At 38.2% G+C, this 60,033-nt stretch overlaps 2 protein-coding genes across 2 annotated transcripts; one reads left to right on the top strand and one right to left on the bottom strand.

Moving 5' to 3' along the window:
- Positions 1–9,127: 9,127 nt before the first annotated feature.
- Positions 9,128–16,808, bottom strand: LOC145788319 (cubilin-like). Its single transcript, XM_082600098.1, has 9 exons — positions 16,745–16,808; positions 16,244–16,419; positions 15,306–15,459; positions 14,896–15,080; positions 14,297–14,441; positions 13,656–13,834; positions 10,011–10,179; positions 9,451–9,626; positions 9,128–9,253 (listed from the first exon to the last, which is right to left on the bottom strand). The coding sequence occupies exons 1-9, from the start codon at positions 16,806–16,808 to the stop codon at positions 9,128–9,130; spliced, it is 1,374 nt and encodes a 457-aa protein (XP_082456224.1).
- A 25,638-nt stretch (positions 16,809–42,446) lies between these two features.
- LOC145764548 (limb region 1 protein homolog) lies at positions 42,447–59,814 on the top strand. Its single transcript, XM_082576170.1, has 10 exons — positions 42,447–42,619; positions 50,608–50,741; positions 51,216–51,361; positions 52,114–52,331; positions 53,059–53,256; positions 54,060–54,269; positions 55,128–55,219; positions 55,820–56,223; positions 57,320–57,481; positions 59,200–59,814. The coding sequence occupies exons 1-10, from the start codon at positions 42,539–42,541 to the stop codon at positions 59,541–59,543; spliced, it is 1,989 nt and encodes a 662-aa protein (XP_082432296.1). The 5' UTR covers positions 42,447–42,538; the 3' UTR covers positions 59,544–59,814.
- Positions 59,815–60,033: the final 219 nt, after the last annotated feature.

Raw genomic sequence — 60,033 nt, 5'->3', positions numbered from 1 at the left:
ACATTGAGTTAAAACATTTCAACTTTAGATGTAGGCCTAATTTGCGGCGTTTGATGTTAAATTGAAGAACTACAACCGTGAGATTAATAGGTCATAGCTGACGAGATGGGATGTGAAAGACAGACTTTTTACAAGTTATGAATAATTTAAGTAAGCTATTGGAAACTTTTTTCTTAGAATGGGCAATGCTACTGAACTGTTTACAATGACAGTTAAAGAGTTGAAGGGTCATTACTCATTACAATTTTTGTTTACTTTAACTTATTACATTTGGTACTGACAAAGCTTTTGGTAGGTTATTCCTGGTAGTTTATCATACTTGTAAAGGCTTTGAACCACTGACTCGGGGTCGGTTACCGATATTGGCAAAGTGAAGTTTTCACAGTTGTTGAAGTGTTGTTGTCTGTGGATTATTCAATCCACTAGGTGGCGCTGAATGGAGAGCAATCCTGAAATGCGTTGCTCACGCGCACACACCGAAAATTGAACCAGCACCGCTTGATCTTGAGTCGGTCGCTTAACCACTGAGCTAACGGGGCGTAGTGGGCAAGATTTCAAACCAGAAAACATCAAATTTTTTATGATGGCATTCAACTGTTTTGAATGCAACGCTATAAATCATGACTTACTTAATACTAATATAAGTATTAAGTACTAAGTTTAAGTATTAGGTAAGCCATGCTATAAATCAATTCCTGATAATGCATAGGTTTATAGAAACAGTTCTCTCTCTTTTAGAATCTATATTAAACGAAGCTTTTACACTAACTAAAGGAACATTAGGTTGTAGACCTACAGTAGGATAACTCAAGTATTTCTTACCGTTAGCTCGTGAGATAAAATGAAATATCGAAATGAAACAAAAAAGACACGACAAGTAAAAGTTGCTGTTTCATTGCTATTATTTGAAAACACATCTGGTTGATTTTGCTATTTAACTTCCAAAGTGATTAAAAATTATACGCGTGAGGCATTAAGTATGCCAGTGTTTCTTAAACAGGTGAATGGTTCACCCCAGGGTGAATAAAATTTTTGCAGGGGTGAACCAACCAAAAGGGGTGAATAAGGGTGAACCGTCAAAAATGGATGATAGCTTGCGAGCAGGGCGGATATTCAGGGTGTTCCACCTGTTCAGTGAACAGGTGAGAATTTCCAAAAACAAAATCCATTCTAAGTTTTTTATTTTTTAATCAAAACTAATTGTTTTTTATAAATTTCAATATTTTTTATTGTTTGATTCTTTTATAAATTTCAAAAAACTAACTGAAAACTAAAAAGAGAAACGCACTGAAATGTGTGAACTCATTGATGAGAGTGGCATTAGAAGGACTGATTCATCCGCGATTTGAAAAACTACTGTACTTGCAAAAGATCAGGAGCATCCTAGTCACTATAGTAAACAATTTTCTGCAGTAAATCGACTACTGAACTGTTGTTTTTTTTGCTTATTTTAATAGTGAAGTTGTTTTGCACTGAGTGAATAAGTATAAAAATTTGGTGACTGTGTTTTGTAGCTTTGTATCTCTGGACTCGAGAAATTGTAGATTGCAATGGTAAAACTTAGCTTGAGTTGATCTTAACAAAAATCGAAACAACCTAACTCATTTTGTGCTGTTATATATAGACGAGATAGTTTTATTATAATATCATGAGACAAGGGTGAATGAAATCTGAAGATAGATGCTAGGGGTGAACAAAACTAAAAAAGTTTAAGAAGCACCGAAGTATGCTGCCAAAATAACGTTTTCCAATTTTTTTTTAGCTACCAGCAATTTGGAGATGTGTAACAACAAACACATTGAGTTTAGCTAAACAAGCTGTAGAGTTTCACTTGATGTACCTATACTCAAAATGAAGCCTACAGAAAAACGTGTGGGCAAAATTTTGCACTCTTCTTCTAAACCAAATTGATAACAATTAATCCTTGATTTGTCATATTTTCTGCATTTTTAGGCTTTATGAATTGAAAACATTTGAGCCATTAACAACAAGTTTGAATCATTAAGCCTATATAGGCTATAGCTTATCGAAGGTGTGCTGATGTTGAAACCTCGTTGTGCGTGTAAACCATTTGCGGTTTTACAAAGTTAGTCGTGATAATTTAGAAGCCTGGGGTAGGGAAATTAATTGTTTTTTTGTTTGTTGGATAAATATGTGCTGTAAGTTACTCATAGTTTGGTGCGGTCACCTAATTGTTACTCAAAATTTGTTTTGATGATATGTTAGAGTTTGAGGGCGACTTCAGTAAGCGACTAAAATGCGCCATTATTCTTAAAATGAATTCTCTCAAACTTGTCGTTCACTTGTGCAAATAGGCCCACACTGTGATGCTATCAGATTTTTTGCAGTTCAGTGTGGGCATACAGCGAGCAACTTTTTTCTGCCCTGACATCACTAGTTTATGGGATCATTGAAAATTAGCAGGATCAGGAAAATAACCTGACGAAGAAAAAAAAAAGGTTATGACTTATAGGCCTACAACCACAACACTAATTTATAAGCCTATACTCAATGGCGGCTCGTAATCATTTGTAACCTAATGAAATAGCTGCAGTCTTGATTCGTTTATGTTTATTGGCCGATCTAGTATCACACAAGTCCGATAATAGTAGCCTACGTAAATTTCATTTGAGGACTTGACAGTAGCGGAAATGTACTTGCAGAGTTGTCGCATGCCAGGTGGTCAGGCGACCTTTAAAATTAGATTAGAATAATTAGAGCAATTCAAGTTTTTCAAATTAAACTAGAATTAGAATTAGAGTTTTCACAAATTAGAGTAGGCCTGTAATTACATTAGATTAAAATTAGTTTGACGCAGTTGAAACATATCTACACGTCGTCTGATGGTAGACATGTCGTCGTCTTCACAATTAACAAAGCAAGCATGTTGGTAGACCTACTTCATTCAAAAAGCCCGGTTCAGAGTTGTTGCTCCTGTCTAGCTTTCTGCAAATTATGCGATCCACGGTATATCTATAAACCTACATCTTGTAGGATTAACTTACACAATTCCAAAGGCAAGTACACAAAGCTGTGTTTACCTTTTAAACATGACAATTTTGTGCACAAAATGAATATTCATACAAAGAAAATTAACAATTTTCATTTCAATTTTTTTGATCCATAGGCATACGAAGCCGAGCAACGTTATCAAGTTTAGCATATTTAAAGATTAGTATATTTACAAAAACACAAAACTAGTTTTGTGTTTTTGTAAATGTAATAATTTTTAAATATGCTAAACTTGATAACGTTGCTCGGCTTCGTATGCCTATGGTTCAACAAGACAAACTCTCTACCGAAGCTGTATTTCAATTTTTGTTACATAGACTACTTGCCTCCAGATAATCACAGCATGGCTCTATGTCTAAATCCGTTATGGTCAGCATAATGTTACGATAACCAGGAGACTCAATGTTCCAAACGCAACTAAGATTGTTGCCATAATCTTCAGGATAGTTCGGAGAAGTTAGAACTTGTGGAACTGCTGAGGCTACGAAGGTTCCTCCACACCCTGCACACAATTTAAAGTCGTATATTCAAACAACATTGAGTTAAAACATTTCAACTTTAGATGTAGGCCTAATTTGCGGCGTTTGATGTTAAATTGAAGAACTACAACCGTGAGATTAATAGGTCATAGCTGACGAGATGGGATGTGAAAGACAGACTTTTTACAAGTTATGAATAATTTAAGTAAGCTATTGGAAACTTTTTTCTTAGAATGGGCAATGCTACTGAACTGTTTACAATGACAGTTAAAGAGTTGAAGGGTCATTACTCATTACAATTTTTGTTTACTTTAACTTATTACATTTGGTACTGACAAAGCTTTTGGTAGGTTATTCCTGGTAGTTTATCATACTTGTAAAGGCTTTGAACCACTGACTCGGGGTCGGTTACCGATATTGGCAAAGTGAAGTTTTCACAGTTGTTGAAGTGTTGTTGTCTGTGGATTATTCAATCCACTAGGTGGCGCTGAATGGAGAGCAATCCTGAAATGCGTTGCTCACGCGCACACACCGAAAATTGAACCAGCACCGCTTGATCTTGAGTCGGTCGCTTAACCACTGAGCTAACGGGGCGTAGTGGGCAAGATTTCAAACCAGAAAACATCAAATTTTTTATGATGGCATTCAACTGTTTTGAATGCAACGCTATAAATCATGACTTACTTAATACTAATATAAGTATTAAGTACTAAGTTTAAGTATTAGGTAAGCCATGCTATAAATCAATTCCTGATAATGCATAGGTTTATAGAAACAGTTCTCTCTCTTTTAGAATCTATATTAAACGAAGCTTTTACACTAACTAAAGGAACATTAGGTTGTAGACCTACAGTAGGATAACTCAAGTATTTCTTACCGTTAGCTCGTGAGATAAAATGAAATATCGAAATGAAACAAAAAAGACACGACAAGTAAAAGTTGCTGTTTCATTGCTATTATTTGAAAACACATCTGGTTGATTTTGCTATTTAACTTCCAAAGTGATTAAAAATTATACGCGTGAGGCATTAAGTATGCCAGTGTTTCTTAAACAGGTGAATGGTTCACCCCAGGGTGAATAAAATTTTTGCAGGGGTGAACCAACCAAAAGGGGTGAATAAGGGTGAACCGTCAAAAATGGATGATAGCTTGCGAGCAGGGCGGATATTCAGGGTGTTCCACCTGTTCAGTGAACAGGTGAGAATTTCCAAAAACAAAATCCATTCTAAGTTTTTTATTTTTTAATCAAAACTAATTGTTTTTTATAAATTTCAATATTTTTTATTGTTTGATTCTTTTATAAATTTCAAAAAACTAACTGAAAACTAAAAAGAGAAACGCACTGAAATGTGTGAACTCATTGATGAGAGTGGCATTAGAAGGACTGATTCATCCGCGATTTGAAAAACTACTGTACTTGCAAAAGATCAGGAGCATCCTAGTCACTATAGTAAACAATTTTCTGCAGTAAATCGACTACTGAACTGTTGTTTTTTTTGCTTATTTTAATAGTGAAGTTGTTTTGCACTGAGTGAATAAGTATAAAAATTTGGTGACTGTGTTTTGTAGCTTTGTATCTCTGGACTCGAGAAATTGTAGATTGCAATGGTAAAACTTAGCTTGAGTTGATCTTAACAAAAATCGAAACAACCTAACTCATTTTGTGCTGTTATATATAGACGAGATAGTTTTATTATAATATCATGAGACAAGGGTGAATGAAATCTGAAGATAGATGCTAGGGGTGAACAAAACTAAAAAAGTTTAAGAAGCACCGAAGTATGCTGCCAAAATAACGTTTTCCAATTTTTTTTTAGCTACCAGCAATTTGGAGATGTGTAACAACAAACACATTGAGTTTAGCTAAACAAGCTGTAGAGTTTCACTTGATGTACCTATACTCAAAATGAAGCCTACAGAAAAACGTGTGGGCAAAATTTTGCACTCTTCTTCTAAACCAAATTGATAACAATTAATCCTTGATTTGTCATATTTTCTGCATTTTTAGGCTTTATGAATTGAAAACATTTGAGCCATTAACAACAAGTTTGAATCATTAAGCCTATATAGGCTATAGCTTATCGAAGGTGTGCTGATGTTGAAACCTCGTTGTGCGTGTAAACCATTTGCGGTTTTACAAAGTTAGTCGTGATAATTTAGAAGCCTGGGGTAGGGAAATTAATTGTTTTTTTGTTTGTTGGATAAATATGTGCTGTAAGTTACTCATAGTTTGGTGCGGTCACCTAATTGTTACTCAAAATTTGTTTTGATGATATGTTAGAGTTTGAGGGCGACTTCAGTAAGCGACTAAAATGCGCCATTATTCTTAAAATGAATTCTCTCAAACTTGTCGTTCACTTGTGCAAATAGGCCCACACTGTGATGCTATCAGATTTTTTGCAGTTCAGTGTGGGCATACAGCGAGCAACTTTTTTCTGCCCTGACATCACTAGTTTATGGGATCATTGAAAATTAGCAGGATCAGGAAATTCTTTTTTAAATTTCTGAAACCATCGAATCAGGACTGGATGATGATCTTGGAAAAGATATATTCGAACACTGATTGACTTCACTTGGGAGATGTGTCTAACAACCTCGACAGCCACTTTATCTGATAAAGATCTGGACCAGATAAAGTGGCTTTCTGAGAATAAACAGCGTATTTAAAAAATTTGTTTTGTTTGATGACTGGTTTACAGAGATTTTTACACATTGCATTGCTCACTTTACCAACAAATTTTTAACGAAACAACGCAATGTTTGTGAAGCCTACTGGCCATCTTGTAGCCGTCATCATTGGCACAATTACCTACAAGTTTACGTTTTGTGACTTGTCATAGGCCTACTTTTGTTTCTGCCATGTAGTAGGCTACATGAAGGTTGCCGTAGTTTAACATGGTCTCATGCAATTTCTTTTTAAACCCTCCCCATGACAAGTTTCTGCGTACGCCACTAGTAGCCTGCATAAGAGTCTCAAACAAAATATTTTTCAACTCTTTAATAAAAATATTCTGCTTATACTTTGCCCGACGAACCACACTTTCAGGCACATTCACTATTTTTAAAACACAACACCAGGATTCAAATTAAAGCACGATATTTAGCTTATAGTGATAATGACTGGACCGTTTCACTCAATGCTTCTAACTACACTTGCCACGAAAGTTCCGCTGCAGCTTCTTCTGTCGATAGGTCGCTCTGAATCCTTTGCTATTGACACTTCCGTCGGTATGGAAACTAATTCTTAATGTTCGCCCAGTGGAGACAACGGTAGAATTTAGAACATCACCTTTGATCCGACCTAGGTTTCTACTTCCATCCAAAACCTTAAACATTCAACAAAAATTACAGTAGTTTGGCTGCTATGTCTACGGCATCATTTTTAATGAAAAGATCCAAGAACTAATTATATGTGCAGACTGAATAAGTAAATTTAGAATTAAAACTTAATTTATTTCATGGTAGGAGGAAAGCGAGGCACATTGGGACGGATTTTTTTAATGACTTAAATCTGTCAACTGGCTGGATGTCGCTATGAGTTATACGGATCATATTCAATGGGTGTTATAAAAACTTTTTCGGAGGCTTTCGCAACTTCGTTGTGTCCTCCTAGATTCAGTATTTTCTTGTCGAACTAAGTTCAGTTACAGTAAATAGTCGTCATTGCCTCAAAGAGAGTTTGCACGACACTCAAAAAGATATCGGTTCGACACCGCTCCAGAGCACGCAGCTGCGTCTCGGCAAGGCACTCTGCCGACACTCTGCTTACTGCCGACCAAACAGAGGCCAGTCAAATCTTATTGCGTTGAATGCCAAAACAATGGGAGCAGCTGACTCGATGTCCCTTTGCCGCTTCTTGTTGACTGTTGTGTTGCTTCTATGATCTCAATGTATTGTATATCGTGGCAATGGGCGCAAACTAAAACATGATTATCATTAAAAGTTTCGATCAACCACAGCGCTTGTGATGGCTGGCTACCTGCCAGATCCATCAATCCTCTTAACAGGAAGTTAAGACTACAAACCAAAACTTTCTAGCACTACGTATTTGCAACGTTCATCTGATGAAAGTGAAAGTAAAAGCAACAACAAAACAGGTTGATTTATTGCTTCACTGACGTTTCGCAATAGAAACTTGGATAATTATAATATTTCTAATGTTAAGTAGGCTACAAGACAAAAAGCTATTTAAATATTTGATAATAGACTCTAAACTACTATACGATTTTTTGTTTTCAATTTACAAGGTTTGTAATTTTACTCTGGCAGCCTTTCTACCAGATTTTGGCAACATTTGAAAAAGCTAAGTATTAAATAGCCTAGTTTTTTTCATAGTTGCTAGTTAGCCTATCTTTAGGAGTTTCAGATTCATTTTAAGTTTCAACTTATGGGGAGATGAAAATTAAACATTTCTTGATATTTTAACAAGACAAAGCAAGCAAACAACCCAACTCAAACATATGCCAAAACAATATGAGTTGGTGCTTCATCTGCCTTTTACCAAACATAGCCTGTTAAGTGCCCAACCCTAACCGACAGACGAAAGTGCCAAGTAAAATAACACAAGCTGCTTACGTCATTGGCAAGTAATGCACATTTTAGCATGGTGCCATATCTCTAAAATCAGAGCTAATCAACAAACTTCAACGTGATATTAACGTTCAGCCGCCATAAATTATCCGAGATTGACTCAATTCGTTTCAAAAGCAAATTAGCTGTTGGCCAGTGTAATTAACAGAGACGAAAAAATACATTGACACAAATAAGTTGATACAAATAAGTTGATACAAATAAGTTGATACAAATAAGTTGATACAAATAAGTTGATACAAATAAGTTGATACAAATAAGTTGATACAAATAAGTTGATACAAATAAGTTGATACAAATAAGTTGATACAAATAAGTTGATACAAATAAGTTGATACAAATAGCAAAAGTTATCTGATTGTACATAATAATCATATATCTGGATAATTAGCTAGCATACAATTTTAAAACTTTTCTAATGTGGATTGTTAATACAAATTTTTAATCGACAAGTCATTTTTTAGTTCCAAGATTTTCTCTTGAAAGTCCAACGTAACAGCGTAAACATCCAACAGTAATATCCCTAATAAAATAACCTATATACAGCTTACAGTATATCATCTAGTCATGTACACTTCTGACAAGTACCATTCAAATTGATGCTTTAATTTTGACAAACGTTTAAAAACATGCCCCAAATGTTTTACTTATTCCTTCAGCCATAGCCTAACATTTACACATAGAAATTGAATAATTTTCTAGTGAAGTTTTCCGATTGTTGAAGTGTTGTTGCCGGGGTATTGTTCCATTTATTAGGTGTCGCTGAATGGAGAGAAGTCCATTGAATGCGTTGCTCAAGCGCACCCCCCAAGAGTCGAACCAGCGCCGTTTGATCTTGAAACTTCTTCGTTCACGAAGCACCGTACTCAACTCTATTAATCCAAAGTTGCAATTTTTCAACAAAAGGCTTGATTATGCCTTTGTAAGCGAACAAATTTGCATCTTTTCCTTGCAATTGAGCACTCAGCTTATAAAATACCGAAAAAATGTCGTCGAAGTGTGCAAGTTCCAATATTCTTGTGGACCCCTTCGATAGCTCTAGGAGTCTACCGACTCCCAGTTAAAAAGCCTTGCACTAAATTTGCAGAAGCAAGATGCCATAGATTAAGTTGCGCTTGATACCCTTGACCTGACCAAAGTTTTTCATCATCGTAACTTCGTAAGTTTAGAGTCTAAACGTTAACAAAATTCAAAACTTCGAATAAAACCAAAACCAAAACAAAAAACAAAACCAAAACCAAAACAAAAAACCAAAACAAAAAAACAAAACAAAAAAACCAAAACCAAAACAAAACCAAAACAAACCAAAATAAACCAAAACGAAATTCAAAACTTCGAATGCCATCTAACTGAAATGAAGCAGCAATACCTGCACGTAATCACAGCATGGATCTGTATGTACTTCAAGGTTAATTTCTATTTGGTATCCTTGCTCAGCTTGAAAGATGTAGACACAATCTAAGTTATGATCTGCGTTTGGATAATTGGGCGACAAAATAGTTTTCATTTGATTGCTGTTTAAACGAATTGTGCCACCACATTTATCTGTGAAGTAAAAAAGTTTTAAATAGAATTTTTAATTTAACAATAAAAAGAATAGGCCTCATGTTGTGACATATTTAGCAAGGTCTGCGCAGGTAAGCCTGTAGTAAATGAAGGTTGCCGTAGTTTGGTCTCATGCAATTTCTTTTTAAACCCTCCCCATGACAAGTTTCTGCGTACGCCACTGGTAGCCTGCATTATAGTCTCAAACAAAATATTTTTCAACTCTTTAATAAAAATATTCTACGTATACTTTGCCCGACGAACCACACTTTCAGGCACATTCACTATTTTTAAAACACAACACCAGGGTTCAAATTAAAGCACGATATTTAGCTTATAGTGACAATGACTGGACCATTTCACAATGCTTCTAACTACACTTGCCACGAAAGTTCCGCTGCAGCTTCTTCTGCCGATAGGTCGCTCTGAATCCTTTGCTATTGACACTTCCGTCGGTATGGAAAATAATTCTTAAAGTTCGCCCAGTGGAGACAGAGGTAGAATTTAGAACATCGCCTTTGATCCGACCTAGGTTTCTATTTCCATCCAAAACCTTGAACATTCAACAAAAATTAGTTTGCAGCTATAGATTAATCAGCTATGCTATGTCGACGGTAAGCTACCATTTTCAATGAAACGATCCAAAAACTATTGTAATCACAAGAGCAGACTGAATATTTAAAATTAAAATTTGATTTATTTCATGGTAGGAGGAAAGCGAGGCACAGTGAAATGGATTATTTTTCATGACTTAAATCTGTTAATTGGCTGGATGTTGCTATGAGTTATACGGATCATATTCCATGATCATATTCCATATTATAAAACTCTTTCGGAGGTTTTCGGAGGCAACGTCATTGTGTCCGCTTAGATTCAGTATTTTCTTGTCGAAATAAAATTCAGTTAAATAGTCGTCACTGCCTCAAACAGATATCGGTTCGATAACGCTCCAGAGCACCCAGCTGTGTCTCGGTAAGATACTTGAATGCCAAAACAGTTAAAGCAGCTGACTCGATGTCCCTTTGCCGCTTTCTGTTGACTGTTGTGTTATGCTTCTGATCTCGGTGTTTTGCATGTAGTGGCAATGAGCGAAAAACAAAACATGATTATCATTAAAAGTTTCAATCAATCACTGCACTTGTGATGGCTGGCTATTTGCCAAGATCTCAGTGCATTGCATGTTGTGGCAATGGGCGCAAACTAAATCATGATTATCATTAAAAGTTACGATCAATCACTGCACTTGTGATGGCTGGCTACTCGCCAGATCCATCAACCCTCTTAACAGGAACTTAAGACTTCAAAAACAAAACTTGTAGAAAATTTATTTTGCAACAAATTGGCTATAAGCTACAGCAGAAGTTATTCTCTTTATTTAGCCTATAGAGTTCCGAATTAACTACAGAAAAGGCTAAACATATTAGGCCTGTTTTGAAATTTTAACAAGACAAAGCAAGCGAACGACCAAACTCAAACATATGCCAAAACAATATGAGTGACCTAACGTAGGTGCTTCATCTGCCTTTTACCAAACATAGTCTAGTGTTAAAGGTGCACTGCAACGAAAATATATAGCTTTTGTATTCATAGATCTTTATGAGAAAAAGCGATTTGTAACAATAAAAATTTTTTGGGGTTTGTCATTAGCTCAAAAATCTAATAAATGAGATATTGATTTAAAGGATTCTGATTGGTCAAAATCTTTGATGACGTAGTTGGTTGTTCAGGCAGAATTCAGAACCATTAGTTTGCATACAAATAAACTATAAACAAGTGGGCTACATAATACAAAGAACAATTTTATACTTGAGTTTTACGCGTTGAGATGGTTTTTTGTATGGCTCCCGGTTGCAGTAACGGAAGAAACGTGAAAGGAGTACAATTTCATCGTTTACCTCTGAATAATCAAGACAAGCTTAAGAAATGGATCTCTGCGATGAAACTCAAAAACCCACCAGTCAACAAGTACTGCCGTATGTGCAGCGACCATTTTTCGGCCGGAAGTGGCTATGCTTACGGTGCCGTAGATATAGCCGTTCCATGCCTTTTTTAATGTTTACGTCACTTTCACTGCGCATGCGCGCTGTTGCTGCACATTTTTCTTCCACATTCTCTTCAGAGTAAAAGACGAACAAATGAAAAAAAGTGCATATATAACTTCTAAATTTAACTGTTTTGGCTAAGTGAATCAGTGGCCCGTGCGATCTTTGTCTGGCTCATATTACCAAGGATATGAGTTCGATACCACCAGGAGGTGTTTTCCTTTTAAAGTAAATTCTAACCCGAAGTGACTCAATTGTTAGACTGCGCATTTTTGTGGCCGTATTTAGTTTGCTTTTATTTCTGACCATCATAACGAAAAACCAGTATATGACTGGTCACAGCGGTAAACCATAATCTCTTCGTGGGAAAATTGTAACATAAGATTCCCAAATCCGTTCGTCTGCATGTAATGACCGAAAAATAAACACTCTTTTGAAACGTCTATTCAAAAGTGTATTCCTGTAAAATTAGCCCGCGGCTATCGAAAATGAAACGCAACACCGTACGCCTCTAAAACTGTCACTACAGAACAGATTACTTGGATAAAAGACGGAAAATTTGTCCAGCTAGCAAGCACCAAGCAAACAGTTAAATCTGCGACTAACTCTCAAGCAACCATTTCACGAATGACTAGAATAATTTGCGATATCTCAATGCACGTAGACAGTAACTGTGACGCAATAATGAAAGACATTGTCACGCAATTCAAACCGGTGTTCAAAGGTAGTGATGCAATATTTCATCAGGTCTTACGACCGATGGTGCAATATTTGGACAATTTCTAGCAATTTCCATGACGTAAGATGCCAGCTAGGTTAAGTAGACCATAACGGTTTTTATATGACGTTTGATTTGGTGAAAATTGTCGGGAACAATGACAAACATACCGGTAGCAGAGATCTAGAAAAAGGTAGAAGCGACAAAACGCGGACGTTATAGCGTGCATGATACCAAAGCAGGACAATCAGTTTGAAATATGGCACGGTCGCAACACCTTAATAAATTTTTATAAATTTAGAATTTTTTTAAAGAAAAAAACTCACTAGCCTTTTTTTCTCTTTTTCTAAATTTACAAAATTAAAATTTTTTTCTGGCTTCTGGCAACATTCATTTTCCATCATTGTTGGCATGATGGCACAATTTCCACACCTACACCATTTCAAATTCTCCATCCGACTGCTGTCGGAGCTGGCACTGTCGTAGCTCGAATCCGAATCACAGTCATCTCTGTCAAGGCACTGTCATTTTTTGGTTCAAACAAAAATCCTTTTTTGAATTCAGACATCTTTAAAGATTACGACTTGTGCATTGTGCAGCGCTTCCAGTGTTATTGTATGAAGCTACCAACTGAGTGAACAACCAACTACGTCATAAGGCACATAGCGCCATCCGGTGTCTGATTTTCTTTTTGCTATATTTGCCAACCAAAAAAGTTTATCAAAAAAATTTTTCAAAAAAGATAATACTTAAACACCAAAGAATCAACAAAAAATTTTCATTTTTCATTTCAGGTCCTCTTTAATTGCCCAACTCTAACCGACAGAAAAAAGCTCCAAGTAAAATCCGCTATATAGTAGGCTATATATCATTTTGTCATGTACATCTCTGACAAGTAGCCTACCATTGAAATTGATGCTTTAACTTTGATAAACGTTTAAAAACATGCCCATTTTGTAAGTGAACAAATTTGCATCTTTTCCTTGCAATTGAGCACTCAGCTTATAAAATAGCGAAAAAATATCGCCGAAGTGTGAAAGTTAGAATGTTTTTGTGGACCTCTTCGATAGCTCCAGGAGACTATCGACTCCCAGTTGAGAAGCCCTGCACTAAATTCGCAAAAGCAAGATGCCATAGATTAAGTTGCGCTTGATACCCTTGGCCTGGCCAAAGTTTTCATCATCGCAAGTTTAGAGTCTAAACTTTAGACCAAAACAAAATTCAAAACTTTGAATCCTATCTAATTGAAATAAAGCAGTAATCCATTACCTGCACGTAATCACAACATTTCTCTGTATGTACTTCAAGGTCAATTTCTACTTGATATCCTTGTTCAGCTAGAAAGATATAGTGACAATCCAAGTTGTGATCTGCGTTGTTTGGATAATTGGGCGACGAAACAGTCTTCATTTGATTGCTGTTTAAACGAATTGGGCCACCACATCTATCTGTAAAGTAAAACAGTTTTAAATAGAAATTTTAATTTAACAATAAAAAGAATATGCTTGATGTTGTGATATATTTTAGCAAGGTCTACGCAAGTACGCTAAGCCATAGGCAGACATTTTCTGATAACTTTTCAGTTTTTGTTTTCATATGGTTTCATTATCACATAGACTTCATAACTTTAGTCGGCCATTAAACTTATTATAAGTTTAGCTTGGGCTATTTTTGTCTCTCTGCAAAGTAAAGATTTTATTTGAATTGTAGACTAGCCTTTTTCTTCTGTTCGCTTCTGCGCAAAAAAATTGTCACAACTCACACTTAGGCTATACTGCTTACGATCACGCAATCGATACCGTTTTAGAAGTCTTTCACACCTATCTCACTTGACCCGGAATCGAACTAAGGATTCCGTAACTGAGTGGTATTTTTTGTAGAATGAGACCTAGATTCAGCTTTCTACTCACGTTGCTTGTATTTTGCCTTGAAGCCACCGGACGTTTTTGTTTCTGAATGGAAATAAACATTCAATCGATCTTTGCTGGAAGTATACTTTTTGATGTTTGAGAAATTGCCTTTGATGCGAGCTAGTTGTTTGGCTTCGTCAAAAATCTGAACAAAGATTTTTAAGAACAATATTTAAAAAACTTAAGTGTCAGTTAGAGTTAGCTGTTGAAGCAAACCTGCAAAAGGAGGATACATTGATCACCGACTTCCAAACGGAAACCAAAACTTTGATCAAAACCTAACAGTTGCATTTTCTGATTGAATCACTCACGTCAGCCTAAATACAGATCGAAAGAAAAATAGCTAAACTACTGTACGGGACCCTACTTGTTTGTTTAGTAGATTTTTATTAGAACCACTTGACAATGAATCTGAGCTTTACAACAGACAGTTAACCAACTTTAAGTTAGTTTAGTTTCTTGCTCCATCTCTGCGGTAATATTGTACCCAACAGATCTTTACATTATTCTGTTCTACGTTACTACTGCCTTGCCTTTACCAACGTATGAAAAATCTGCGATTCATTAGCCTACAACTACGCAATATCATACTTTCCCACCTCAATGTAATTACAGCATTCCTTCATATTATTCTCTGTTATTTGAAATTGTACTTTTGCATTGACTTCGCTAGTAGCGATCGTCCAGAAACAATCCAAGTTGATTGGATGCGGTTCAGGATATAATGGAGTTGAAAAGTAGTGGTTTGTGTCGGTGGCAATTGTCGGATGTCCACAGTTCAATGCTGTATCGAAAAATACAGTAGAATTTGACTATAGCAAAATTTTGAAAAGATTAGGCTACAGGCCCTTACAGTAAAGTCATCCTTGGCCAGGATTCAACAGTAACTTCTGGGCCACCCTGTCAGCACTACTGCATACGACAAATGTTATCAATTAAAAAAAATAAGATTTAGTTTTACATGTGGCACTGACAACAGAAAATAAAAAATGAAGTTGCAATAACTTGCCTTCAACAAAAGTAAGAAGAAATCCTGAATTTGTTACTTGAGTATTAGAATCACTTTTGAATACCAAACGCAGGCGGAAGTAAGAAGAAATAATTGGAATATCAATTGTGGAGCGTCCATTATACCGACCGATTTTTGTTGACCTATCAATAACCTGAAAAAAGAAATTGTTTAGCTGTATGTCCAAATAACTTATGGGTTTACCTCTACCTACTGCATGGATATCACATTTCGGCAGAGCAATTTTCACTGTAGGCTATGACAGTAGCTTACTCTGTCTGCTGCGTGAAGAAGTGCACTGGTCATTAAAGCTTTTAAACGACATTAAAAAGTGAGTTTGTTTAACATTCGTCACGTACCTCTTAGTGGTATATCTGAAGGTGAACACAAAAACTGTTTTGCCTGAACTTAAACTTTTTATTACCAAGAAATCAAGCAAGAGTCGGTAGGTCCACCTGATTCAAAAAGCCCTATTCAGTTATTATTGCTCCTGTTCATCTGTTAAAAATTATGTGATCTGTGGTATTAGTTCACCTCTTGTAGGATTAACTTACGTAACCGCAAAGGCAAGTGTAGCTACTAGGCTATGTTTACCTTCTAAAGATGACAATTTGTGCATAAACTGAAGTTCAAAGAAAATTAACAATTTTCATTTCAATGATTGTTACATAGACTAGTATACATTTATTAGGTTTCAATCCCCTGGTTTCAATAAGGATAGGAGATCTCCTGACTACGAAGAAGCAGGCCAGCGATTCTCCATCAAGTATCAGTTCAGTAGGCTATTTATAAATTAAAAATGCATGGAGAATCAGCAGAGCCCTATTTATAGCATATGCAATATGCATTTTGCTATAGCTACTAGCCTACTGTAGAGTGTAGAGCATCATTAGTGCCTTAATCAAATAGAATCTGATCTCATTACATAGACTACTTGCCTCCAGATAATCACAGCATGGCTCTATGTCTAAATCCGTTATGGTCAGCATAATGTTACGATAACCAGGAGACTCAATGTTCCAAACGCAACTAAGATTGTTGCCATAATCTTCAGGATAGTTCGGAGAAGTTAGAACTTGTGGAACTGCTGAGGCTACCAAGGTTCCTCCACACCCTGCAAAAAATTTAAAGTCGTATATTCAAACCTTTTGTTTTTGAATTCTCCTTAACTGCGTTATTATAAAAATTTAGCCTATGATTTTTTCGGTGCCATATTACAAATTTTGTCGATTGCATTTCAAGTCAGAAAACATCAAATTTCTTATGATGTCATTCATTTGTTTTTCATGCAACGCTAGATCAATTCCTGATAATGCATTGGTTTATAGAAACAGTTCTCTCTTTTTTAGAATGTATATTAAACGAATAGCTTCTACACTAAAGTAACATTAGGCTGTAGACCTAGTGACCTACAATAGGCTAACTGAGGTATTTCTTACCGTTAGCTCGTGAAATAAAGGAAAGAAAAAAAGCAGACACGACAAGCAAAATTTGCTGTTTCATTGCTATTACTTGAAAACACATCTGGTTGATTTTGCTAATCAACCTCAAAAGTGATTGAAAATTATAAGCGTGAGGCATTAAGTACCAAAATAACTTTTTTCGAACTTTTTAGCAACCAGCGATTTCGAGATGTGTCACAACAAATACATCGCGTTTAGCTAAACAAGCTAGTAGCTTAAGAGAAAAAGATTCACTTGATGTAGGCTACTGACTCAAGATTAGGCATACCGAAAAACGTGTGGTCGAAATTTTGCACTTTTCTTTTGAACCTAATCGATGACAATCAGCTTAATCTTTGATTTGTCATATTTTCAGCTTTTAGATTTCATGAATTGAAAACATTCACGCCATTGACAACAAGTTTGAATCATTACACCGCATATCGAAACTGTAGCTACTGATGTTGAAATTGTGCGTGTCAACTATTTGAGTGTTTTACAAAGTTCGTGATTGCAACTTAGAGGCTGACGGTAGGAAAGGTAATAATTTCGGTTTGCTGGGTAATGAATTTCCCTCAAGACCATCAACACTTTTGATAACCCACCAAGGTCGATCAACATAATATAGCAACTAGGCTATCTTTTTGTCTTGTTTTTTTGTTTTGTTTATTTTTTTACTCATGTAAATTGTTTAAAAAAAAATTTACTAGTCTATTTTTTTCGTTTTTTTTCTAAATTTATAAAAATTTTATTAAGGTGTTGCGACCGTGCCATATTTTAAACTGATTGTCTTGTTTTGGTATCATGCACGCTATAACGTTCGCGTTTTGTCGCTTTTACCTTTTCTGGACCTCTGCTATGTTTGTCATATAGGCCTATTGTTGTTTTCGTTGTGATAGTCAGAAATAAAAACAAACTGAACTGAATTAAATTTATTACGTACCAACTCAGTGTGGTTTTGTAGCCATCAAAAAACTCCAACCCCCCCTTTTGGCTACGCCACTGAATGAGCCTAATGCAATGTGAGAGCAAAGTCCGAGTCGGAAACCGAAGGCAGATTTATAAATTACAAATTTATCAGAGCACAATATCAAAAGACCTGTGTAAAGAGAACTTAGAGAAGTATCCACACATATAATTAAAGTTTTCGAAGTTTAAAATAATTAGAAATTACGATTTATCAACCAACTGTTTTTAAACATGTAGGCTTCAATAACACAAATATTATGTAAAAAAATGTGTGGAAAACAATTGGATTAGCACGGGTCTCTACAAAGCTTTTGACGCAGGCAGGGCCGGCGGTTTGGCTGATGGGGGCTCGGGGCACTTTTAGATTGGGGCCCCCGTGCAAAAAACTTTACAAGGTACCGTAACTTGAAAGTCACCTACTTCGATAATACCTTTACGCCAAGCTCAGTCACCACCTTGTGACTAAAAATTGACCTTGAAAGAAAAAGGAGGCATTTTGCAGAAACTTCAAAAGCTGAGAGAAAATAACAATAACGTAAAATCACATTTTTCCACGTCGGGAGGCCTTCAAAAGGAGGCCCCGGGAGTGGGGCAACTGTATACCCTCTGCCCCTTAAATCCGGGCCTGATCGCAGGGCTGGCCGAGATTGGCAGAGTGAAGGTTCCGATTGTTGAAATGTTGTTGCCGAAAATTATTACATTCAGTGTCGCTCAACGGAGAGCAGTCTTGAAATGCGTTGCTCAAGCACACACCAGAGATGAGCAGGAGCTGGATTTTCGGAGTAACCGGAGCCGAAGCGGAGCCTAAAGTTTCGTCAGAAAACCCGGAAACGGAGCGGATGCGAAGTTTAGTGTTAAATAAAAATAAAATTATCCAATATATTGATTAGCACTAGATGCAGAGATACATTTCACCGTAAACAACACGATGTAGAGTGGATGCAAACGTAAATTTTGCCCCAAACAACAGGTTGTGGAACGGATGCAGACTGAATTTAGCTCTGACTCTGAGGCGAGCGAAGACGATGCTGAGTCTGAAAATCCAGGCTCCGATCATCTCTGGCACAGTGGCATACAGCCAAACCAGCGCCGCTTAACCACTGAGCTAACGTTGCTCGGCTTTATATGCCTATTTAAGTTATAGGTATAGCCAGAGATGAGCGTGATTTTGATCGTGAAGATCACTTTTTTTTGGTGATCTTGGTCTTGGTCTAAGATCACTTTTTTTTGTGTGATCTTGATCTTGAAGAACAATAAGATCAAGATCACTTTAAACTTGAAGTTTACTTACTAGAAAGAGGCATTTTTTTTTGAACTTATACAGTACAAAGTAGTTAGTGGCAACTACTAACATTAAGCCACTGTTAATATAATATGTGTCCAATAAAAGACGATTTAAAGCAGGGGTGACGAACCTTTTTGCAGTCGTGGGCCACTTTGTCAAATACACATGAGTTATCGGGCCACACAACTTTTTAATCGTGACCTATTATGAAATCTTTTAGAAGCGACTCAAGATATTTTTCATGAATAGTAACCAACTGCAGATGAAAGTAATAAAACCCACACAGTTGAAATTATTTTACGCAGAATCGAAACATAGCCTACATCAGTGAAAAATAAAAACAGATAAACTTGAGCATAAAGGATAGAGCAACAATATTTGCACTGATGATGACGACAGTTTAATTTTAGAAACGTTTGCTTTCATATGAGTATGATTTCATTTTTTTTTTACTCTATCCTTTTTGCTCAAATTGGCTAAATGTTTCCACCATTATGCTCCAAAACAACAAATCAGTTAATGAAATTTCTTTTTAAACAACAAACAAAAGCCCATGCGAATCATACAGCTGAAGCTATCTAATGCAACATTGAAGCATAAAATATTAAAAAATAACATTGAAGCATTGAATTTTTTTGCTTAGTGGGATTTTTGGAAAGTTTTTTGCTTGACTTAGCGTTCAAGGTTATGTCGATCAGACGATGTGGCATTGTGGCAACTCTCAACTGCATACTAAGATTTTCATCTGTCAGCCTCGACCTGTAACGACTTTTTGTAAAGTGCATTTTAGAAAAGAACTGTTCGCATAGGCGATTGTCAAATTGCTTTGCGGGCCGCACAAAATTTTTTGACAGGCCACATGCGGCACGCGGGCCGCAGGTTCGTCACCTCTGATTTAAAGTCTCCACCTAATCTGGACAGTGTTGCCATTCCAAAATTGAAAAAAGTTTTCTGTGTTGGTCATAATAAAGAAGTCAACTTTCGTGTACTTTATGTTGACGTAGCCTATAATAAAAAGGATTCAGCTTTGTTCACAATCTCCATGTGTGAATTTTAAAGAAATGGTTACTTTCTTTGACCCAATTTTAGATGTTTCAAAAGTCTAGATTGGCGGTGTTAAAAAATCTGGACTCTAGCCGACTTTGGCCATGTAAAGTGGTTTATTGCAGGTTGCAGCAAATCAACCAGATCAAGACTTGCTTAGGTCTGAGTATGGAGCGGTTTGTCTGACCGCAAACCTTTGAACTTTTTTGATAGCAGACAACAGCATCAAAGTTGCCAGATGGATAAATGGTGCAATAAACATTGACATAATAAGCATTGACAACACGCCCCATGCTTTGTGACAACACGCCCCGTGCTGGGGAGTGTTGTCATAAAGCATGGGGCGTGTTATCACTTTTTTTTTTACAAAAAATTGATTTTCTTGAAATCCTTTTGCGATTAAAAAGTTTAACTAGTGGCAAAAGGAAGTGTAAGTGGACAGTGTACGAATGATATAACCAAATCACTTGCATTGTATGTAGCAAAAGCACAAATCGAAAAACCCCATACCTGTGACAACACGCCCCGGTTTGCGTTACAAAATCAAATTTTATTACGTGGAATTTACACTTATAAACAAGTTGAAATTAATTTAACAAGTGCTTTGGGTCTTGTTTCCTTGCTTTTACATATCGACCAAGGGTTCGCTAGTTTATGCCAAATTTTGCTTCTGCTTCTCGTAAGCTGTGACCATCATCACAACTGTGACAACTCGCCCCGACGTACGCAGTCAGACAAAAGTTTTAATGGCGGCTAGAAAAGGCACGCTGTTAGATTTTCAACAGGTCTTTGAAAAGCCTGCCTTTCGTTTTACTGCATTACTCCCGTTGATTTGTGTATTCGCCACCTAGCGTCGTTTCCCCTTCATTGTTATCGCTGATTTGCAAATGGCAACACTCACCACGAGATTGTCTATGGAACTTTCGAGACGTTTTCGTTTTTGCTGCTAGTTTGCCAGCTAGCCGAACTTGTTAGTTACTGTAGGTTGTGACTGAAAGTTGATTGATTGATGTTTATGCTTTGTTAGCTGCTTCTCTGTTATGTATTTCTACAGGACTTAAGTTTGACAACTGCCAGTGTTGGGCGCGATAACTCATTTTTTAGTTAAGCGATAACGATAATCGATAAACGAAAAATGCCTAAAGCGATAACGATAAATCAAAAAAAAGTTAAGCGATAACGATAAACGATAAATTATCGCCGATAATGTCCGATAACGATAATTTTTTTTTTCTTGATTATCGCTGCCCCATTCCATGCAGCACGAACTGTTTTCATCAACATGACGAAAAATCGAACATAATGTACTGTAAAGGGACAAAACTTTTTGTAACTTATGCATGAATAGAATCGCAACAGCGGCAGTAGGTATCGAATCTTCAACCTCTTGATCCAGAATCAAACCACTGAGGTAACCACCGTGCTTATAATTATACCTTCAGATACCAGTTGGATGCTTTTATCAATTGAGTTACACTGCCGCTTACGTGCAGTAGGCAAAATAATTAAATCAAATGAAAATACCATAAAAAATTCCAAACTTTGTATTTTGCTTTATACGGGCTGTTTACAGCAAAGTCAGCAATAATTGAAAAAATTCCAAAAAACGCAAAATGCTTGAAAATTTATCAGTAGGCTAATCTTAAGCGTTATTGGTAGTAAAAATGTGCATACTGTGAAATCCATCAAGCTTGTCAAATTAGTCGTGTTTGTTCAAGAACAATAACATAATTATCGTAATTTACTGATAATTTCAGATAAATTTTTCTGTTTTCTTTGTGAACACCATCATAAAAGCAATGGCAGAACGCTGAGTTGTTGAGATAAGAATTACAATATAGGCACTGTATTATTAGTGGGAATAAAAATATTTGATTGAGCGTTGGCTATGTCGCATAGGTAAATCGTCGTCGTATCCAGGCTTACGCCCGGTGGTTGAAGATGTAGATTAGGTGGACGGGAAGGCAAGGAAGCCAGTCTTCATGTCCACCTTCAGGCATGCCTTTAAGTGTCCTGCGAAAGACAGTGTCCTGCCCTTTCGATTGTCGTTCCAGCGCTCTCACTACTCGGCTATGCAGCATAGGTAAATGAGAAAGGTTATACTGTATTTAGCATAATTTTACTACGCAACTCGATGCGCAACTGTATGCTCGTGAGCGGTGTCGAACCGGCGCCCTTTCGATTGCCGTTTCAGCGCTCTCACCACTCGGCTATGCAGCATAGGTAAATGAGAAAGGTTATAGCCTACTGTATTTAGCATAATTTTACCACGATGCGCCTATTGTCGGTAGACACTTTTACGTATTGCACTGCCCGAAAAGGTAACCGCAACCATGCGTGACATACGACATCGCTGACGTTGGTAGCGCTATCATGCGTGACATGACTCAACACGTGATTAACTGGTCGTCTTTATCGAAAGATTTTGATACAAAGAAATTTAACTGCATGCATCGCCACAACCAACATTGCCTAATGGTTAGGGCAGAGGAGTAATAATTTCGATTGTATGGGTTCGATTCCCACCCTCTGCTAATACTATTTTTTCTTCTTCAACTGAACTGAGTGCAAGAAGAATCGTAGTGACTGCAAACAATGGAGTTTATGAGAAAAGTTGTGACTAAAACACCAGTAATGTCATATACGATACGCATGGTTGCGGTTGCCTCTTCGGGCAGTGCAGTACGTAAAAGTGCCTACCCCTATTGTCATGCAAAAACTACTAGCCTACAAGATGCAAAAAGTGTGATGTCGGTCTGCATGTCAAATGCTTCAAGCAATATCATATTCTGCAATGACTTGTTTCAGTGATGGTGGCGCGAAAGACCATGTTTCCGATGTAGGGGAAGGTGGGGCAAGATGGGACGTGGGGCAGGACGGGACACCGTGGATATTTTTAAAATTATTAGCTTTAGCGTCCTCTACCCATTTAGATGTTAAAGGACACCATGATTCTCGATGACTTGCAAAAAAAAGAGATGTTCAGAGAAAAAACGTGGTCGTGGCAACAAGATAACTGATTAAAGGCTAGTTGCTATAAGAAATCTTATCAAAACTTTTCACATTTTAGCATGATTTCAGAAAAATTTGGAAGATGATACGTGGTCTGGAGATACAGTAATAAAAGTGCTTTTTGGGGTATCTGACTTTTTAGATGTGAGTTGCATATATAATAAACAAACAGAAAATTTCAAAATGTCAGTCATTGGGGCAAAACGGGACAGAGCTGCTTGGGGCAGGATGGGACATCTGTTCTGCTTATAATGGGCGTGGCAATTTTGTATGTGATTTTTATGGAAAAAAGTAGTCTGTCATTTTGCCCTGATGTAATTACGTGTTCTGTAAATGCAAGTCATTTTTGAAATTACAAGGTATTACCAGTAGATTTGTGGTTTTACAGGTGATTCCTCATATGAACAATACGCGTCCCGTCCTGCCCCAGGTGTGGGGCAAGATGGGACAGATTAATTTTTTTTGTTTTTGTTAATTATAAGGTCATGCGATACTAACTGAGTCTTTGTATCTTGCTGGTTGGTAGTAGTGTGCAATAGAAATAACATGATACCAAAGTTACCGATATTGATAAAAAGGAATTCTGCAAAACATCGATTAAAGTTAAGTGTCCCGTCCTGCCCCACCTTCCCCTAAAAGCGGCCTCGTATTGCGACACTTTCATAAACCACTTGCCAATTTCTTTCGCTTCGCTTCAAAGGAATCTGTACCGCCTGTGCGCTTACATTTTAATTGTAAAATTCACTCGCGATTGCCATTGCAGCAAAACAACAAGAGACTTGTTGCATGCATGTCATTGCATTGCAATTTGCAACTCTAAAAATTATTGTGTTGTCAGGGCCGTCGCAGCAGGGGGCGTGCCCCTCCCATGACAACGACCTGTGCACACACACTTCAGGCACTGAAGAAGAACTGGTTTTAATTTTAGTTTCATGAACTAAGTGGCTAGTAAAAATATTACTTTTCATGTTCTTTCCACTTGTGTGTTGATCCGAAATAAAATTTATCGGCGATTAATTATCGGCGATAATGAAATATTGCCTTTGGCGATAACGATAAACGATAACTGAAAAAATAATTAAGCGATAACGATAAGCGATAAAAATTTATCGCCGATAAATTATCGCCGATAATGTCCATCACTGACAACTGCTATGGTAATACTTATTTGCGTGTAGACTGAATTCCATATTTGCAGCTTGCTATCTCTCAAAGTTCAACTTACTGGTGAGCGTACTGGTGATGTAATAATGTTTTGTATAACTGAATGTTGACTGTCTACCGTAAACAAACGTAACGTATCTCTGATGTGCGTAAATTGTTGTTAGGCTAATACTTCAAACTTAAATATTGCAGAGTCAATCACTATAGAATCCTTCGCGTACAAGTGCATCATTTGGCATTACTGATCCGGTCATACTACCGGTATGTTTGTTATTCTGAATTGTATGATCAATTGATTTGTGTCGTGAGTTGTGGATTCATGTTCACTACTGAATTATTGACCAATAATTTGTCAGCCTAATGGAAATTAATTCTCGTAAACCGATCTTAACTAGGCCAAGTGAATTGCCACGTTTCTTTGTTTTTAATGATTATTGGCCTAGCGTTATGGTTGTACGGTACGGTAGCCTACGTAATAATTGTGAAAGGTAACATCGCGAATTTATTTATTCAGTGCGTCATTGGCCAACCTGTGGAACTTGTGTGCCGTACAGTGGATTGAGAACTGTTTGTCAACAAATTTAGTACGTTTATCAGTTCGACTGTTGTGCTTGCTGAATTGTGACTAGTGTCTTATGTTGTGTTATTTCTTGACAGAAAAACCGTATAAACTTCATTGCTGCGAAGCAGTCATTGGAAACCGAGTGATTTCTTCAAGTTGGCGTGCTTTAACAGTTGCTCAGTCCTGCCGGGTGGATTAGGAAAATCGTGACGTCACCGGCGCAATTAACTACCGTACCTGTTGTGTTCGCGTCGCACACAACACACGCTATTAACTTCTAAAGTGTCAGCTATAGCCTACTCCTAACATAATAAGCTATAAAACCGATTTCATACTTGTGGTCAGACTGCTCTTACGAAAGCGTCACACAATTTTGAAAAGTTAGTGAAATTTACATCGATGACCAAATTTTTGATAATAATTTAATTTAAGCTAAACCTGCTGTCTTTTCTTGACTTTGCTAACCTCAAAATGAAGATGACTCTTAACGAAGCACGTGCTACAAATATAGACTCGAAGTAGTCAGTGCAAGTACAAAAAATATTGCTGTGACAACACGCCCCTTGTGACAACACGCCCCGGTTTGCCTTAAGTAGTAACACGTATAAAAACTCCCAAATGAACCAGACAAAAATTTGGTAAAAAATGATGCAGTTCAAAATTTATTTTTATTTATTTATTATAAACAAAGGTATAAAACTAATTGCAAATTTTGCGACTTTTTCAGTAGCCTACTAGGCCTACTGTAATTAACCTCGGCCTTGGGTGTGACGTTGCGATTTTACGCAAACTACGTCAACAATTGATAGGCCTAATAGCTACAGTCACTAACTTATTACAATGGCCCACGATCGAGTACGGTAGTTAAAAGTAAAGGTTAGCAATACCAACTATATACCTTTACCCAGGTTGCAATGGCCGAGTGGTTAGCGCGTTGGGCTCGCAGTCGAGAGCCTGCATGTTCGACTCCAGCCACCCGCACTTGCTGTTGTTTCTCTGGGCAAGAAACTTTACGATAATTGCCTCTACCCAGTGATCGATGTCGAGTAATGGGTAGTACCAAATTTCAGTAATAAGTAGAGTAGACAACCGGAAACAGACATTGTCGTCGGCTGCAGCGTGGGTCAGGTGTACGTCGAAAGGCGTACACCGATGCATAGCGCTCAAGTCCGCTTTCCCGCAATGCAGGGTAAACATATGAAAAACAAACAAACAAACAAACTTATAGCATAGGCCTAGTAATTATGCATTTTTTGCAACATCATTGATGAAAAACTTCATTTTTTTTTTCAAGTACGGTACACAAAAAGTGATCTTAAAAGTGATCTTAATCTTCAAGATCACATAGTTTGGTGATCTTGATCTTCAAGATCACCTATTCACCAATACTCGTAATCTTGCCCATCTCTGGGTATAGCCTACTACCTGGTATTTGAAGGTTTCTCTCTCTCCAGTCTAAACAAACATCAAAATTAGCCAATTTAGAAACACGGAAAACCATATCAGTATCCACTAATATCATCCTTCCGCCTATCCGATTCAGTCAGCAACAAGAGTGCCAGTTTCGTTGTCATTATGCAAAATTGGGCTAGGGGAAGGTGGGGTAAGTTGAGCAGGTTTTTATCAAAACGCGTTTCTTGAAAATGTGTCACGTTTCAGAGAATATTTTTGTTATTGATGTCAAAGGTATGCTCATTGGCCCTGCTTCAGAGCAAAAAAAAAATTCTTGTCTCTTATACTTCACCTGATCTGAGTAGTTTAGTAAAAGTTGCTCAACTTACCCCACACTTTTTTTCATGGGGTAAGTTGAGCAACAGCATGGGGTAAGTTGAGCAACAATGAATTAAGGCGTTGATTGCTTACATTAATAAGAAATCAAGTCAACTTCAGTTTCTTAAGTTGCAGAGTTAGTATTAATACATGTTTTTATTGCAACTGAGCCATTGATTTACCACTCAGAATATGTTTTTAGTGTTCGTATCTAGGGAGGGTAGTGGTTTCCCCAGTTTTAAATATATCACCATATAAACTATTTAAATGTTAGGCTATTGTGAGGAGTTTTTGGAAAAATCTCTTGCAGATTGATAACGAAATGCAAGAGAGGAAAAGGGGTTGTACCTGATGTTAAAGCGCCCGGAGCCGGGCCATCTAGATGGTTACTTTTTCCTTGCTCAATTTCCATGTGAATTTCTTCTTTCTGGCATTTAATTAACGCTGTTTGAGGCGCTACTACATCGTGGGAACGTATACAGTCGCTACAATACTCTCCGACCTTTACAACTTTGTTTTAGCAGTAACATTTAATGAAAACAGAATCCATATGACAAGAACATGTCAATAACAGTCGTTAGCCCCACTTCATAAATACAATGGTTATTCAACATTCCAGTTGTCAAGTCCAGATGAAACAACTACTTTTTCTTTACGACGTTCTGTGCCACCAACCGTTGACGGTGTGGGTAGTTTTACCACAACATCTTTTGTACACACGGAACACTCATACAAAGCTTTGTTACTGTACAGGCCCGTAGCCAGGGGGGGTTCTCGGGGTTCCCGGGAACCCCCCCTTGAGCCGAAAAGGTCCACATTTTGGAAAAGGTGTAGTGTAGGCTACAATTGGAGCTATTACAATTATTATTACAATTGGAGCTATTACAATACTATTACAATTAGGCTACTTTTTGTTGCAATTCGGTGGTGGTATCCACGTTTTTCCTCGTTATTTCAGGAAAACTTTCGCAAGTGCTGTAGCCTATTATAGCACACAATCACTAATTATTGGTGGTTGGTCAATTCTTGTCGTTGGTTTGAATCTTCATCCTCGGCTTACTCAGTCTGAGAATGCAGATTCAAACCAACAGTAGTTGTTTTTCAATCTCAGTGGCGAACCCTTTTTATTCAATGAAGTAGTGTGCCTGCCTCTGCACACTAGTGTGTATGAATGTGTAGTTAGATTTACTGTGATGGGGTGGTGGCTGCTGACTAGATGACTGCTTATGGTCTTTCGCTACCATCCTGATTGCGCCATAATCTAACCAACAGTTGTACAATGCATTGTTTTGACAATTACATTTTACTCTGATTATATGTTAATATATGGCGCTGTTAAAACAAAATAAATTGACTTGACTTGACTACATAGGATCATCTACCTAAGATAAATGGAAGATTGTACAATAGTAAAGTATTAAACTTTGATCATTGCTGCGTCATAATGCCTTGTGTTGCAATGTCAATGGTGTCCATCACCAGTTTGTGAATAGTCGCAAACATTCGGTTGTCTGTCGTCTGTCATTGTGGTGCGAAGCAATCTTTTTACTCGCCTCATGGCGCTAAAACTGCGTTCAGCATTGACCGAGATGAGCACGATTGTTCGATAAATGCACAAAAGTTTGTGTATTTCCGACTGATATATCTTTGCTGCTTGTTTAGAACAAGGGTCCGTAAATACTTGTTGGCGCGACCCAAAAAACAATCGTTCGAAATCTTCGCGGCCCAAACGTTTCAGAAGCATATAATTTTGCGCAAAATACTTTGCAATTTAATATCAATTTCAATACGGTCGTCCCCGCTTATTAAGCTCACATGGGGACCGGACAATTTTGGACTTATTGAGAGTGGAAAATTTTCTACCACTCTATACTTTCAGTAATTCAGGAATGGACCAAATTGGGCTTAATAAGCGAGTAGACCTATTAACCGTGGGCTTCGTCGTCGTCGTGTAAGCCTCTGGGGCCGAGGGTCTATCCTTTTACCACCCCAAATTCACGATGTTCCCGGACTACACTGGAAGGCTACTAGAGAGCAGCCAGCCTTTGGTTTCATCATCCATGACACGCAGACCTTCCACTCTGTTAGGTGGCTTGAAGATGGGCAGTCATTGATGATGTGGTCTGCGGTCTGTTCCTCGACACCACATTCACAGGAAGCGGCCATTCACCATTGGTGCATGCTTGAGCGGAAAAGCCCGACGCCCGCACGAAGACTGTTGAGGCGCACCCATGCCTGTCTTTGTAATGTCAGGCCTATGGAGCACGTGTCGGTGTAGGAAATGATCGAATGGATTCTGGTGGTACTTGACTTCTGTTCAGAATTCGATTTATGGTCCGCCCAATTAAGTAGCCGTAGAGATGTTTTGTTCATCAGCTTCGTTGATCAGAAGTTGAGCAGTTGGCACGATTGGGTGTCTTGATTTCAGTCGACTGGGGTGCTCGTTTCGGGGAGCAGAGATCTTGTGGTGGAGAAGATGGTTATAGGCTCCACTGCCCGTCGGCCGAGAGACACAGTGGCTTCTTTGCGATGAAGCTCAGCAGGCTGGATGCCAGCAAGAATGGGGAGATTGTTCAATGGTGTGTGGCGCAGGCATCCGGTCACTGTGCGTAGGGCGCTGTTTATGGCAATGTCGATGTTGTGGTAGTGAGCACTGCAGCACCAAACAGGTTTACAGTAGGCTACTCTGCTGAAGAGTAGACAAGGGCTAAGGCTGCTATAAGCAAAGTGTCAGCTCTCGTCCCCCAGCTGGATCCAGCCAAGCGCTTGATTAGCCCAGCGCGGTTTGTCAGTTTCTTGCGCAGTGACATGGTGGTGGTAGGTGAGCGATCTGTCTAGTGACACCCCAAGAATTTTTGGTTTGGGGCAGAAGGACAGAGGTTTTCCATTGTTCTGAACATGTACTTGTACAGTAGCTTGCGATCAGCTTCCCGATTGTTTAGGTGGAAAGCTGCTGCCACACTTTTGGTTTCGCTGAGTTTCAGCCGCCAATTCTGAAGATAAGCTAAGAGAGTTTTCATGCCCTGGCTCAAGGTGTCTTCTAGGCTTTATAACTGTGGGCTTAATAAGCGGGGACTAGGCCTACTGTACTACTTTGGAAAGTAGAAGTTTTCTTGTACAAAATTGTACGAAACCCAGCACGTCAAAGAGTAGGCCTAGGGAACGTTCAAATATTACGTAACGCTTTTTTTCCGAATTTTTGACCCCCCCCCCCTCCCCCATGTAACGCCAACGTAACGCTTTTTTCAATCCCCCGCCTCCCCCATGTAACGCTTTTTCACTACAAATTCAGCACAAAAAACTACCATTCCGTACTCGAAAGCGTTACGTAACGTTTTGCTTGAAGCCCCTCCCCCCCCCGATGTGACGCTAACGTAACGCTTTGCATAAACCCCCCCTCCCCCTCGAAGGCGTTACGTAATATTTGAACGTTCCCCTATATGATTGTATTTATTTTTGACATACAAGTTATATTTATAGTAAGTTTAAACTCTTTTGCGACCCACTGTGGATGGTCTCGCGACCCAAATTTGGGTTGCGACCCACTATTTGCAGATCCCTGGTTAAGAACCTCGCACATCGTAGACAATTTAGGCTAAAAGCGAATAACAGAAATTGTTATATTGCAAAATGTAGCCTATTTATATATTTCGTTTTTGTAATGTTGACAATTTGAAGTTTGTTGGTCTATATAATTATTATGTACTGCCACTTCCTATGTTTTGATTGCTTACTTGTGGACACGCCAAGAAGAAAGTGTTATCAAACCTTCAAAAGGTCCATATTTTTGGATTTGGGAACCCCCCCTTGAAAATGTCTGGCTACGGGCCTGCTGTATGTAAAATATTCGTTATCATCCCGTGAACTTCCGCCACATTTTCTCAGGAATTTTGCCTCTAAGTCCCCATCATCATTAAAACGCTCAATTTTCCCCACATAGTAATGGATTTTGGACTTAGTATACTCCATTAGTATAACAACAATATATATACTATTTAAATAGGAAGCCTTAATTTCACCGATGGTCGGTCACACAACTTCAAGTGTAGTTTTGCCACTTAAAATTTCCATTTATCCCTACTATCCAACTCAAACCTTACTTTAACCCTAACCCAACTGGTAACACTGTTCAAATGTCAAGCTTCAGTCAACGATAATGTAGGAAAAAATATATTATATTTGGGCATAACAATCGGAGAAATATCGTAGTCACTCCCTTTTAAATATACACCTTAAGATGCAACAAACTAACATTCAATTTAATTGTAAAGCTTAACGGCATTCACAAGTATGGCGTTAGAATATTTCATAACATTACGGTACTTTAATTAGTTGCAGTGCAGCATGCCTGCTGTTCTGTTAGTATGCCAGCTTGGAGAGACAAGTATATCATTCTTCATTGCAAATTCGAAAGCTAAGAATCGCAGCTTTGCTAAGGATAAACCATGGAATTGATCGGAAAGTCCTTTTGTATGTTTAGCCAGATCAGCCTCATGCTTTTTAGAGAACACACGGTTGGCAGCGGAAAATTTGCCATAGCCATAAAGTGAAGTCACATTACCGGCAGCGACAGCATTCTTCACTCGATTCATGTAACAAGTCAGCGTCGTCCGTTTAATACCATGATCAATAGAAGCAGTATTTACGGATTTTCCATTTATAACATCATCTGCTGCACTCCTCAGCACAGCATCTTGAATGTTTCCTCAGTTTGTTTTTCTTTGATATATACGTGGCATTGTATTTAACTGACCAAGCAATCTATTTGAAAAGGTAACCTGTAGCTGTAGGCCTACATCAATTGTAGCTTTAACATGAAAAAGAAAGAAAAAAACAAGATAATTAACTGGCCTAACCTGATCAGCTGTCTTAAGTTATTTATTGGGGTAAGTTGAGCAACTGCTCAACTCCGGCGCTACTCCGCTACTATCGCTGCGCTGCGCCTGGCAGGCTCCAGCTGGGGGCGAGGGCTGACACTTTCTGTATAGCAGCCTTAGCCCTTGTCTACTCTTCAGCAGAGCACTGTGCACCTGTTTGATGTCGTAGTGCTCTGCCACAACATCGAAACTGCCATTAAAAACAACACCCTGCGCACAGTGACCGGATGCCTGCGTTTCACACCATTGGACATTGACAATCTCCCCATTTTCGCTGGCATCCAACCTGCTGAGCTTCGTCGCGAAGAAGCCACTCTGTCTCTCGGCCGACAGGCACTGGAGCCTAACATCTTCTCCACCACAAGATCTCTGCTCCCCCAAACGAGCACCCTTGTCGAATAAAATCAAGACATCCATTCGTGGCAGCCGCTCAACTACTGGACACAGCGGTAAACCACAATCTCTTCGTGGGAAAATTGTAACATAAGATTTCCAGATCCGTTCGTCTGTATGTAGCCTAATGACCAAAAAAGAAACACTCTTCTGAAACGTCAATTCAATAAGTGTATTTCTGTAAAATTATCCCGCGGCTATCGAAAATGGGGTGCAACGCGATACACCACTAAAAACTTGTCACTACAATCCAAACTACTTAGATAAAAGACAAAAATTTTGTCCAGCTAGCAAGCACTAAGCAAACAGTTAAATATGCGACTAACTTTCAAGCAACAATTTTACGAATGACGAGAATAATTTGCAATATCTCAAACGCACGTAAGCAGCTATGTGACGTAATAATGATAGGAATTGTGAAGCAATTCAAACAGGTGTTCAAAGGTGATGATGCAATGTTTCATCAGGTCTTACGAACGATGATGCAATATTGGCTCATTGTTGAAGAAAAATTCCATGACGTAATACGCTAAGATTCAGTAGACCTAAACGGTTTTATATGACGTTTGATTTGGTGAAAATTGTCCGTAACATAGTCGCCCCGCCTTCGTATGTCTAAATTCTATGAAATCTGAGACAAGACTTCTAACACCAAATCCGCTTTTAATTCCATTCTATACGCAATATGAATTGCTGTATATCTAGATTTCGAGTATTAAACTCTCTTCAGTACAGCTTGAATAGCGAATGAATAAACACTACAATGAACCAGTATATATAATGCGAAAACAACACGTAGGCAACAATGACGAAACAAATGCTTCATCATCATTGTCTACCTGGCAGGAGATTTGACAGTAGCGAAACGGTTTAAGCGAACAAAAGATAAAGGCCAACGGATAAAGCTACACGTTGAGAAAACTGCGTGAACAATAATATGACAGTCTGACATGGCATAACTAAAAAAGAATTTAAGGACAATTTTGAGCCAATGAATAAAAACACACGATACACAAATTGTTTGAATCACTCACGGTTAGGTTAATACGCAAATACAAAGGGCATGCAAAGCATGAACAGCAATAAGAATAATACGCGACGATACATGAAATTGGTACCATAGGTACACGCAAAAATAACGCTATATACAATGGTTGCGATAATAACCGACTGTTCTGGGATCAGACAAAGGTCGACCACCGCAGACAGAACCAGGCTCAAACCCTAACACTCAGGGGCGGATCCAGGTATTCACGTTAGGGGGGGCGATGTCATTGACATTCAGACAAGTGATCAGCCAGGCACAAACAACGACGGGGGTCTCCCCTAGAAAATTTAGATCAAATGTGATGCGTTGAAAGCATTTCGAACACAAAGTATGAGAAATTGAAATTCTATCACTTAAAAAATCTTCAACAATGCTGTTGTTTAACAAAGGGAGGGATGAAGAGCTGATATGCCTTTGCCATGTCAAGTTGAAGCCTGAGCAACCTAGCCGCATTTATAGTTGAGACTGAAGGTTGCACTCTTGATCAGTAGCGTAGCCAAGAATTTTGAAAGGGGGGAGGGTTTGACGACCTAGCGGCGGGGGGTCTGGGGGTCCTCCCCCAGAAAATTTTGAAAAATTACATTGAATTTGGTGCATTCTGAGAGCACTTTCAACAAAAATGTGGGTATGAATATTCCTGTAAAATGGTGTTGTCCGGTGGCATACCGAAAGGATAAGATCATATTTTCTTCGGCATTTTTCAGAAATAAAGCTATAAGTCTCTATGTTTTCTTGTTGCTAATTCCTGGCTGAGATGTTTGAATGTTTGGTGTTGGAAAAACTCGCTCTTTTAATGCAGTTTGTATAAAATTAGGCAATTTTTTTTAGACTGAAAGCATCATTCTCATTATCGTGACGTCACACGCGTGCCAAAGGGGGGGTTGTAACCCCCAACCCCCCCCCCCTCCTTGGCACGCCACTGCTCTTGATTGTTTTACGGCAATTTAAAAATTGACCTCGGAAAGATAATAACAGGTAATTCTGTTTTCCCAATATTGATATAAACATTGAAGTTATTATTTTGAGATTTTATTCCTCTGACAAGTTTTGAATTGTTATAAAGAGCAATGAGGAAAGGTTATGCATACACTCAACATAATGAGTAACAAAAGTGGGGGCCAGGTCAAAACACTGGGTCATGCTCCACCCCGTAGAATCGCCACTATAGGCTAGGTATCGATTGTAAATTTTTATTTTGGACCAGCAAAACACTACAATTTGTACAATAGAATGGCAGTTAAACATAATTAAATGACGACCAGAAGATATAGTCCTCCTTAAAACGTGTCATGCACGGTCGCTGCACCAGACAAAAAAAAAACTAACAATAACAGAAACAACTATTTCTGTGGACTTCACAAATAAAACGAAAATAAAAAGCTACTTTGCCGGTACGGGTAATACTAACAGGTGTCGTACCTTTGACTACAACACTAAGTCAAGTCTACGGTTTCTACAGTGGCTAATCGACTTATCACGGAGTCTGTGTCAATTAAAATGTCCCGATGCTGGTATAGTAAGGCCAATCCATTCAGTCTTTCCTCGCCGATGTTGTTCCTCAGCCAGGTTTTCAACGACCGAAGAGATGAAAAGCTTCTTTCGGCTGATGCTACGCTGACTGGCAAGGTTAATAGTATTTTTAGAAGAGAGTCTACGATTGTGTACACATCTTCATCACACAATTGTAAAGCTTCTTCCGCAGTCATCGGTAAGACTGCAGCAGTCGCCGGAACAGTTTTGTTTTCCCACTTCTCCTTCCATAGTTGGATCTCTAAACCTAGAGCAGATTCCACACTATATATATGAGGTAACAAGCCGTTGTAGGCATTGCAAATGACTTTTGTCAATGCTATCGGGTCGGTACTTAAGCAATTTCGTGGTAGCAATGATGTTAGGTGTCAAGATGCTGAAGTCTCATTGAAAAAAATTGAGCTTTGCTGTTTCTAGATGCAATTTCAAGGTAGAATTTCAATGGTTTTAGTTCCACGTCTGACCGTCAAAGTTGCCAATAACTTGCTCTGTCAACCAACTTATCTAGGCTAAGGGATTTATCGCTATGCTCTACAGTGCCGGCAAAAAGTTTAGAAACTTTTTAAATTTTAGTAATTTCGTTCGGTAATTAGACTCTGCGACGAAATAATAGCCTTACACTATGTTATTATTGTAGCCTACCCTAGCCTAACCTAATCTTTGAACATGGCGAAAGACTTATTCAGCATTGCTTTCGATATGTTGTTTTCCAAATCGTATACATATAAATGAAGAATAAAGCTACTTTCTTGGGTTTTAGGGGGGGCGATCGCTCCAATCGCCCCCCTCTGGATCCGCCCCTGCTAACACTTAAGTGTTCTTTACGGGGGCGAGGCACGAAATATCCCTCAACACGTAGTCTACTTTCACTTTCCCCGTATTCTCATCATAGTTGCAAACGGCAACTTTAGCTCTACAAACCACATCAGGCTTTCCTTTCCTAATTTGTGGAACCACCTCATGCACCCTCCCAAGTTGATACTTCCCACGTTTACCAATGTCTTGGAGAGAACCCACCACTACAAGTTGACCAGGCTTCAAATTCTCGGCCATTTTTAACCATTTTTTCCGGCCCTGAAGCCCTGGCAAGTAAAAATTGATCCATTTACTCCAAAACTGCTGAGAAAGTGACAAATTGAACCGATAATCCCTTCTTAATTGGTCACGATCATGTGGTTTCCCGACAGCACAGTATGGGTCTAAGTATGAGGTCAAAAGTGAGGCAGGGGTGATGACAGTAAAATCCCTAGGGTCGTCACTCAAAGGTACCAAAGGGCGTTCGTTCACGATCCGAACGGCACTGCCTGTGTACGTAAGCAGTTTAATAAAATTGGGCTTACGAATTGAAGAGTCTAAAATGTGAAAAAAGTACTTAGTCATATCGGCCAAGAAACCAAATCTACTAAGCCGAAATCTAGCCAATAGATCTACCAGAGGGTTTAACAAGTCAGGACCCGAAAACATTACATCATTAACACAAGTTCCTCGAAATTCAGACTTGCCATCGTAAACAATACGCTTTTTTAATTCTGACGTCACAAAGTATGGTAAATATACCACTCAAATCCCTTTACATTTTCTGTTTCACCAGCACGCTCAATATAGCTATTAGATTTAAGATCTTTCATGGTGTCAGTAAGGAAATCACGAAGTTCAGGTTGTTTTAAAGCCTTCTTCCTTAAAGCAGCAGCTCTATCTGACGCCAACACAAAATTGTTATGTAAATCAATGTCTTCCTTCAACGGTACAGGTATCTCAAATCGGCCATCTTTCAACTCAATATTCGGTTCAACAAGTTCTCTAGCCAAATTATCATTGCGAGACAATTCACAGGTTTCATTTTGCAAGGTCAAATCCTGAATGACTTTATTCAGGTCTGCTATTTCCATATCACGAGACTCAATTTTACGCTGAAAGTCAGAGATGACATCCGACTCTGAAGACGTCTGCACTCTGCACATGTTAGCAACGCTTTCATCTAAGGGTGACTTACCACCACAAGCTAACCAACCGAGAGGAGTGAGTAAAGCATACGGTTCACTACGATTTTCACCAACACGCTCTTCTTTAGCCCACATCAAATAAGCGTTGTTGTTGCTAATCAGTACATCTACAGTAGCCTACTACAATCATTCAAATGAAACATATTCACGTCATGAAAATGACGGAAACCACTTAAATCCTGCTTATGCGGTAAAGTTTTAACATCGTCAGCCCAAGCTGGGTTAACCACCGAAGTTATATCACAAAACAGTTCATCCGTCTCTAACAACTTGATGTTGAGTTTAACAAGGTCAGCACAAGTGGCTTTCTGGCCAACCAGGGTATCCATCTTAAACGACGCTTTATCGTACGGTTTAAGGCCAAGTTCGCACACCAAATCACTCGAAACAAACGTCAACTGCGAACCAGGATCATGCTGACAATACACCAACTTCGATTTGCCAGTCATTGGATTCAAAACACGAGCAGCGGTAATGCGGTTAAAGGCTGCTTTAACATTTCCAATCATAACATTACGCACAGGAACTCTGACACCAGCATCATCTTTGCCAATCGAATCCAGAGAATCACGTGACGTCACATAAAAATCATGCAGAAGAAAAAAGTGTTTCCTATCGTTGTTAGGCCCCCATTGACGACAGTTGTTTGCATGATTACAGTCCCTAACCATATGAAAATTTTACTCAAAAGAGCATGGAAATGCCGTAATTCCTCTTCTAAAGTAGATAAGTTAGATCGAAAAATTAACAGTTCCTGCTTATCACTCAAAGAACCTAGGGCTACAGAAAGTTTCCCAATTTGAGTCAAAATATTCCTTCTAAGATGCCGGGCCTCTCGAACTGACTTAGCCTCATCGTTACTGGGTTCCTCCCCAGAATGGCCTGCCCGACCGCAAAGAACATCATCAGGCTTAAACTCAGTCGAGTCGACGACGGCCGAGTCCCTGTCGCCACCGAGTGTAGACATATTAAATGTTGGGGCTAAATTTAACAATTAAAAAAAAATTAAGTTACACAAACACACAAAATTATTACAGTAGTTATAAAAAACTTAACTGCAAAGACCGTAAAAATACAAAAAGAATTTAAATGACCAATACCGTAGTTGTGGGGGTATATATATGAAGTCCTAAAGTTCCACAAAACTTGCTTAGATTCGTCCAATTGAATCTTCAAGCACAGATCGATTGTCTTTAATTTTCTTTTTTCTTGCCAATGAATGTCAATGTTGTTTTTTCTTCAGAACCAACAAGAAAACGCCTTTAATTTTTAACTTGAAGTTCTTCAGTACCAACTGAGAATAAATGTCTTTAATTTTCTTGTGCTTTAAGTTCTTCTGCACCAACTGAGAAGAAAACGGCTTTAATCTGTTGCTTCTGTAGACTACCAACCAGCAGCAAATCGTCTTTATTATTTCTTGTGCTTCTGCAGCCTACCAACCAACAACTTCGTCTTTTATTATTTTGCTTCAGTACCAAACACTAGACAGAGCAACGTCTTTTATTATTTTGTTTTGCCTGTGCTTCCGTACAAACACTAGCCAGAGAAGCGTCTTTTATTATTTATGGTCACAGCGGTAAACCATAATCTCTTCGTAGAAAAATTGCAACATAAGATTCCCGGATCCGTTCGTCTGTATGTAATGACCGAAAAAGAAACACTCTTCTGAAACGTCAATTCAAAAAGTGTATTTCTGTAAAATTAACCCGCGGCTATCGAAAATGGGGTGCAACGCGATACACCACTAAAAACTTGTCACTACAATCCAAACTACTTAGATAAAAGACGAACATTTTGTCCAGCTAGCAAGCACTAAGCAAACAGTTAAATATGCGACTAACTTTCAAGCAACAATTTTACGAATGACAAGAATAATTTGCAATATCTCAAACTCACGTAAGCAGCTATGTGACGTAATAATGATAAGAACTGTGAAGCAATTCAAACAGGTGTTTAAAGGTGATGATGCAATGTTTCATCAGGTCTTACGAACGATGGTGCAATATTGGCTCATTTTTTAGGATTCCAAAATTCCATGACGTAACACGCTAAGATTCAGTAAATCTGAACGGTTTTATATGACGTTTGATTTGGTGAAAATTGTCCGTAACAACTACTGATCAACGAAGCTGATGAACAAGACATCTCTGCGGCTACTTGGGCAATAGGCAGACCATAAAAGGAATTCTGAATGGAAGTCAAGTACCACCAGACTTCATTCGTTCATCTCCGACGCCGACACATGCCCCATCAGCCTTACACTAAAAAGACAAACATGGGTGCGCCTCAACCGTCTTCGTTCGGGCGTCGGGCTTTTCCGCTCAACCATGCACTAATGGGGAATGGCCTATTCCTCCTCCTGTGAATGTGGTACCGAGGAACAGACTGCAGACCACATCATCAATGATTCTACCATCTTCAAGCCACCTAACGGAGTGCAAGGTTGCGGGTCATAGATGATGAAACCTAAGACTGGCTGCTCTCTAGTAGCCTTTCAGTGTAGTCCGGGAACATCGTGAATCTGGAGTGGTAAAAGGATAGACCCTCGACGGTCCCAGAGGCTCACACGACGACGACGAAGCCCACGGTTAATAGGTCCACCGGCTTATTAAGCCCAATTTGGTCCATTCCGAAATTACTGAAGGTTAGGAATGGTAGAAAATTGTCCCTCCTTAATAAGCCAGAAATCGTCCAGTCCCGATGTGGGCTTAAGCGAGGACGACCGTATTGAAATTGATATTAAATTGCAAAGTATTTTGCTCAAAATTATATGCTTCTGAAACGTTTGGGTCGCAAAGATTTCAAACGATTGTTTTTGGGTCGCGCCAAAAAGTATATTTGCGGACCCCTGGTTTAGCTGACCATGTTTATGCCAATGCCAAAGTTTCGAGTGGAAACACTGTAGAAGATGAAGATTTGGAATTGTTCTTGTGGAAATAGAGTGTAGAATGTAGACTGTGTTCTTGTAGGCTAATGTTGTACCGTTATTGACGTTGTTAACGTTATTATGTATTATTAAACAACGTTATTAAACAATTTGGCTGTTTTTTACCCAGTTTAGCCCTTTTTTCGACATTGTTTTGCTCTTTTTCTCAAAAGCTGTCTGACAACCCTGATCGTGGCTAGTTTTGTTTTACAGTCGCGAGATAATTTAGCAGTTGCGTTTTTTTGTATACTATATATAGGTTTCGAGTGTCCAACTTTCAGTATCAATTAGGCTTAAAAACATCTGGCAATTTTGGTCACCAAAAAAAACTTGGAAATTTTTTTTACTTTACAGCTTTAGGTTAGGTCTAGTGAGATGAGATTTCAGGTAATGATGATGTTGAGTAACAAAAAGATTGTACCGTACATGTCCCTTCATAAAGAAGTAATACTTTAAAAGAATTTGCTACCTTGACAATTTCTTATGTTAGGCCATTTTTTTCAATGTTTTGTGTTCTTGGTTGGTATGAATCTTTAGCTTATCCTTGAACTGTAAAAGCCTCTGATTGATAATTCCAGGAAGTTTTGTATATTTGTGGAGGCTTTTATCCAATGACACAGGGTTGGTTACCAAAATAGGTAGAGTGAAGTTCACATATTCCTTGCTCAAGCACACATCTGGAAAGCTGAACTAGCGCTGCTTGATCTTGAATTTTTTTCATGTAATGTATAAAGTCTGGCACTTAACCTATTGAGCTAACAGGACTACTGGTGGGTCTAATAGTATCTTTAGGCTATCAGGTACCTACGTAAACATTTTGTCATTGTATCCTATTTTGGGTTACCTTTAAATACCCAATGTTACCAATGTTGCTAGTCGTTTGTCAAATTTTCAGCTCAATTGACAACCAGTTAATTAGTATCGGTAACATCCGAAATTATGCCAAAATAGAAATTTGTACAAAATGAAGTCATATAAAAAACAAAGTCTTATAAAAATTAGTTTAACAGGCTGTTAAAAAAACTAAAAAATCAAACATACTATAGTCCGGGGGTGTTCAAATGATTTCTGTCATTATCCACCACAGCCAAACCTGACAATATGATGATCCACTAAATACGAATAGTATTAGTAAACATATTGAACATGCTTTAATTTTTATGGTGCTTTATTTATATAATACATATGTAGTGTACCCTACAACATATTAATAACTTTGTAAAAGTCAATAGTGAAGTGTTGCTACAGATTGTTGCTATTGCTACCGGTCGGAATGGCTCGTTTCGGTGAGTCTGATTCGGTGAGTCCCTTAACGGGGATTTTTTCAATTTTTTTTTTAAATTATCGGGTACCGTGGCCTAATTATCATTGCCGTTTTAGGGTTAGGGGTTAGGGTTAGAGGTTAGGAACTCATTGAATCAGACTCACCGAATAGTAGCAGACCAGCTACCGGTAGGCTACCAGATTGTTTCAGTGAGAAAAATGATGAGTTAGTTTATATCTCACAACAGCATCAATATAGGGTTTTTTGTCGCTGATATCCTCAAAAGCTCATGAAGATGAGCATTTGTGAGTCTCGTTCTATGCTTATTTTTTTACAAAATTTATTGATGTGAACAATGACTCACAAAGGTACATTGAAGCGAAGCAAGTCGTCATCTTCTAGCCAGCCTGGTTATAACTAGGTATATACCTTTCCAAGATTACAAGTGATAAACAAAACACATTTGCATCTGCGATACAAATCTCATCTCCTTTAAGATTACACAGTTCAACCTGCATTTTAGACACCAACAATGCATATTCAGTGGAAAGTTGGGTTTTCCAAATGTCATAAACATCAGCAGACAGTGGATGAGAGATTAGCTCTATAACAGATCTGATAATCATGTGAGGGCATAAATCGACAAGTCTGAATGCAGGATGCTGAAGCACACCAAACCAAAATGCTTCACTGTCATCCACTGTTATCCCGTCTTTTCCGTTAACATTGGAAGATCCACACAAAAAAGTTAAAAAGATCCGGAAACTGGATCAAGTTCCGCCATTTGAACACCACCGCTATAGTCTATGTGCATATTTGCGACCATTTTTTCAACAACCTTTGAAAAAATTCTATTAACTTAAACAGTTACTCTTTTTTTATTAGAATATTTTATGGCAGAGCCTATGTTATTTATCAATTATGATACTGTGAATGTAGCCTCTATATGCCTACATCAAAACCATTATATGCAATATATTTGAGCCTGATTAGTAAGAAAATTCTGGTATGATTGAGAGGATGTTTACATTTGTACAGGAAATTTAGGCTGATCTCTAATTAAAAATAACTTGTAGGCTAAATAAATGTATACTGTAGTTATGCTGGTATATTTCATTACGGTATTGGCTTATTAAAGTAAGATTAATGACAAGAAAATTACCATAGTTCTATAATCTTCAAAAAACGCTCTGATTTACAAAGTACAGTAACTACATGCAGGTTTTTTTTTAAGGTTTGGTTTGGGTGACCGCTAAGTAGTTTTAAGAGACCGCAAGTGTTTCATTTAAATACCAAAAAATAGCCATATTTGCTTAAACGAATTATTTATTAGGCTACTGGCAGTGCACAATCACAGAACAAATTTTTCAGGTTCTATCTCATGCAACAAAACAATCAAACAAAGTGTGCTTGTTGACCTCTGCTTTTTATGTTTCCACACGTAAAAACTGATCATTATGCGCCATAAATCAGAAATAAACATTGACGAGTATCGAAGGTGCACTTCTTTTATGAATAACTCTTTGATTCAGCTGTTAGCTGTACCTCCACTTATTCTTTTTTCCGGACGTGAACTATTGATCGTAGGCTATATTCGTATTATCGACAAGACATAGCGAGAAACAACCATTACTGTTCTACTGTAGTTGCAAGCCCAAACTTTGGGAAACCGCTGGAGAAATTTGGGGGACCGTTTCGGTCCCCCATAACACCTTAAAAAAAACACTGACTACATGTATAAGTACTGTACTACAAAGTACTGTGTTTTATTGGTGATACAGTAGTAATAAAAGGTTTCTGCAGACTATTATTTTATTTCCTGATCATTTTTATAGGTGTCTAATCACACAGATTGTTCTTTTTTTTGGCATATGCTTTAAATTACACAAAAGAACATGCTTTCCTTTTACAAATTTTCCTTTAATCTTTATACCAATATAAGAAATGTTTGAATGGGCATCTTTTCCTGATGAGGAATCTAAACAACAAACTATTGAAGAAAAGGAAGAAGAGTTTAATGATGTGGTAAGTCACTTTTCTTTTCACGTATCGTATATATGTGTATCAAGTTGGTTTCTGGGTTGATATTATACTAGTTATTTGGCATCATTCGTTGGCATCCAAACTTTGCAATACGGGGCACAAGAAATGTTAAATCATATCAGTTATATAGAAAAAGTTACTACTTAGGTGCATATCGTACCAGCCAATATATTATCAATTTTTTCAAATGATTTCCTGAGCAATTAATTTCTGTTAGTTCAGTCATATGTGTTTCAACTTTAATGTACTGGTTCTCATATCTTCGCATTCTCATAAGATGAAATAGTTTTTGAATTTTTTTTTGTCAAACGGAAGATCATAATACTTGCGCGATGTTGCCGTGTTGAATTTTATAACTCAAATTATAAAGCAAATATTCTTACCACATATGGCAACCACAACTTTGAGAATATGATCCCCTGGTTACTTGAGCATGCAGTTGCAAGTGAGACTTAGTAAGACTTTGTTTCAACACACTTCGGAAGTGCTTTTTAGCAAATTTAATTCAAATTTGAAGCAGCTCATTTGATAATAGTGCTGGTTCCAACTGCCTTTTGTGGTGCATTTTTAATTGTACTTTATGTTGTCAGATTGAACATGAACTCAATGGTCATTATTATTTTTTTGTTTTAAGTTTTTCAGTTGTGTTGAATTTGAGTGTGTTTCTTTAGGAAAATTTTCATTCACCAAAATGCATGTGGCCAAATTTACTCAATGAAATTGCATTACCACATGATCTTTAAGTTCACTCAGTCAAATTTCGTTTTAATGTAGTTAACTAGTCCATGACATGCTACAGATTTTTCTTAATGACTATAAGTAGGTTTAATGGCTGTACACTTTAACAAAACTGAGTTTCTGTTTAAATAAAAAAATTATTACAGTAAATTTTAGCATTTTGGTTTTGTCATTTTTCCTTTTATTGGTGTTATTGATATTGTGTTAATAGTGCAGACTGCAGGGTCCATGTCTTTTAGGCGCAGACAGTTAGGCGCCCGTCAAATAGGCGCGCACACTGTGGCGTCAGGATATTTAGGTGCTGAGCACTGTGGCGCCTGTTCATTTAGGTGCTATTACTAGTAAAGTCTACAGATTGTATCAGCTTGGCAAGTAGGGCAATGCTTTTCACTCAAAATGTTATATTGAATAGAAAGATAAAATGTTGTTTTGTTAATTCGCGTGTGGAGATGAGATGCGAGACAACGCTCTACTACTCTTGGTATTAGCACATCTCCACAGGACATTTGCTATGCATCCTGAACACAGGTTGCAGCCAGATGGAACCTTACTTAATCTGTTGTCTTTTGCAATTACTTCTGCTCGGGATGGATTGGTCGTGTGACGAGTTCGCATGAGACAACGCTCTACTACAATGAATACATTTCTATAGGGCATATGAACCCTGGCTACAAGCTGCAAGCATAATGGTGCGACTTTGCTCGTTATTAAACCTAGTCGGGGTTTTGATGGAAAACTAAGTTACTCTTCACTCAAGCCTACCACCTGCTTGAATATAGGTTACGGCATATTTTTTACTGATGTTTAGTGTAGTTATTATTTGACTCACAAAAAGTGAACTCAGTCATTTTCGGAAACTTGAATATTTATTGATAATGCTATCGCCGACGCAAACCTGGACTAACAACAAATAAATGCCGAACACGCGCATTAAAAAAACATTTGTGTGAAAAGCATTGCCGGTGTAGCAGTAGCAGTCCAAGAGTTACTGCAGGCCAAAAGTTACAAGGGTTACCAAATATTTAATCTTAATTTTATTTAATTTTGTTTTAAAAAATAATTAAATTTTTAACCTCTCAAAAGCCAGATTAATAATTATAAGTATTTTGTAATGTTAATTGAAAAGCTTGCATTAGTTTGAGAGCAATGAATTCATTACACTTAGTTAAAACAATTTTCACTTTTCTATCGATTGCGAAAACGCCCGGCACTCCTGGTAACTTTTGGACTGATAGGAACTTCCAGACTGCAACGCCATAGAAACAGTCCAAAAGTTACTGCTATTGTAAGTGGGAATGCTTTTTCGAAATTCGTTTGGGAAAACTTGTAAATAGACTGAAACTTTACTTGGTCAGTAGATTAAACCCTCTGCAAGTCGGAATGGCCCGTTTTGGTGAGTCCGATTCGGTGAGTCCGATTCGGTTAGTCCGATTCGGTGAGTCCGATCCCTTAACGAGGGATTTTTTCAATTTTTTTTTTAAATTATTGGGTACCGTAGCCTAATTATCATTGCTGTTTTAGGGTTAGGGGTTAGGAGTTAAGGTTAGGGGTTAGAAGTTAGAAACTCACCGAATCAGACTCACCGAATCGGACTCACCGAATCGGACTCACCGAATAGTAGCAGACCCCTGCAAGTATGCGAAAGATGAATCCCAAGGATAAATATTCTCACCACAAAACCATTATTTTTGACTTTAAGTTTCGTGCCACGTGTTTTCGATGGGAGTCCAACGGAAATTCATTGGAATCTCAAAGTGTTCAACACTTTCGTAAAAGTTAAATCCTTCCCCGCGTGTGAGACTGTGATAGCCTTTTAAAGCCTTTTGGTAGCCTCACTGAAGGTTGATGGTGTTTTGACTACCGGTTGGCCTACATGTAGCCAAGTTACTTTATATTTCTTGAAAACGGTAGTTATGAAAAACCAGACTAAAAATAGGCTCAGTGCTTCATTCACTAGAAAACTTTGGTTTTAACTTTCATGAAATACATAAAATATATATAGTCAAAGACTATGTTCGTCAACTACAACTCAAGACCAGCGGCTAACAAGTCAGCCTTCAAATGCAAACTTTGCACGATATATTAAGGCCTGTAGCTTATTAAATGCCACTGATTCGTGTATACTGTATAGCCACGATTCAAACTTTGAAATGTTTGAAGCGATGATCAATTAAATTATTTGTTTCAACAGCGCCATATAGCCTACAACGAGTCAATAAAACACTCATAGTCATAACACTACATTGTGAATCGTAGGTTGCATCTTAGCACAATCAGGATGACAGCTAAATACTATAGGCTGAGCTGTCATCCAGTCAATCACCTCCCCATGCAAACTTATTTGCCAACACGCGCAAAACACGGACACAACTTCAAACGGTATAATACAAACAAATCAGGTTAAAATGATAGCCTACGTAAATTGTTAGGTTACAAATTAAAATTCATTCCAATACCGCAACAATTTCTGGTACAAAACTCATCTTGTAGCTTTCATCTATTTTCACTTCATTCCCAATTACGTTTCTGCTGTAGGCTAAACCATGTTGTTATGATGCAATGGTGGATAAGTCTTCAACTTCAACATGTTTACAATGTTGAAAGCATTTATACAAATCTGCTGCAAGCGTCAAATCTGACAACCTTGTTTTAGTAACTTTTGGACTGGCAGTAACTTTCAGAGCGCGTATACGCGGTCCAGAAGTTACGGTAACTTTCAGACCGCAGTAACTCCTGGACCGTTACACCGGATAAAGCAGCTTCACTCACTGAAGCCTTGACTAACAACAAATAAATGCACGCGCAGTCGCGCATTAACAAAACAACATATTTTTCTGTTCAATATAACATTTTGTGTGAAAAGCATTGCCCTACCTGCCAAGCTGATACAATCTGCAGATTTAACTAGGAATAGCACCTAAATGAATGGGCGCGCAGTGCTCCGCACCTAAATATCTTGGAATGGCTCGTTTCGACGAGTCCGATTCGGCTAATCTGATTCGGCTAGTCCGATTCGGCGAGTTCCCTATTCGGCGAGAGCCTTTTTCGGCGAGTGCCCTATTCGGCGAGTTTTTGAAATTTTATTTTTGAAAGGGAATTATCGGGTACCGTAGCCTAACTGTTTTCACATCGTTTTAACGTCGCTGAACGTGCAGAAAGGAATAAAAAGAAAATGTTTGAACCAATTAAAATTCGTCATGTCAGTTCAGTTGTTTTTATTTCTGACCATCATTTCAAAAACAATACACGTCAACATAGCAAAGGTAGAAGCGACAAAACGCGAACGTTAAAACGTGCTTCAATTCATCATGTCCGTTCAGTTGTTTTTAAGGTAGAAGCGACAAAATGCGAACGTTAAAACGTGCTTGTGACCGAAGTAAGTTATTGAGTTGAAAGAAATTTGGCACAGTCGCAACACCTTCAGAAAAATTTAAGATGTGAAGGGAAAATAAAAAAAAGAAAATGTTACAAAAAAAAATCATGTTTATATCTATAAGTTACTACTTTTGAATAGTTAAAATGATTAGTTTGGATCAACAAATGTGTGGCCTACAGCTTGGATTGAAAGGAAATTATCGGGTACCGTAGCCTAGTTATCCCTACCAGCAAAAATTTGTTTCAAGAACCCAGTTAGCCTACCAGTTCATTTTTACATTGTAGTAACAGAATGAAAAGGCTGACCAAATGTGTGGCCTATCGTTTTAACGTCGCTAAACGTTGAAATCGTGTAGAAAAGAGAACTTTGATGACTAGGATACGTTGCAAACCTTAAAGCAGCCGGTGGCCATGGCCGCTAAGTAGTGCTTGAATGACCACCTGTGCTACCTCCTCCGTCGGCCAAGTTTGGCCGCCGGTTTCTTCTAGCCAATTATTTAATTTCGCAATAGAATAATCGTGGATTAAATGTCAAAAATATGTAGTATCAAAGAGTGACGCAGAATTAGGTCAGCGCATCATAGTCACTACTGTTGTATTTTGTATTGATTATATCCAGCTGCGATCACCAGCGCTGTAAGTCTTGTTTGCAATTCCCGATGTTTATTTTAACGAAGTGTTAATCCGAAGTGCTAATTTACATCGGCTGGCAATATTGTCGTTTTTATATCGATTCAATGTTGTCGGACATTGAATCGTTGTTAAAAAGGAGAACTAGGTTAGTTGACATCTGTGGGTAAAACACGTGTCTTCATAGTTGAGAACGCTGTGGGTTAGTGACTTCACACCCTCAATGGTGACATCATAACGGAATAAATAGTCAGGTTTTATGAAAAGCGGTATGCAGTTAAAACAATTTACTGAGCTGCGAGCAGTTGAAACAATTTAGGGTCGTTAGATGGTCCCGCAATACCGGATTACAATCCCGATAAAGCATTTAATGCGTGGTACAACGATTCTATTGCAGGACGTCGCCCAGACTTCAACAACGCTAAGTGATCATTTTAACATTGTTGCAAGTTAAATCTATTTACTTGTGCTATCGTTATTGTATTTTGGCCTCCAAGCACGTAGATTTGGCCGCCGGGAAGGAGCTCTCGGTAGGCCACGATGGCTGCCGGAAAAAACACGAGTTGTAAGGCCTGCGTTGAAACTGAGAAACATTCACAGAAGCCCTTCGATACGTTGCATTTTTAAGATTATGCATTTTTAAGATAATGCATTCAGACGTTGAATCAATGTACAAATGAACTGTTAGGCTAAATAGGTTCTTGGAACAAATCGAAGGGCTTCTGTGAATGTTTCCCAGTTTCAACGTATCCTAGTCAGCAAAGTTCTCTTTTCTACACGATTTCAACGTTTCGCGACGTTAAAACGATGTAAAAACGGCAATTTCTGCTGGTCGAGATAACTAGGCTACGGTACCCGATAATTTCCTTTCAATCCAAGCTGTAGGCCACACATTTGTTGATCCAAACTAATCATTTTAACTATTCAAAAGTACTAACTTATAGACATTAAACATGATTTTTTTGTAACATTTTCTTTTTTTTATTTTTCCTTCATTTTTTAAAATTTTCTGAAGGTGTTGCGACTGTGCCAAATTTCTTTCAACTCAATAACTTACTTCGGTCACAAGCACGATTTAACGTTCGCGTTTTGTCGCTTCTACCTTTTTCTACACCTTTGCTATGTTGACGTGAATTGTTTTTGATATCATGATCAAAAATAAAAACAACTGAACTGACATGACGAATTGAAGCACGTTTTAACGTTCGCGTTTTGTCGCTTCTACCTTTGCTATGTTGACGTGTATTGTTTTTCATATGATGGTCAGAAATAAAAACAACTGAACTGACATAACGAATTTTAATTTAATAGTTCAAACATTTTATTTTAATTCCTTTCTGCACGATTTCAACGTTTAACGATGTAAAAACGGCAATTATAATTAGGCTACGGTACCCGATAATTCCCTTTCAAAAATAAAATTTCAAAAACTCGCCGAATAGGGCACTCGCCGAAAAAGGCTCTCGCCGATTAGGGAACTCGCCGAATCGGATTAGCCGAATCGGACTCGCCGAATAGTAGCAGACCCAAATATCTAGACGCCACAGTGTGCGCACCTATTCGACCAGCGCCTAACTGTCTGCGCCTAAAAGACTTGCTCCCATAGTGCATGCATGAACCTATCCTTCTTAAAAAGACATGCTTGAACGCATGACATTGTGCTTAAGTGATGTATCCTGACCTTAGTCTTGGTGGACTGGATACAGTGACCATGTGTGGTAACATTGGGACCTGTAGACTCAGCCTTGCAGTTAATGAAGTGTTGTGTAAAAAGCCTTAACAATATGACATACCGGTAACTTACTTTGCGCATATTTCATATCTCTGTATAAAGTTATGAAAAGGAATTGTCGTGAGCTGCATGATAATCTAAACAATCTCTGGCACGTGATTTAATGGCATATGATAACAATTCCAAGGTTGTGTTTTGTATTTGAAAGGCTTTTTTTTGATTTTTATAATATTAATAATTACACTAAATTCCTATAAACCAATGGTGGACAAACTGCGGCTCGCGAGCTGCATGTGGCTCGCCTACATGTTTTTGATGGCTCTTCCAGCTGAATAGTAATGTCCCAAATTGAGAAAGTGTGGTTACATCATCACTCAAAAGTTTATATTAGACACAGCTCAAATGGTTTAAGTTCTTCAAACAAAGTTAAATTTTCTCAATGAGATATCATGTTGAAAACTTTCTGTTGAAACATTTTTCGGTATAAGCGACGGACAGCAGAATTATCCGGAAACCACTGCAAAGTTCTGATTCCGTTTGACTCAAGTCCGTAATGACTGTCAGTCACAATGTGGTCTGTACACTGCTGATGCGCCTACACAGCGTCTAGGCGCGAGCAGTCGGATTAAGAAATATCAGTTGACGTTTAGTAGCAGAGGACACAGCTTGTTGTAAGTTAACCACACGCAAATCAGTAGCTACTACTGCAGTAAATGATTTTATTTTAAGTGCCCACGTTAAAATTATGACTTATGCCTACTGAATCTGAATGCTCTAGAGTTAGATGCTGTGTAGGCGCATCAGCAGTTTACAGAACACATTGGAACTGACAGTCATTACATTTTAAGACTTAAAATCACACGGAATCAGAACTTTGCAGTGGTTGCCGGATGATTCTGTTGCCTGTCGCTTATACCAAAAAATGGTTTAACAGAATGCACCATCAGCAGTTTTTCAGCACCTGTAGGCTATTGTGACTGACAAGTTTCGATAACCCTTAGGAAGCATTCTTAACTGACGTCAACCACTTTTTGGCCATTCCTCTTGGGAGGTCTTCGTTTGTTTCTTTTCTGAGAGGTTTCTCTTTAAAAGCTTCACGACAAACCGTGACGCCGCAAACACCACCGGTCCAAACGGCTAAACTTTTGCTACTGTCGCCCACATGGCTCGTCGCCCACTTAGGTCGTCGCCCACATGGTCTCGTCCAAGAGTGTTTTGCCCAGATGGGCTCGCCCAGATGTCGTGTACTGCCAAATTCAACGGCTTTTTCAATTCCCCTTCAGGTATCGAGTTTGCTGGTTTCTATTGCATTTAGCAGGTTAATTGTTGTGAATCTTTATTTTCTAAAATGAAGTTTGTACAATCAAAACATCAATCTCAACAAATCAACACTTGGCAAATGACTGCTCTATTGAACTAGTTTGTCCACCCCTACTACAAAGGGTCTGTGATTGTTTACAACTTTAAACTTTTCTTTATTTCCGTGTATGTTTAGGTGAGGGAGTACATCATAAATCTTCTGTCCTTTATTGTTTTGTACCTCATTGCTTACATAATTCTGGCAAGATTTCACCAAAAAAGGGAACGAGATGGACTTTATGGGGGTGATGAAGATGCTAAAGCATACAGGTTAAGAGGAAGAAGGATTGTGGGCTTTTCTATTATACCATATATCCTAATGCTATTTTTTTGTGTTTCTGTAACCTGAAGTGTATAATGTAGTCTGACAGTTTTAACTACGGACAGCTCTTCTTGCTCATATGACATTTAGATATTTCTTTAGCCATTGAATGATTTCGCATCCTTCAAATAACATTATTTAGTCATCACAAAGCTGTTTACCTTTTATTTTTTGCCAGTTTGATTTTACTTAGAGAAAAATAGAAAGCAGTTGATAAGAGTTTTGTAAAAACAAAATTGTACCTTTTTAAATCTAATTCAATTAGCTACAGATGATGTTTTACAGTAGATCAAACCAATTTTCAATTTGCAAAAGATTTAAACCAGCTCATATAATAATTGATTAGCCTATAGAATAAAGTAGCTTAGTTACCGTAACCACTAACCCATAATACCATTTGTAACCATCTTTGTTTACCACAGAATCTCTTTCCATCTGTGTGCTTTCACTCTAGCCGTGGCTTGTGGCTCAATGTTGATGCTGCCTATGTCAATGATTGGAAATGAAGTTGTGCATCTATTTCCGGACAGTTATTGGGTACAATGGCTCAATGGTGCTTTGATTCACAGTACGTTTCTCTCATTTCATTATCAAACTTACGAAGAACTCTTTCAGAAACTTCTGCTTTGTCACTTGACTGCTTTTACTATTTAAGATGTAGTCTATTTAAGTTACTGTTTAAGATGATTAGTTGATTACTGATTAGTCCACTAGTGTAGACTGCAGACACAGTTAAACGATCTGTTTCAGCCTAATGCTGCAGTTTTACTTTATTAATAGCGGTTTTTTACAAGTTTTTGGAACACAATTCTCAGTCATTACCATGTCAACAGCATAATTACCCAGACAGCAAAATCCATCATTTTTACATTGATTCAACGTCTCCAGTTGGAAAGTAGGGCCAGTAAAGAAATTGCTTTCAAAACATATTATTCTCAGGACCTGATCAATTTCCTAAACTTATTAAAACGAATTTGGCCAGTTGGTAACCAGACACCAACTAGGTTGTAAAGTAAAATCATCCTTGTGATTCAATGTCTGCAGATGTTGAATCAATGTAAAAATAACAGATTTTGCTGTCTGGGAAACGGTACTGTCTGCAGTTTGGGTCTGCTACTATTCGGTGAGTTCCTAACCCCTAACCCTAAAACGGCAATGATAATTAGGCTATGATACCCGATAATTTAAAAAGAATAATTCAAAAAATCACCGAATAGGGAATTGGACTCACCAAATCGGACTCACCGAAACGGGCCATTCCGCTGCAGTTTAGGGTTCAGATGCGTTATAAAACACATTCACAAAACGTCACTGTTTCAGCATTTTGGAAGTGGATCTTCATCTTGAGCAACACGTCACTGTTTGTCTTGCTTCCATTTTCCTACTTTTTTACCGAGTCTGAAGGTTTTTCGGGCCAACGTCGCGGCCTCATGCCAAGGGTTTATGAAACGATAGCTGTCCTTCTCCTGCTTGCTGCTCTTGTGTTTGGCCTGGCTGTTTTAGCTTTGGCATTTTTCGATAATGATGACTCAGCTCAAGTAAGTGACGTCTTTATTATTTTGTGTATAGTAAGCAATCTAAGCATCATAGTGCAGTTTGAGACTTTCCTAATTTTTTTTTTTTCTTATCAGCTTATTTAGTTCAAACGACAAGTTGTGACTCCACATTATATTTTAATTTTTGTCATGATAAGGCAAGAGTCTTAAAAAAAAAAACTTATTGTTTTTTTTCACCGCTGTCCGTGTTGTTCGTTCTCGCGAGCGTCGCCATGGAAAATTTTAAGGACTTAATGAGTGTCATACTTGGAAGTCACTATACTGCCTTCATAAGTCTTTCGTCCTTGTGCTGTAGCTTGCATGTTTACAACCACTTTTCCAAAAAAACTAGCCTAATTCCTTAAATCATTTCGGACTTTTTGTTACTGACTTAGTGACTTATCGGCTGCATAGCCGAGTGATGAGAGCCCTAGTGCGACGCTCTAAAGGGTACCGGTTCGACACTGCTCAAGAGCATGCGGCTGCGTCTTTGGCGGGACACTTAAAGACATGCGTGAAGGTGGACACGAAGACAGGCTTCCTTGTCTTCCCGTCCTCTTAATAGAAGTCTTTAACTATAGGGCGTAAGCCTGGATACGACAAAAAATGCCTTTTTTTCAATTTGATCAATGCTTGTAATTCTGTCTGATTCACAATAGTGACATATTGTAAAATTGTTAATCGCGGGAGCTAAAGTGATAAAATGCAACAACTTTTTATTGCATTCCAGGACATCTTATTGATGGTGGGGGAATATTACTTGCAGTATTTGTACTCCTTTTTGCTCTGTGTTTGTGTTTTATTCATGTTATCCGCTTGTGCTCCACTTGGTTTCACGATTCTCTTCGATTCTGTCGGCCATGTTCTCGTAAAACCGAATATTCTCGAAAACAACGACAATCAAATCTACATGGAGCAAATGGAAGAGGTTGGCGTTTTATAAATACTTTGAAATAGCATGAATTGACAACTATTTTTTATAAACATCCCTGTCCAATGACCATACCACACACTTGGTACTCGTGAAAGTGGACGTCCAATTTCAATGTGCTACGTTTGTAAGTATTCAACCAATAAAAGCTTAGGTTTGGTCACGAAAATGTTTATATCCAAAGTAGACGTCTGCAGACTTTGAATCAATGTAAAAATGACGCATGTTGCTATCTAGGATTATGAATGTTAGTGTTGCTTTTCATAATCGAAGCATTGTCACTCAATAGCATCTAGTATTGCATTGTTACTCAATCTATTTTCAAGTACCGCAGGTCCACTCACACAGGGCTAACATCTGCTAATAGAGCAATTGATTTTAATATGTATCGATCGCTTCCTCAAGCTGTTTTTTTTTCAAACTGAATCTTATGACACGCATGTGGCATCGAGCAGTCATAAACTTACAGTGATGTTCTGATATATTTATATGACCTCTAACAACGTCTATCGACCGTATTTCACCATGTTTGCCTTATATGCAAGTAATACTGATGATAATAGCCATGTGATATATTGACCTGATCCATCCTCATTACTTAACGCAAGAAAGAACACAATCGGTATATATTTTAAGTTTTTGATATGGCCAGGCCTGGAGTCTAACCAAGATCTACTAGAATCATAGGTTAGAATCAATCTAGAAAAGAAATCGCTTCACCATTGGGAGGCCGCATGTCATGAAGCGCCAAATTTATTTTGAACCAAGTCGTAAATTTTCTTTAATAATATATCGTGCAGGAAGCTTTGAAGCATAAGTACAAATCTGAAGCCTATCTGGAGCGATTAAGCGCCGAGGAAAAAACAAAACTCCAAAAAAACCTGGCGTCGGTCCGGAAAACTCGTTTGAAATTGGAGAGAAGGAAAAACGCTTCTGCTCTGGAGCGCAACCTTGCATACCCACTGGCTATGCTGCTCCTTCTTGCACTTACCGGGCTTGCCTTGTTTCTTGTTAGTGTAAAAACTATTTCTTGTCTTGATCTTGTTCCAGAATTTGAATTATTGTCATCGTTAACAGTCATCTGTCTGACGCTTCATTCCGTATTCTCTTGAATTTTCTTTAAACAAAATCAGTGTTGAAACATATGGCTTTAACCGAGCTAAGCATTTTTTTGTTTAATTTTTTTTGTTATGCAATCATGATTTTCTTAACGTTAAGCCGGTTACAAGTCATATGCAGTATCTGTACAGTGTACACCTACACTTTAAATTTGATATACAAAGAGAAATAATAACAACCTTTACGTATGCTTTGTGTAACTACTTATAGAACATGTTACACCTGTGTGGTCATGACAGCCATATAAACTACTATGAGTTAAAAATATAGCCGCTATGAATGCTTTTGACTTGGTCTCGTGAAATAACTGATAAAACCTGAAAAGCACGTCTAAACGTTTGAAAATATATTAACTCACGATACTGTAGTAATTAGTATAATTTTGTTGATATGATTTGCAAAATTATTTAAAATTGAACATTGGTAATCGTCGTATGTATTAATCGATGTGACTATCGATAAACTGGATGTTGAGCACGTTAAGTTTGCAAAAATTCCCGGTATCGTCCAGTGTTCCAAAGTGTTCTTGGTTGGCTCAATTGATTTATTCAAGAATTTGATAAAAATATTTGCTGTCTGTCATTGGCACGCCTCACAACCGTCTAAAGATGTACGATTGTACGTATTCTTCTTTCCTGACGGAGAATCGTTGCTAAACCAAACCTAAAAGCTGTTTGAAAAGTCAAAACACACTGAACAACTAAGAGAACTACAAACTAGGCAAGCGTGTTGACTGAACTGTTTTGCAGGTCTCTTTTCATGTGGTGAAGCTCGTTTTTATAGGAGACTACGAATTACACCCAAGCACTGTGAAAGGCTTTCATAAAGATTACCGATACAGGTAATCATATAGTGTGTCATTTTAAGCAGAACTGTGGAGTCGGAGAGATTTTGGCGTGTTCGGAATCGGCCATTTTTAAAACCGAGGAGTCTGAGTCGTATATTTTTCGCCTGACTCCACAGCCCTGATTTTAAGTCCCAGATGACTTAGACACTTCGGAATGTTGGTAATGCAATCATCTTGACCATACAGTCTTATTTTTTTTTTAATTTAAAGCATACCGTGAACTTTTAATTACTGCTTGTCTACTTTTTGCATATAAATTTATTCCCACCAGCTATTTTCGTATTAGAAAACTTTTATTCGTGATAGCTTCAATATCTGTAGTTTCAGTGGATATTGATTTCGTTGTCTTTGATACGTTGTAATTTATGACCAATCAAGAACCTCTATCACACAATCCTGTTGCAGGTTGTGGTGAATACATTTCTGCAGCAGATGTGTTGTTGGTTGATGGGTGATACCGAGACAGCAAACCAACCATTTTTTTTTACATTGATTCAACATCTGCAGACTTTGAATCAGTGTAAAAAATGTTGATTTGCTGTCTGGGTATGAGACTTATTTAAGGATCGTTTTTAATTTTGGTTGATTTTACAGAAATGTCAACAAAGAAAAGTTCTGTGAAGATCAAGCCAGCGTATACGAATTGAGCACCAAGAAGAAGTCTTCGCAGACATTCTGGAAGTGGTGGCCCTGGTCCAGCCAGGAAGAAGTAACACCACCTCTTCCTACGGGATGTCCCCCATCAGAACGCGTTCTCAAACTCGAATCACACTCCTTGGGAGCTGATTCCTTGTCTTCGTTTGGGATCATTGGTACTATCTTGGAAGTTCTGGTTATCCTGTACCTGATGATCGCTTCAGTCGTAGGCTTATACAACCTTCCTGGCTTCAAACTACTGCTACCCGAACTGCATGAAACAACCATGACAAAGATTATCTTGAACTGTTTAGTCTTGCAATTACTCAGCTGTTCTCTACCAGTGTTATCTCGCGTGCTAGGTAAGGCTAACTAACTCTTCTTTCTAAAGTGGTTCACTGTAGTGGGACTGCTCGCTATCAATAGGTGATCTACTTTTGATGTTGTGTTGAAGCGGAAAGGTGTGCTTATTATCTGTGTGGCTCCTGGTTACATTGGCACCTTTGCTTGATAAGGTCAGGCGCCCTAATCCACACGAATGTGCGTAGGCTGAAAGCAGGGATATCTAGAGAAGGGGATATGAAGGCTCGCAGCGATTGCCTTATTCTCATGACACTACCAGGGCGGTAGTTTGCAGTGCTTTAAACATGTGGTTCTTTTTAAAATCGTAGAAAGTTTTGTCGTGCAGCTGGTACAGTAAGCTACAGAAGACAGCTAGCAAATGTTACGTAGAGCATGTTTAAAGAAACTTGTTTACAAAGACAGTTGAAAAGTTACCAGTAAGCTGTTTTTTTCAACAAAGCCTTTGCAGTAGGCTAGATGTAAAAGAAGTATATGGGTAGTTGAATTAACAAGCAACCATGAGCATGCTGTGAATATCCAGGCCTGATGCTAATAGCGCAATGCAAGTTATCATAACAAGATTTATTAAACTACTATCGGTGCCAATTGTCATTTTACGATAAACACAAATTATTTACGATAAACAAAAGCCCTTCTATTGTCAGACGTAATAAAAGCCTTCGTATCCCCTTCTTTAGATATCCCTGGCTGAAAGGAGTTGACACAATTTAACAGGTCATGTATTTTGTCTCTGTTTAGTGACAACAAGAAGTACCTAAGTTTTGTTCAATCAAATATAGTTATTACTATCTAAACCTTTCACAGCCTGTTTCACCTAAAGGACGATCATCAGAAGGTCATTGATTTAAGTAGAAATCGCTCTGCTTTGCTTATTGCTTGGCATTAAGCACTTTTTGTAGTATTAATAGTTTTCATTGTTTAAGTTTTGTTCAAATGTATTAAGACAAATGAGCATATTGTACAAGTATGTCAGATTTGCTCACACAATTAACGATGAAACACACAACAAAGAGACTAATGATCGTCTTTTATCTAAATCGGTTTCTGCTCAAAGTGCAGTTCAGCGTCTCAAAGGTTTTCTGTTTTTTTTTTCAGGAATAACTGACTTTGAATTGCAAGGAAACTTTGGAAATTTTTATTGGCTCGGCAATTTTTACATCGTATTTTTGTTCAACATCATCTTCGCTGCAGTAACTGCATTGTGCCTTGGAAACAAGATGACGATGAAAATGAGGAAGGAACTTCTCAAAGCATTAAGTAAAGCTGATCTTTCAAATATTACGTTTGATTTGGTGTTGATTAACAAAAGACAGTTTACCTGTTCTCATGAATCCCAGGCCGGTATCAATTACTACAGTCAATTGTGTGTTCACCCACTATAGGCTGCATAGCCGAGTGGTGAGAGTCCTGGAACGGCACTCGAAAGGGTGCCGGTTCGATACCGCTTAAGAGCATGCGGCTGTGTCTTTGGCAGGACACTTTAATTTAAAGTATGCTTGAAGGTGGACACGAAAATTGGCTTCCTTGCCTTCCCCTCCACTTAATCTAAATCTTCAACCAGGTCTAAGCCTGGATACGACAACAACAACCCACTATACACCACCTACTATTGAAGCGAAATTATTTCACCATTTCAAGCCCGTTTTTAAGTTTGTAATTTGAGTGAACTGACTGACTAGTAAGTTTACTGACTCCAGCACCCCTGTAAACAGGTCCGTACAGTTTGCACTTCGTAATATCGTTAACATTCGACTACCACAATGCGAGTTGCTTCAATGAAGTTAATGTCGTACATGAGACATTTGGCTCTTATTACCAGCACCCCCAAAATTTGATTTCAGCTCAAAGTGCTGGCAGCTTCGGTTGAGAAACGCTGGGCTGTGAAAACAACTTTATGTTGAGTTGTATGCAATAGAACAATGTCACAACTAAGAAACTTAGCATTCCATTGCCTCCAACCCTCGACGAGAGGAACGTAATGATGATGGTGTTAAGATTTGATTAGCCTTTTGGGTGGCACACGTGTCTACCGTTGTCATTTCTAGCTACACTCGGCTGGCGAAAGAAGGTTTGATTGGTTGAATCAGGGGTGTCCAAAGTCCGGCCCGCGGGCCAATTATTTTTGGCCATAGACACAGAGAAATCATACAAATTCAATTTGCATTTTTTAGAAAAATTGATGGAGATAGTATTTTTCCACGGACAAATCCAGGCAAACAAAGTTAAAATCATTGTTGCATCACAAACGCAAAATCAACTATTATTGCTTGAGAGTGTTGTAATGAGTGATGCAGTCGACCATTCATTCATTTTCTTGCTAGCAAATTCAACGACCGCTGCTAATTGAGCTTCTCTGCGAAACCGACAGGAACATCTTTGTATTAGCAGTCGGATAAAAACAAATTTCCAGAAATGCGAAAGTTTGCAAAAAAATATTGAGTTTGTTCGGTTCAACATATTTGTGCGAGCAGACATTCTCGGTTATGAACTTGAACCGCTTGATATTAAAGCTGAGCGACTCCCATCTACGTGATATTTTACGCTTCTCTACCATTTACCTCAAACCTGACCTAGGTATATATAGAAATCAAGACGTCAGTTTCATCCTTGGCACTAACAGCTCTGTTTTTTTTACAAAGTTTTTGGATGTGTTAATTTCTGATTGAAAAGCAGATAACGTATGATATTCCGTGATATGTAATGTATACAATGAAATTTTTAAACCTGCATATTGTTTTGTTGTATGAAAATGACATTAAATAAAACAATATTGCCATATATGCATCTTTACGCAAAACAAGACTGTCGGAGGCTGTTGGCCCGCGGGCAGTTCCGCGTTATCAAATTTGGCCCGCGTAAAAAAAGGTTTGGACACCCCTGGGTTGAACGAATCATTTAGTGACATAAAGTCTAATCGTATTTCATGTCCAAACTGATCATGAATTAGTTTTACTGCATATTTTTTTACTTTGCAGAATTCAATGCATTCCCTTCAAACGTCAGCTTAACTGCTAGGCATGGCAGACATCTCCCTGGGCCATCTTCACCATCGAAAGGAAGTACATTTTCACCCTTAACCAGGCAGGCAGACGCTGAGCCCTCTGCCCAGGCCAGTAAAACTAACCCTCTACTTGACATTAACAATACGCTCGCAAATAAGTTGGATTCCCTTGAAACCGAACTCGATACTTTGGAAAGAAAGATCGTTGAGAAAGCAACCGAGAAAAAAGATGCTTCACAATTCCTATGCTCTCCATCGCGGGGCGTCGTGTTGACCAAAAGAAATGTAGACAGTTTTCCGAAAAGAAACGGCATTTAAGAATCGATTTTCCATTTAGTACAACATGTTTAACGATTGCTAGCGCAGTAGAGGCGAAAATTAGTGTTTCCTCCCGTCCTTGGGAGCGGTGAAGCGTCATGCTACAGGCATTAATTGTGCTATGCCTCATCTATTTCTATAGGATCCCTTGTATGTTCTACTTATTTGCTTTTATAGATCAAAGTAATATTGTACTACGAATGGGCTGATCAAAATGTAAGTTCCTGGAACAGCTTTCACTGCTGGTGTAAGGGAACGTTCAAATATTACGTAACGCCTTCGAGGGGGAGGGGGGGTTTATGCAAAGCGTTACGTTAGCGTCACATCGGGGGGGGAGGGGGTTCAAGCAAATCGTTACGTAACGCTTTCGAGTACGGAATGGTAGTTTATTGTGCTGAATTCGTAGTGAAAAAGCGTTACATGGGGGAGGGGGGATTGAAAAAAGCGTTACGTTGGCGTTACATGGGGGAGGGGGGGGGGGTCAAAAATT

The sequence above is a fragment of the Aplidium turbinatum genome, chromosome 2 (assembly GCF_918807975.1).
Source record: "Aplidium turbinatum chromosome 2, kaAplTurb1.1, whole genome shotgun sequence".
NCBI lineage: Eukaryota > Metazoa > Chordata > Ascidiacea > Aplousobranchia > Polyclinidae > Aplidium > Aplidium turbinatum.
The sequence above is the reverse complement of the archived record's forward strand: the minus strand, read 5'-3'. Positions and strand labels throughout refer to the sequence as shown.

Excerpts from the sequence above, each read along its gene's own strand:
- LOC145788319 (XM_082600098.1), bottom strand. The coding sequence starts at position 16,808 with ATGAAACAGCAAATTTTGCTTGTCGTGTCTGCTTTTTTTCTTTCCTTT. Across the intron at positions 10,180-13,655 it reads AATGTTGTGATTACGTGCAG|GTTTTGGATGGAAATAGAAA; the intron begins GTAATGGATTAC and ends TGAATGTTCAAG. Across the intron at positions 9,254-9,450 it reads CATGCTGTGATTACGTGCAG|ACTCTAAACTTACGAAGTTA; the intron begins GTATTGCTGCTT and ends GTTAACGTTTAG.
- LOC145764548 (XM_082576170.1), top strand. The coding sequence starts at position 42,539 with ATGTTTGAATGGGCATCTTTTCCTGATGAGGAATCTAAACAACAAACT. Across the intron at positions 53,257-54,059 it reads ACATGGAGCAAATGGAAGAG|GAAGCTTTGAAGCATAAGTA; the intron begins GTTGGCGTTTTA and ends TATATCGTGCAG. Across the intron at positions 56,224-57,319 it reads AGTGTTATCTCGCGTGCTAG|GAATAACTGACTTTGAATTG; the intron begins GTAAGGCTAACT and ends TTTTTTTTTCAG.